General features: G+C 45.9%; 2 protein-coding genes across 2 annotated transcripts; one reads left to right on the top strand and one right to left on the bottom strand.

Annotated features, from left to right (window-relative positions):
- Positions 1–10881: 10881 nt before the first annotated feature.
- On the top strand, positions 10882–18603 carry MYL2 (myosin light chain 2). Its single transcript, XM_065904162.1, has 7 exons — positions 10882–10949; positions 12223–12312; positions 14569–14644; positions 15726–15830; positions 16393–16471; positions 16576–16624; positions 18271–18603. The coding sequence occupies exons 1-7, from the start codon at positions 10947–10949 to the stop codon at positions 18367–18369; spliced, it is 501 nt and encodes a 166-aa protein (XP_065760234.1). The 5' UTR covers positions 10882–10946; the 3' UTR covers positions 18370–18603.
- A 1317-nt stretch (positions 18604–19920) lies between these two features.
- CCDC63 (coiled-coil domain containing 63) lies at positions 19921–49598 on the bottom strand. The gene is made up of 10 exons (XM_065904952.1): positions 49429–49598; positions 45823–46012; positions 39127–39246; positions 38301–38482; positions 37047–37228; positions 35659–35879; positions 31178–31252; positions 26832–27024; positions 22422–22625; positions 19921–20054 (listed from the first exon to the last, which is right to left on the bottom strand). Exons 1-10 carry the CDS (start codon positions 49485–49487, stop codon positions 19921–19923), a joined length of 1560 nt encoding a protein of 519 aa, XP_065761024.1. The 5' UTR covers positions 49488–49598.
- Positions 49599–71553: the final 21955 nt, after the last annotated feature.

Genomic DNA, 71553 nt, shown 5'->3' on the forward strand with positions numbered 1-71553 from the left:
AATATCGAAAGAGCTGAGGCTCAAGAATCCTTCTCCAGGATCAAAGCCCTGTGAATACCCATGGCTGTGCCGGAAAGGTGCAGGGGCCCCAGCCCTGCAGAGCCCTGTGAGCTGAAGACATGCTGAAAGGTCCATCACCCAAGAACCCTGGGTCGGATGACTAATGAGCCAGGAGCTCAGCCCTTATACCGCTCCAGAGCGGGGCATAAGTGACAAGTTCGGCTGTCATGATGCCACGGTTTCAACAAAGGGGACTTGGACAGGCGGGCAGAGGAGTGTGGAAAGGCTTGTGGGGAAGGTCAGGGCAGCAGCTGTTGCTGGAATCTGGGCCTCACCGAAAGGAACAATGCCTCCAGAATGCCAGGCATGCCATGGAGACAGCTGAGCCTGCGGGGCGGGCAGGCGTGGGCAACGGGCATCTGAAGGGCACTAGTAAAAATGGAATTGTCTGGGTGCCTTGGTCCCCCCACGCAGGCAAGACAGATGACTGAGGGCTAAAAATACCAGGAGAGGAAAAGCCACCAGAGGCTTGTCTGGCTGCCTGGGACTGGATCTGACCTCTAGGCTCCCTGGGGGTGGTGAGAGCTGGGACCTGGATCCCTAAGACCGCAGATCGGATAGCAGGGTGAGGAAAACTGCAGTGGCGGAGTCTGACATGCAGGCTTCAAATGTGCCAGGCACTAGCAGTGAGACCCTGGAGAGTGACTGCTCTTCTCTGAGCCTCAGTTTCTTCATCTGGAAAATGGGTCTAATACTAGTACTCTCCTCCCAGGGCTGTGAGAATGAAATAAGATGATGGTTAAAGCTCTAAGGTCAGTGCCTGTCACATGAGCTCTAGATAAGCAGGACAATAATGATTTGATTTCTCTGGGGACCTCAGTTTGGTAAGGTCATGGGACAGTGGCTGGGAGGTGGTCATGGTGGGCAGGCCTGCTTTCTCCAGGCCTTACTATCCACCCGCAAGAATCCAGCACAGGCTTTAATGTCCCCTCCAGACCCAGCACTTCCCCCTCATGTGTCCTTCCTCCACCAGGAGGCTTCATTTCAACAATGCAAACATGTCCAAGTGTCACAGCTCACCTTCCCCCAGTACCTCTGCCTGAGGGTGAGGTGGGGGCTGGAGTAGGAAATGAGCTGGAAAGATAACCAGTAGTAACTCCTTTGCACGCGCGCACACACACACACACACACACACATACACACACACACACACACACATATGTACTCATGTTGCACATACTCTGGGAAAAGCCATTCACAGGAATTCTACGAGTTACTATGTGGATGGTACTTGGGACAGTACCTGGCACAGAGCAAGCACACAATATATGTTAGTTGCTATCACTAGCATCTCAATGATCTAGTTTTACTTTTAAAACAATCTTCCAAGGTCAGTTCTACTGTTTCCCCCCATTTATAAGTAAGGAATCTGAGGTTCAGGGTAGTGAAGTCACTTTTCCAGAGCCCTACAATAAAGGAAGTGAAGGAGCTGACCTGGAATCCAGCTTTCAATAATTGTACCACTCTGGTATGTCAGGCTCAAGTGGTAAAAGATCTTAACTATTGGACCAAAGAGTTCTTCCTCAGGTAGCAGGGAGCCATTGAGAGTTCTGAAACACATATAGGTCATCATCAGAGTTGGGTATGTCAGGAAGCACTGCAGTGGGGATATACGGAAGGCATAGGTGGAAAGGCAAGAGAAGAGGGGCTTCAAACAAATCAGGATCTACTAGCATATGCCAGACCTAGGACAAGATTTAGGAGAAATGATGTGTAAGACATGATAGGCGCAGAACAGACTTATTTGGCAGTGGGACAGAATCAAGACGGCTGAAGATTTTGGTCTGGTCGTTAATAAGCAGAGACTTTGGTTGAGTGAGAGAAAAGAAAATAAATCCATGCTTGAACTTGTTATCTCTTTTACCCCTCTTTTTCCCCTCTCCCTGGACATGGCTGACCTCCAGTGCTCTGGGAAAAGAGCTGACAATTACTGAACACTTATTGTGAGCCCAGAGCATTCCAGCACTTTGCAAGTATGAGTTAACTCATTCAAACCTCACAAGAATGCTTGCAACACTTGGAAATTAGGGTCTCTATTATCCCCATGTCACAGATGAGGAAACTGAGGCTGCTTGACCAACTTGCACTCGCTACACAGAGGGTGCCCCTTCACTGTAGCTGCCCCATCTCAACTGGGCACAGAGCCTGTCTACCCAGATCTGACTCGCTGGAGAAGCCAACTTCCCCACCTGGTGGCTCTCACTGACGCCTGGGGGCCCTGACACGGGGAGATAGGCTATCACTTGGTGACAGAGCCCATCACCCACCCGACTTTGGGCTGGCAGGGCCTGGTATGCCTTTGTTCTATTGGTGATGGCTGACTTCACCACCCTCCTTAAAGAGGTATTACGCCCAAGGCAAGGCGACCCGCTAGACCAGTTTGCTTTCAATGATAACATGGTGAGCACATATATGTCATTTTCCTATGCCAGGTTTTGTCCTAAATATTCATGTGCTTAACACTTTAAATTTAACGCTTTCATTTACTGATATTAATATATGTATTCATTTGATCCACTGAAGAGTTTTATAAAACAACCACACAGAGAAGAGCTTCCTTTTCACCTTACAAGGAATATAAAGGCTTAGACTTGAATTCCAGGAGCTAAAGAGGAAAAAGTACTTACAAAGGGGATGAGTTAAAAAATACCCCTAGCCAGAACTGGATGAAAACCTTTAAAAGACTCAAGAACAGCAAAGACGCTAACTCCCACTACCTCATATGAAATGCAAGATAAAAACAGTACGAAACGGTCAGACCAGCGTAAAAACATCTCACGATGTTCTGATTTTCCCTGCAGTGACTATTTTAGTTCTTTTTGAAAATATATCTAATCCTTTCCCCAAAAAAAGTTCGTCGGGTTTTCCTTTGTTTTGTTCTTGGCACTCCTGCTCAGCTGGTGCTCTGAGTGTGTATAAAGTGTGTCTGCTGCGTGACCTGGCTCTGCCCGCAGCCTCTCGCTCAGTCACAGAGAGGTGGACAAGCATCTCACCCCCATGGGTGAGGACAGGGTGGGTGGCGTTTCAAAAGGTTTCAAGGCACATCGTGCAGTAGAAAGGCCCAGGTGGCTGGTGTGTGTGAGCATGTGGGTGTCTGATGATATCATTCATGTGAAAAAGTATATTAGTATGTGCATGATATGATACTAATACAAAAAAGTACAATTGTGTGTGCCAGTGAGAGCGATTGAGAAAGGGAGAGGGAAAAATTGAGATGCAATCCTGAAATAGATCCTGGAACAGAAACAAGGGCATTGGTGGAAAAACCAGAAAAACCCAGATGGAGTCTGGAGCTGAGTCAATAGTAATGTACCAACGTCAGTTTCCTAATTTTGACCAAAGTCCCAATGACAACGTAAGACGTTAACATTAGGGGAAACTGAGTGAGGGGGACGTGCTGCTGCTGCTGCTAAGTCCCTTCAGTCGTGTCTGACTCTGTGCGACCCCGTAGACGGCAGCCCACCAGGCTCCCCCCCCTGGGGTTGGGACCTCTGCAAATTTTCTATAAATCCTAAAGTTAAAATTTTATTTTAAAAAAGTCTGGAAGGAACTTCCTGAAGTTCTAGAATAGCAGAACTAATCTCCGATTGTTGTGTTCTGCAGTCGCTACGTCGTATCTGTCTCTTTTCCCATGGACTGTACCCCTTGGACTGTAGCCTGCCAGGCTCCTCAGTTCATGGGATTTTCCAGGCAAAAATAATGAAGCGGGTTGCCATTTCCTTCTCCAGGGGATCTTCTCGACCCGGGGAGCGAACTCGTGTCACATGCATTGGCAGACAGATTCTTTACAGCTGAGCTACCAGGGAAGCCCAATCTCTGGTGCTAGAGGTAAAAAAAAAAACCAGTTATTTTGAGGAGTGTTGACTGGGACAGAGCTTTGGGAGCTGGGGTGTTTTGGATCTTGATCTGGGTGTACACATATGAAAAACTCACCTCACTGGGTACTGAAGAGGTGTGCACCTTTTTACAGGTGTATCTTGATTTTTAAAAAGCAAAGGATTAAAAATATAGTCTAAAAGCCACACACACGGTTTCCTCTGGGGAGGATTTAGCTGGAGTAACAGAAAGGAAGATTTTTAGTCAAATATTTCTGTAGCATTTCAAACTGTTTGATAGCAAGAATGTATTCATTCACATTGTACTAATTTAACTTTTTATGGACATGCACACAGAAAAGGGCACAGATCATAACATTGCAGCTCGACAAATCTTCCCAAAAAACACATTTGTGTAACCAGCACCCAGATCAAGATACAGCACATTCCCAGTGCCCCAAAAGATCCCCAATTATTAACTGTTTACTTCAAATTTCAGTTTAATTAGGGAGTCTACATATACATGCTAAGTCGATTCAGTCATGTCTGAATCTTTGTGACCCTATGGACAGTTGCCTGACAGGCTCCTCGGTCCATTGGATTTTCCAAGCAAGAATACTGGAGTGGGTTGCCATTTCCTTCTTCACTGTGTGTGTGTGTGTGTGTGTGTGTGTGTGTATTGTTGTTGTTTCGTTGCTAAGTTGTGTCCAACTCTTTTAAGACCCCATGGACTGTAGCCCGCCAGGCTCTTCTATCCATGGGATTTTCCCAGGCAAGACTACTGGAGTGGGTTGCCACTTCCTTCCCCAAGGGATCTTCCTGGCCCAGGGATCAAACCTGCATCTCTAGAATTGCAGGCGGATTCATTACCACTGAGCCATAAGGGAAGCCCTCTGTGTGTGTGTCTCTGTGTGTGTGTGTCTGTGTGTGTGTCTGTGTGTGCGCGCACGTGTGGGCATGCTTTTATTTTTTTTTTTTTGCTAAACCTGGTACCCCAGAGGCCCCTACACTTATGAACTCCCACTGTTCTGATCCCTAACAGCAGGGATTCATTTTACCTGTTTACCCACACACTGTTTTGAAATTTAAAGTCTTAATGTTTACCTTAGAAAAATATCAGAAGCAGTGATCAGCAACATAGAAATCATAGGTTTATGTCTCCTTTACCCATCTCCCCTCATTCCAAGCCCCTGAAAACACAGTCAACCCAAACAAAAGTGCTGGATCAAGTTCAAACAGGGACTTTGACTCTGAGACACTCAATGTCGAGGCTCTCCAAATGGTCAATGGAAAAGGACTCTCCTTCCTTCAAGGATTCCCTCCATCAGGTTAGACCACATTTCCCAAGCCTAGGAAAAGGTAAAAAACTTCCTGGCCCCAAGTGGGGGTTCTCAGGTCTAACAGCTAAGAGCCCCAAAAACAATCACAGTGGCTAATGTTTATCGAGGGCTCAAAATGCTCTATCCTGTTTGATCCTCATGACAAACCTATGAAGCAATGCTATTGTTACCTCCATTTTACAGATGAGGAAACTGAGATTTAGAGAGGAGAAAAAAAAGAACTTCTGAAATAATACAGCTGGCCTGAATTCAAACCTTGGCTTATTGGATTCCAAAACCCTGAGCAATCACACACGGCCATATCAAGAATCAAAAGCAAATACTCCTCCTGTCCTCAATCTGGCAGATGACCAATTCCTGGGACCGAGGGTCTGTGGTCTGCAGTCCCCTGTTCTCTGGCTCCTTGTTTCTAGAATTGCCAAAGAAAAGTCTGATGCCAATTATATTTTTTCCACAGGAGCTATATTCTTTCTGCCTAGAAATATGTCAGATTTTCTCTTAACCCTGCAAGTTTGTGAATTTTGCCAAGATATACCTTGGTGTGTGTTTTTTCCCTCATCCATCCAGCATGGAGCTTGGGAGTCCTTTCAATCTGCAGATTTCATCCTCTCCTCGGCTGAAGACAATTTTCTTGTGTGTGCTTGGTCACGTCCGACTCTTTGCAAACCCATGGACTGTAGCCCACCAGTCTCCACTCTCCAGGCTCCACTGTCCGTGCAATTTTCCAGGCAAGAATACTTGAATAGGTTGCCATTTCCTACTCCAAATTTTCTTGATTTGTTTGTTTATTTTCGGCCCCTTCTTCTGGAATGTGTATCATTTGCTTCTCTTTATTTTCCTCCAAGGTACTCTCTGCATGTCATTCTCCAGACCACTAGATGGATTGCAATGACCCTCCTTGTTGACAATTCATCTAGTTAAGTTTTTTATTTCAGAAATCAGGTCCAGGAAGTCATTTTGGGATTTCACTGGCATTTCTGTAGGTCTACTTGTTTTAGTTTTTGTTTTATGTAGTAAGCCAATACATGGATTTTAAAAAATAATCAAATTAACACACTGCTTCATTTTCAAAACAGAAGACTATTATGCCATTGACAGTTGGACATAAATTCCCACTTTTCTCAAATTGAAGCTTTGTATGTACATCTCTCTTCTTACCCAAACAAAGTTTTACTGACATACATCAAGCCCTAAGAACAGGACCCTGCACCAAGTGAGGCACCAATAAATATTTAAGTATTTATGTCCTTTGAAATGGGGGTTGACATCATTCTTGCTTTAAAACAATGTACATCCATAAGCACTACTTATGTTTTTTCCTCTCCTCATGCCTTCTTTTAAAATTGTCAATGGGTAATTTTTAAAATTACCATTCGATAAAATTGACCTTTTTTTCATGTACAGTTCCATGAATTTTAATACACTTAAGTTTTACTGTTGTAATTAATATTACTTAGCTGTTGCTCTGTTTCCTTGTGCTCTCACTAGATGTGGGGGGCAGTATAAACTCCTCGGAAATGTCCATGTCCCTGTAACGTGTGAGTATGTTACCTTACAGGTAAGGGCCCCTGAAAAAGGGGACTTTGCAGAGGTGATGAAGAATCTGAAGTGAGGAGATTATGCCCTCACTGAGATTATCAGATTATCCAGGTGGGCTCAACGTAATCATGGGGGTCCTCAGAAGATGGAAAGAAGGCAAGAGGATCAGAGAGGTTGAAGCCAAGAGTCTGGAGTGATGTGTCCACGAGCCAAGGAGTGTGGGCAGGCCTTAGGAGCTGGAGAAGGCAAGGGATGGATTCTCCTTGAGACCCTCCAGAAGGAATGTTAGCCCTGCATTTTCAATTGATTTCTGACCTCTAGAACCATGAGATGAATAAACTGGTGCTCTTTTAAGCCGCCAAGTTTATGGTAATATTTATATAGATGCAATAAGAAACTAATCCACTAGATTCGTTTTCTGATTGTTCTGCCCGATGTTCTTCTCTCTGGCTTCTGTTCAGGTGGGCAGTTATTTTTCTCTTTGGCTCCATGGAACTTAGGTCTGGTTGCTGGACACTTCTTGACCATAGGAATCCCATAAGCAGGGGAAAGCTCTCAGGCCTGGTGGAGCTGCATTCTCAGGCAAGGTGCCTTACCCACACTAGCCTCAAGGACACAGAAGCTTCAGCCCACTCATGAAGCCCCCTCCCCTGATATACCCTTGAGGTTGGGGCTGAATCCTACCCCCGAACATCTACACAGACCCAAACCCCAAGTCTTCTTAGACTGTCACTCCCAGGGCTCTGGGGGACTCCCCAGTGCCAGCCCAGCTCATCGACAAGAGGGGATATCTGGTTCTCCAACAACAGAACCTAAGGTCTAACACAGCCTGTGGGTACAAGTCCTGGTGGCCACATGGCGCCATAACCTACTCAAGGTGCCATGTCCCCAGGATTTTCCTGACACATATAATCTCACTTAATCCTCCCAACAGTTTATGAAGGTGTGTGTAATATTATGGTCTCCATTTCCCAGATGAGGAAACTGAGGCCCTGAGAAACTTATCACCCTGACGGAGACCGCTCCCCCACCCACCTTGAGTTAACAGAGCCGGAACTCTCTCCTCAGCACCTTCTCCCAAATGCCCAGTTGAATAAAATATGTTCTTAGAGGGTCCAGCTGTACAGACGCCCGTCTGGGAGGGCCTCAACCAGGGACTCTCTACCCCTACCATGCATTCTCCACATCTACTGTGGCTGCAACAAACTTTTTGTTTAGCCATTTATAGCTACTGACTGCTCACACAAGCATTTTAATGGAAATCCATGGTGTGCCTATTAGCTCAGGAAACATTTGTTCTGGTGTTGTCAGAGAATCTTGGACAGAAAAGCTCTTTTTGATCTGTCTGCGTGCAGGTACATGTGTATGTGAGTGTGCACAGATGTGTGTTATTATGTGCCTCGGTACATGTGCACAAGTGCATGGGTGGGTTTTGTCCATGCGGGCGGGCATGGGTGTGGGTGCATGTGCCCACTCAGGTGTGTGTCCCTGTGCCTGCACACATACAGGAAAATACATTTTTTTTTTGTTATTAACGATTCTCCAGAATCGGCTCCTGGGTAATTCTAACCCAGGTGTGACTGCAGAGAGGAAATAACTTACACTTTTTTTTGTTTTTGTTTTGGCCATGGCAATAAATGATTCTTGGGTTTGCACCCCCAAAAGTGAATTTTTTTTTACCTGAGAAAGGAAGTTGAGTGATCAATGCCATTTACTGAGGACCTGCCTCAGCCTCATAGTTACTCACTCTGGAAAAATCTCATAAGGAAGGTCTTTTTATTGTTCCCACTTTACGTGCTCAGAGAGGTAAAGCCACTTGCCCGAGGTCACACAGAGCCCCCCTCAGTTCAAATCCAATTGTGTCTGACCTCCCAGCCTGAGGGCTCACTCATTCCACTCCACCGCCTCAAACTGCCTAAGGTTGAAACCGCCTCAAACTGCCTAAGGTTGAACGAAAACTTTCTAACAATCCCTACTCAGGCCTTTGACAAGGGAAGCAAAGTCTGTGTTACTTGTTTCTTTAACTACCTTGTTCTTTCCTGGGGGCCAAGGATCTTCCAATTTTCTCCAGCAATATCCACAGATGTCTTAGCACATCAGAGCAACTGAGCACATATTGGTAGATTGATTTGGTTGATAGGATCTCGTTTGCTGGCCTTGCTCCAGTCAGAATGTCCCTGGCATGGGCAGCCTAGGGGCTGGTTCAACACAGTGTCTCCTGCTGGTGAACTCATTACTCCCCTCGTTTCTGGTATGAAATTCCAAGGCCAAACCATGTGATCTGCCTTGCACACCTTGCTGTTGCCTCAACTTGTGCCTCTGGCTCCCTCACTCACTCAGCTCCAGTCACATGCTCCTTCTGTTCCTCAAGATTCTCAATCTGTCCTCCTCTGAGGCTCCTGCTGTCCCCAGGCCAGGAGCACTCTCCCCATCTCTGCTCAGCACTACTGCCTGGCACTGCACATCTCTATTTCGTCCCTCTGTTACATCTGTCACCACTTGAAATTCTCTGGGTTGGGCATTTGTTTCTTTTCATCCATCTACCCCTTGCACAGTTTCATGAGGGCATGCAGTTGGTCGCTAGGCAGCTGTCTCCCCTACACTGGCCCCATGCCTGGCATGCAGCGGGGCTCCATGAGAGGGTGACCACCCACCCAGCCATTGACTGTTTCAAAACCACTGGGGCGGCTGAGGAGATGTTCTGCTTCTTGGACTCTGAAGCCCATCACCCACGGCCACTAAAGAAGGCCAAGACTTTATTCCAAGCCCTCACTTCTTACTCCTTGGATCCCAAGGCTGCCTGCAAGGCCACAGGAGGAAAACCATCCTGAGAGATTAACCACTACAGTGCCTTGAGTTCTGATAGCAAACCACCTTTCCCAAGGCCCTTTAAGAGCCTGGACTCTAGAAGCAAAGGGGCCTCAGATCCACTCCCAGCTTCTGTCTGATCCCAGGCATCTCATTTTGCCTCTCAGCCTCAGTTTCCTCATCTGTGAAACGGGGACAGAGAAAACAAGGGGGTCTCTCCCACATAGGGTGATTAGATTTTAAACAGGAGCACAAAACATATACACGGTTCCTGGCACACAGTAGGCACTTGATGAGAGCTGTTCTTTCTTCAACCAGTTAACAGACTCGCTGAGCAGCTGCTGTGTGCTGGCCAGTCAAGAGCTTGGAGCTGAGGAGAGGGTGGTGAGGGCCTCCTGAGCGGCCCACCGAGAGTGAACAAAATAAGGGAATTGCACAGTATGTTGTTGTCCAGTAGCTCAGTCGTGTCTGACTCTTTGTGACACCAAGGGCTGCAGCACGCCAGGCTTTCAGGAAGTGGTAAATGCTGGGGAGAAACACAAACCAAGAAAGAGCTCTGTAGGGCAGGGGCTCAAAGGCTGTTTTTAAAAAATATTTATTTGGCTGCATCAGGTTAGTTGTGGCACTCGAGATCTTCGCTACATCATGCAGGATCTTTCATCGCAGCACGCAGACACTTGAGTTACGGGAGCACTCTCTCTTACTGTGGCCCATGGGCTCAGTAGGTGCTGCGAGCAGGCTTAGTTGCTCTGCAGCATTGCAGAATCTTGATTCCCTGACCAGGGATCGGACCCATGTCCCCTGCATTGCCAGGTGGATTCTTAACCACTGGACCTCCAGGGAAGGCCCTAAAGGGTTATTTTTAAAATAGCATGCTGAGGAGGTCTCATTGAGAAGGTGAGCAAAGACCTGAAGGAGGTGAGGGACGGAGGTTCGCAGATGTCAGACGGAAAAGCATTCCAGGCAGAGGAAACCACAGGTGCAAAGGCCCTGAGGTGGAACCCGTGACTGAGAGTGTAGGAGAATTTTTAAGTCTGCTCTCCCCACCATTTTCCTCCTCAAAATTGACAAGCACAAGTGCTGGCCGCCCGAGCGCTGCAGCGAGCGAGCAGCATCTCTCCCCGCGCGCCAGCCGCCGCCTCTGTAACCTTGAGTGCCTTTCCGGGCCCCACGTGTCGCCGCGTGGCGACTGAGCTGCCCTTACTTCAGAAGAACGGCATGGGGTGGGGGGGCCTTAGGTGGTGTCCGCCTCACCTACCACTGCCAAAAGTGGTCATGGGGTTATTTTTAAACTTAGGGAGGAAGTATTTATTGTTCCCAGGCTGAAGAGAGCCGGGCAGACTGTGGGATTCTTCTAGGGGAGCACTGCTGTGTCCTTTCCACCATGGTGAGTACTGAGGGCCCCCGGAGGAGGCAAGTGATGCTGGGTGGCAGGGAGGGGACACCACCTCCAAGCAAAGGGCCAGAGGGGAGGGGGAGCACGGCAGCTCTCCGGGGCCCCAGATCCTGGAGGAAAAAGCACTGCTTGCTGCGTGCACACAGAGGAACCCCAATCAATGCCCCCGATAAGCCACAAATAACAGCAGCTCCCGGGGACTCGCAAAAACAAAATAAGAGAGTTGGCTTTTTTATGGCTTGTCTACTGACCTCTTGAGGAATCAATAACTCCCAGGGCTTGCAAAATGGGATTGAACGCTTTTAAGGATCAAATTGTAATTCTTTTCTCTTGTTCAGGCAGCTGGGGAAAAGAATCTTTTTGTTTTCACCTTTTGAACTTGCAAATTTAAAACCTCTCTCCCTCTGCTGTTTAGTTAGGTATCCCTCTTCGGAAGCAGGAAGCCCCCAAAATCAAGATCAGTGTGAGGTTGTGGTTAGGGGCACAGGCGGTGGAGGCAGTCTGCCCAAGTTCGATACCGGCTCTGCCTTTTTGTGACTGTGTGACCTTGGGTAAGCGACCCAACCTCTCTGAGCCTCGGTTGCCTCCCCAGGAAAATGGCAATGTAATAATAGCATCCACTTGACAGAGCAGTTATGAGGACTAAATGCAATAACATATGCAGTGTTCAAGCATTTGCTGTAACTCAAGTCAGAAGCGGGTGGGGAAATGTTAACTCACTCCCCTCGCTCTGTTTGCATGATGCAAGGACAGAACATTTAGAGAGGAGATGTTGCTGCCATTTGGATCAGGGGGAAATCGAGGGGGACAGAGCAGTTGGGTTTTAACACCCTGAAAATGTGTCATTTCATCTCGCATTCTTCATGGTTTAGTGAGTCTGACTTTTTTTTCGCCTCCAATCAATTCTCCTTCTGTGCATTACTGAACTTTTTGTGAAATGCATCAGAACAAAAGCAGCTGGGTCCTGCTGGGGCTGATCCGAAAGCCTGGCATCCATCCCTGGAGACACACCTCTACCTCCCCTAGTTTGCAAAGGAGCTGCTGCAAGACCCACAGTCTTACAATCCGCCAGAACCAGGCTGATTTTGGGAAGTCTTATTCCATGTCCTTTTATTTTTCCAGCACCTCCCTTTTGAGATGAGTGTCGGCACCATACCCCCATTTCACAGATAAGTGGCTGAGGCTTACCCAGAGATGGAACCTGACCTAGTTTTCTAATTCCCAGCCTCTGACTCTTTTAACTGATGTTTTTTTTACCCTCTAGTCACCTAAGAAAGCCAAGAAGAGAGCAGAGGGAGCCAATTCCAATGTGTTCTCCATGTTTGAACAGACCCAGATCCAGGAATTTAAGGAGGTGGGTGCAGCTGGGTGGAGATCCCCACATGCTAGAAAGAGCCTTTCCCTCATTCCATATTCCCTGCAAGGACCTCTCAGTTATGTTGTCTTTGTTTTCATTCTGTTGTTGTTGACTGTCCCATGCCACATGTGGTATCTTAGTTCCCCAACCAGGAATCGAACTCACACCCCTTGCAAAGGAAGTGCAGAGTCTTAACCCTTGGACCAGCAAGGAAGTCCTAGCTTGGCTTTATCCTCCCCAAAACACCCCAAATTTGGTCTGAACATGTGTGTGAATGACTTAAAGAAATTAACTTTTGCTGATCATCAAAACAAAGCCTAAGTCTTGTTGAAAATGTAGGAATGAATTTCAGGAATGCATGAAGAATAAAAATGACCTGATTTATAATTCTATGACCCAGAGATGATCAGTTAACATTTTGGTATATGCCCTGCCAGTGGTTTTTGTTATGCACGTATTTGCTAAACAAAGTGACCATCTTCTATGCACACTAATCTGTACCTGTTATTTTTCCTTGAGCAATTCAGCACCAACATTTTCCATCATTTATTTAAATCACCTCCTATGGTTAGATGTTATGTTTAGAATGCTTTACTATTATAATTAACACCCTTTGCTTGTATCTCTGGTTATTTCCTTGGGGTAAATTCCTAAAAGCGGAACAGTTGGATCGAAGGAACATTTTTTTTTTTACAAAAGGAACTAAAACCAAGTACAACCACTGGTCCAAGCTGTCCTCCAGAAATCCTGTGCTCACTCTGACTCCCATCAGCCCCAAGAGGAGAAGGTGCCTTTCCTGCCGCATCTCCATCAACACTGGGTGTTAACATCTCAAATATGATTTCTGCCAGTCGGAGAGATATCTGAGTGTATCTGAGATATTAATTTTTACCAACTTAATTGTTGACTGCTAGCTGGGTCTGAAACCCTATCCCAGTCTATGGGGATGTGCCTTCGTAAGCAAACCTAAGTACCAATTACATAAAATTAAACCACTGCTGCAGACTCAGGATACACTGAATTAATTTTCCAGCCATCCTGATGGTTCACACTGAGTTATCTACTCTCTCACCTGGCCCTTCAGAGGAAAACACACTAAAGCTATGCTGGAGAGGCCACAGTATTTTATATGAAAGGAGAAACCACTGGGGGCTTCCAGTGGGACATGAAGACTTGCCCCTTCTGTCCCCACCAGCATTCAGATCACAGGAACATCACACCCCACAGGCTGCCAGGGAGAGAGGAATTCCTGGGATGAAATGTCACATCTGAACCTGAAATAGGTCTCTTTCCCAGAGAAGACTACATCCTCCCTTCTCCCTCCCTCTGTCCCAACTTCTGGAATGAGATCAGCTGCTGGGGGCATGACCTGAGGGTGCAAATACTTTCAGGAACCAGTTGTTAAAAGAACTCAAGAAATGCAGATATGATATGTCATTGGTAAAATACCTGGGCATTCACAAAGGTCTTGGAGTTTCCCTCAGAGCCAGCTGGAAAAGATCACTGGCTTCATTTTACAGATAATGTGGGCTTGCGAGTTGGTGAGCAGACTCGTTTTTAACTCTTTTTTTTTCAACAACAGCTTGATAAAATCATAATTCACATACCATGTATTCGGCCTTTTAAAGTAAGTGTACAATTCAGTGGTTATTTAATACAGTCACAGCATTTTGCAACCATCATCACTAATCTAATTTTAGAACATCTTCATCGCCCCCAAAAGAAACCTCATACCCATCAGCAGTCACTCCCCAGTCCCTCCTCCCCCCAGCCCCTGACAACCACTAATCTATTTTCTGTCTCTAAGGATTTGCCTGTTCTGAATGCTTCATAGAAATGGAATTGTACCCTATGTGGCCTTTTGTGTCTGGCTTCTTTCACTTAGTATCATGTTTCAGGGTTCATCCATGTTGTAGCATGTGTCAGAATTTCCTTTTTATCATTGAATGACATTCCACTGTAGGGAGAGACCACATTTGTTTATCCATTTATCAGTTTGGAGCTACTGTGAATAGTGTTGATGGGGACGTTCACACACAGGTGTTTGTATGGTCACGTGTTCTCATTTCTCTTGGGAATACACGGAGGCGTGAAACTGCTGGGTCCTGTAGTAACTCCAGATCTAACACCTAATATCCCTCGATGCTCCTTGAAAACCCCAGAATCCCACTTCCCCCAGCCCTTGGCACAATCTCTGGGACTCCTCCCCACAATTTCTCCCAGGCTGACCAGACAATCGCCTTCCTTTCGCAGGCCTTCACCATCATGGATCAAAACAGGGATGGCTTCATCGACAAGAATGACCTGAGGGACACCTTTGCTGCTCTTGGTACGTCACCCTGCACCACCACCCAGCAACAGCTAGGAAAGTCTTCTTATCCCACTCCATGAGGGGCAGGAGGTGGGGCTGTCAAAAAGGTCAAGAGCTTGTCATTTTGAAACAGCTCAAGCAAGATTGGTCTTTAAGGCAAATTTCAGAGGATAGGAAAGAAGTGTTTAGTCTTTGAGTGTCTTAACGTATCTTTTTCTTTTAAAATCATTTTTATGTGGTTTTGAATATAATGGCAGTTTACAATAGAAAACTTGAAAATTCAGAGACGTATAAAGGAGTAAACAATGTTGACCACTAGGGCATATTCCACTCTTAACATCTGAGCCTCTAATTTTTTTCCTAGTCATCTCGTGTGTGTGCATGCTTATTAGTTAGACTCATTCTATTTTGGATTCAGCTTTTAAAATTTAACATCTCAGTAGGGTGATCATGAGTACATGGAACTGTTTCAAAATATAAGTGTCCAATCTGTCACCTCCTCCTCCATTCCTACCCCCAGAACTCAGGTCCATGAACAGCTGGGCAGGTTTTGTACTGAGCAATTATACAGAGTACTATTCGCATTTGTAGCCACTGTAGATTATTAATTTAAAACATAAGTTATCTCAATAAGCGGTGGTTTTTTCTAATTTATACACACGTACTATATGGGCTTGTGACAGTGGCTAGGACAGGTATATCAGAATCTCCAAGGCTGTATGGGTTAGAGCAGTTATAATTTGAAAAAGTTCCCTTGAATTCTGATCTGTCTCTCCCACCTCCAAGTGAGAAGGGCTAATTTTATAATATGAGGATTCCTTATTTGAGTAAAACATTAAAACATCTGTATAAAATGTTCCAGGTCCTGAAAGTACAGTTTTAAAAATAACTAAACCCTCTTTGGATTGTTTCCAGTTGTCTGGTTATTATAAATAACACTTTTGAGAACATCTCACGTGAATCTCTGGCCCCAGCTACTCTGTCTCTGATTATTCCTAGACAAGATTCCTTGAAGTAGGATTACAAGGACAAATGCCAGTGTCCTGACAGCTGTTTCTGTCCCAGCTCAGAATCGCTGAGTGTCTGTCTCCTGCTCTAGGGCGTGTGAACGTGAAAAATGAGGAAATTGATGAAATGCTCAAGGAGGCTCCAGGTCCAATTAACTTTACTGTGTTCCTACAGATGTTTGGGGAGAAACTTAAGGGTAAGTTCATGCGTATTTCTGTTCATCTATGTCTGTATATGTATATATCTGTGTGTGTTGGTTTGTGCACCTATGTGTGTCTGTCTGTGTGTGTCTTCATCTTTGGGCATCAATTAAAAGCACTAGGAGAATATACAAGAGTTGACAGATGAAGGCAAGGTAACATAGGAGAGGGAGAGAATAAAAAGAGCAGTTAATAGTGCTCCAAGGTTTATCCTAATCCAGACCTCATACAAAGCACTTTAAATGCATTATATGCATCACCTTAGTCTAGGACGTAGGTTCTCTTCTTATCCTCGTCTACAGAAGGGGAATTGAGGCTCAGAGACGGAAAGTCACTTGCCTGAAGCTACACGGCTAACAAATGCTGGAGTCAGGATTCAAATCCCAGTCTTTCTAAGTCTAGATCCATGCCTGACCTTGGGTTTGCTCCAGAAATAACTGGATTCTCAGCCCACACTTTCAAAACACCAAGGCTCGGTGCTCAGAAGTGGTGAGGCCTTTTTTCCTTACCCAAGATTCTTAGCCACCCATAGCACATCAACCCCATTTTCTGTTGCAGGAGCAGACCCCGAGGAGACCATTCTCAATGCGTTCAAAGTGTTTGACCCTGAAGGCAAAGGAGTGCTCAAGGCTGATTAGTGAGTGGGATGTGAGTGGTGGGAGGGGGGCCTGGGGGTTCCTTGCTTCTCCCCACAGCCCTCCCCACAAAGCCGGGGCAATATCTGCTTTTCTCTCTCTGCAGTGTCAAGGAGATGCTGACCACGCAGGCGGAGAGGTTTTCCAAAGAGGAGGTAACAGGCCCCCTTCAGACACCCTCTGTACCCCAGTTACTGGCCTCACCTTTCCAGGGACTCCCTCTCCAGACTCTCTTACATAAAATAGCCCTGACCCCACACTGAGAATCTGCTCTCGTTTACTGAGCCCTTACCTCATTTCATTCTCTCAATCACCCTGTGAGGTAGTGACTAGCACTATGGTCGTTTTACAGATGGTGAAACTGAGGCTCAGGGAGGCAAAGTTACTAGCTTAAAAGAACAACACTAATGGGAAATGCCGGGTCCTAGATCCAAACCTCTGTCTGACTCCAGGTTCTGCCTTCCTCGTAACACATTGAGACCCGGTGACAGCATCAATTTCCTGATGGACTGAAGGTGTCATGCAGGGTGACCATGCATCGTTGTGTAGGTTGTACACTGCACAATCCTCCTGGATGCCCTTAGTAATATACACTGCAGAGTATCTATTTGTTGCAAGTCTTTTCCAGCAGATGGCAGTCAAGTGTCTTGCTATAAATTTCTAAAAATCAGAACATAAGACTCTTTCTGGCAGGTGGCAGTAATGTGCCTGGAAGAAGGGGCACTATTGCTATCAATAATTCATCAAAGGCCCTGTATGAACAAGCAACTGTCTTGTCAACATTGCTAATTAATCTTAATGAATCTATTTAAAATAGTCTCTTGCAGCCTCTCAGGCCTGATTCTGTGAAGTTTCACATTTTCCTAAAAATTTTATTTGAATTTCCTCCTTAAAATTCAAGCAGTTGAAAGAGCCTACCTTTCAACTCCCACCATCTTCGTGACTTCGGACAAGCTCCTTAACCTCACTGTGCCTCAACTTCCTCATCTGTATAGTGGGGACAATAATAGAATCTACTTCATAGCATACATGACAATTAAATGAGTTCAAATGTATAAAGTGCTGATACGTGAGAAAGGTAATATGTGTTACCTATTATTAACCCCTAATTGAAAAAACAATAATTAGTCAATATTCTTTAAGGACTTCCTGGTGGCTCAGTGGTAAAGAATCCTGCCAGTGCAGGAGACTCGAGTTTGATCCCTGAGTCAGGAAATCCCCTGGAGAAGGAAATGGTAACCCACTCCAATATTCTTGCCTGGGAAATCCCGTAGACAGAGGAGCCTGGTGGGCCACACTGCATAGGGTTGCAAAAGAGTCAGACACAACTTAACAACTAAACAAACTAAAAATATTTTTAATGTAAAAATTACACATTAAAAAAAATTAAATTTCTAATTTCCCTCAAAGAATCTAATTCCTCAAGGAGTCTGACCTCCTTGCCCACATGGCTACAATGGCTGGCCCTGAGGAGTTACAATCCCTGTAGACGGACTATGTCTCCATTTAACCACAGTCCCTACCAGGCCCATTGTGCTCGCCTACATAACCTGCCCGCCCCTTTGCACACACAATTAAGTTTGCAATCCCTGCTTTCCCCATTGCAGGCTGGGTACCTAGGAACATCCCTGCAGGATGGCCCTTGGGGTCAGCACCTGGGGAAGAGCTGGGAAGGGCAAGGAAGCAGGAGGGCAGGAAGAGAGATGCCCATGACACCCCATATCCTCCAGGCCCCAGCTGCCTCTCCACTTGGGCCGCCCTCCCCCCCAGATCCTCAGCACATCTTGCTGGTTCGTTGCAGATTGACCAGATGTTTGCTGCCTTCCCCCCTGATGTGACTGGCAACTTGGACTATAAGAACCTGGTGCACATCATCACCCACGGAGAAGAGAAGGACTAAGAGAGTGGCTTGCTTTTGGGTGGGCAGATGGGGGCATCCTTGCCCTCTTCTCATTTTGCCCAGTAATGCACCACCCCCGACCCTGGCCAGTTGGTCATGTGGCTGCCTCATTTATCCACCTCCATCTTCTTTGCAGCCTGGGTGTCTTAGAGCTACCACGTGATCACACAGCTGGCAGATGGAAATTCACCCAGAGTCTGTGTTCAAATAAAAAGGAGGTCGTGTATTTGTTCATGGTGTGTCCTTGAGTAAAGAAGACCCTTTGCTAGTTCCCATGAAGGCAGTATATGAGTTAGGGACAGCCCTGCTGTCATTATTATTGAATCTTAGTGACTCTTTACTTAAAACAGATCTTTAGGGACTTGGGACTCTGCTGGTGGTCCAGTGGTCACCAGCAGTTCCTGGTTCTTGTCTATCTCTTCAGCAATCCTAGTGAAAAGAGGACACCTCTCTCTCTCTCTCTCTCTCTCTCTCTCTCTGTCCACCAGCTCCACACAAATCCCAAAACAGGGCCTATGCAATACCTGAACCAACCCTGAAACAGGTGCAGTACTCAGACTAGCAGACTTGCTCATATGATCAACCCTCGCGCGGGGGTTGAAATCAGTCCCTTCCAAACCTTACATGGCCTGAGGGTAGGAGGGGCCATTCCCAAAGGAAAGTCCAGATGTATTTTAGGAGGAAGGGGGAGTAGATGTCAGGTAGTCTAATTTTTCAAGGGAACCCCAAGAACCTGGAACCTAGCCAAAGCGAAAGATGTACTGGGAACAAAGAGCTGAAGCTGGGATCAAAGTGGCAGCTGGGGTCACCTAGAGGGAATGAGAGGGTCTGGGTGGTTGGAGGAGCCAGAACTGGAGTGAGTCTTTAAGGTTCAAGAACAATAAGAGAGACCCCCCAGAGGAGAAGCTCAGGATCTGCTCCAATGACATCACCTGCTGGGAAATGGGGTTCCTTTCTAGCCAGCTGAGAGGCAGGGACTCAGGACCCCCATGCCATGCCATGATGACCCTTCATGATCCACACCCTGTGATGACCCATGCCCCCCTCACGTCCAGAACCTGTGACCTGGGGCTCCTGCAGAAACAAGGCCAGACCCAGGAGAGGCCCCAGCTCATGGCACTCAAGTGGAGTTTGTATTTCAGGACAAGACATCCTGGACACAGCTCTACAGTGACACACTCATCCATGCGGCCCTCCCACACACAGATATAGACACAGGGCCTCCACGGCTCCCGGCTCCCACCTGTGAGTCTGCTGCACCCTATGTGGTTCGAGGACGTGAAATCAGCATTTCGGCTCGTGTGGCCCCTACACTTCTCCTGGTGCGCCGTGATGCGGGGGGTGCCATCTCAAGGGTAGTCAAGGGCCACGGTGACCTCACACCACTCTTGCCACCTGGGCCAGCTTTGGATCTCCACCCTCCTGCTCCTCTACCCCATCCTGGGGGGCTGCCAGTGCCCCAGTCTCTTAGTAATGAGTGTGGAAGAGGCACTGGGGTTACAGAACAAGACATTTACTCTCTCTAGTTATGTACGAATGGCCAGAGCCGCCTCAGACTGTTACCTTCTTCTTGGACTTCACCTCGTCCCCCTTTTCAGGTATGCTCTCCCTGTTTCGAGACTCTCTGGTGGTGTAGTGGTTGAGCACCATTTGCCGAAGGCTGCTGTGGTCCAGGGGCTGCTCCACTGCGCCAAGGACGGGACTCGGTGTGAGGAGTTCAAAAGTCAAATCCAGCACAGCAGGGGGTGTGCTTCCTTCCCAGGGCTAATGCCTCTTTGCCCTGTTCAAGGAACTCCAAGGCTGGTTTGGTGACCCTCCACAGCACTGGGGGTTGAAGTGTGAACATTCTCCAAGTTCAGGGAGAGGGAGGACAGGCAGAGACACACTGCTCAGGGATGGTCAGACAATAACTGTCTTTTTCTCCCAGACGAGGATGTGAAGGTGAGTTGGATTTAATATCAAAAAGACAGGGCCACCATGTGCAGTTGCTCAGGATGTAGACTGCACAAAGACACCTGTTTCCACAGGGCTGAAACCCACCCCCCACACACACTTGACTGCCAAGCTACATGTATCCAGCAGAGGTGACTTTTCCTAATTAATCTGCCTAGAGGGGCTTCCCTCTTCTGATTCACACATGCAAGCCATAGAGGCGAGTGGGCTAAGAGAACCCAATGTTTATCAATAGTCCCTTGAACAGAAATGAAGATATCATCTTATATTCCTGACTTTGTGAGGACAGTGTTATCAAAGGCTGTTCTCTGCCACCCTCCTCGTTTAAGAACTCAAAGGGTCAAGGGAAGCTGTGCTAAGGTGGCTGACACCAGTCCTGGTTTTCACTCCTGCTAAGTCTCAGTTGCCTTGAGTAAATCAAGCAGATGTGTGTACACCTGTGCATCTCTGCATGCACACATACTGGCAGTTCTCTCCATTCTTGGCACACCTGCACACTTGAAATGCTGCTCACAGAAGAGGGGGAACTTTTTTAAAAACCAATTTTTTCCCTCTGGTTAGTCAAATCACACAAGGTCACTGTAAAAGAAAATTCTAAGCAATGACAGAATTAACTCAGAAATACAAAGTTCTCTGCAACCCACCACCCAGAAATACCCACTGTAAGTCAGCATATACATCCTCTTCATTTTTATATGTATAATCAAGATATTTTCCCTCCCTTCCTCCTCCTCCTCCTTCCTTTTCTCTCTCCCTATCTCTCCTATGTACCAGGTTGTGAAAGGCTGTCTTATGCACTGTAGGTTTTACGTAGCATCCCTGGTCACTAGATGCCATATACACATATGTCAGTTCATGTCGGTCCACAACATTCTTTTTTAGTGGCTGCATAGTATTCCATCACATGCACAGGTGAACTATAACTTATTTAACCAATCTCTAATGGGTGAGCATTTCAGTCATTTCCAGTTCGGCTGCCCTCCTACTTCCACCTTCGACCCCTGAGTGAGTTTGTCTCTGAAGGACCAATCCCCACAAGCAAGATTACAGACTCTACGCATGTATCTGAAACCCAGGGTAATTATTAGCTAAGCCCATTTCACCTGTAACCTGCCTTCACTAATCAAGATCATTTTATTGTTGGTACCAATGCCTCGCTTGTCCTCCAGGCAACATGTAGCCTAAACAATGTGTCTGCCTGAGTTGTTTTCTAGGAGCTTGGGTCCAGCTGTGTCTAGTTCCAGCTGAGCAGGTTAACCCTGGAAAGAACCACAATCCTTCCACCGAGCACATGCGAGAGTTGCTGGATGACAACTTGAACACACAGAGGCCCACACTGAGTTACACCTATACAGAACCAGGATCAGGTCACCATTTTCCAATCACCTTCCCCCACATGCTCCATGCCTCAGATCACCCGGCATCTTTAGTCTTTATCCCATTAACACCAGAGCCCCTTGCTTTCCGGGAGGCGGATTTTGGAGATTTGTCTCCCTGTCCCCTCTCCTTGGCTTTGCGAACTTGCGAATGAATCACCCTCTCTCTGCTGACCCTTCATGTCTTGGCCTGGCTTGCTTCGCATCGCAAAAACGCAACCTGGCTCAGTAACATAACCACTTCTCAACCTTCCCGAACGTGTTGCCAAACTACCCACCAAACACCACGTGGGGCCAGACTTTACCCCCACCTTCAGAGAGAAGGGCTAGTTCCCTCAAGCCCCGCAAACAGCAGTACCACCAGCTTCTGCCTCCAAAAGCAAAGAAGGTCAATGTGCCTGTGCCCGCAGGGCCACAGTTAATCTCTGGTGTGAACCAAGTCTCAGCTGCTTCAATCATGGGGTGGGGGGACACAGATGCGGTTGGGGAAAGGAGGTCACACGTGGACGAGAGTCAAGAGCATACGGTGAGGGTAGGAGACGGGATCAGGGAGTCTCGTCTGCTCATAACTTGCCAACTTGGAAATTTTGGCTATTTTAAGGTTCATGAAATGGTCAGAGAGTAGTTGTAATTTTTTAAAGTATCTGAGATAACTAAACTTCAGAATCTGTGGCTTTGTCATCATGCTGTAGAAAGAAAATTCCAGGTAAGAAAAGAACTCACCTTCATCCAACTTGTCACTAAAGGGGTCAGCCCAGAACACTGGAGGGATGACCTTGATGGGTTCTGCAGGCTTGAGGAGGGCAGAGCCGCCCCAGAAGGGGTTGAGGAAGGATGGCTGGACCTCCGCCTCTGCCACTTCCATTTCCATAAGCCGCTTGTAGGATTCTAACACCAGCAAGTCATTGGTCTTCTTCTCAATGATGGCTGGAAAAAAGGCATAACCAAGAAGTTTGCCAGAGACCTGGGCCCTCAGGGAACTAGAGGTAGCGCTCCCTGCTGGAGAGGAAGGGAAGTAACAGGAAGCAGGCAGGTCATGAATGCCTATAAAGACAAGGGCTTTCTCTTGGGTTATATCACTCATTCCCTAGAGAGCACAATTTGGTTCTTGAGAGGCAAAACCAACCTGACTCTTTGATGTATAAGGCATGGATATACATAAAAAACATGAACAGTTATATGGTATATCAACTGAATGAAAATTCCATAAGGAAGAGCAGTTAGGAAAAGTATGTCTGAAAAGGTTCCATAGGGGACAATAAAAAAAGAAGGTTGAGGAATATTTTTTTAACACTAAAAACTGGGAGCCATGGGCAAACTCTGTCTTAAACTACTGATCTTTTCCTCAGTGCTCTGAGTTTGGGGGAACTGTCCTTCCCACTGTGTTTCATAGCCCCATGGAGTCACCAGAATAATTCATTCATTCATTCATTTATTCATTCATTCCACAAATGATTATTGGATGCTTATCAGACCGGGCATGGTGCCTGAGACTCCACGATGCATGGAGGGAAAACAATGACCATAAACAATAACAGAGATGCAAACCTTGTCCTGATGAAGCTCATAAGCTTCAGTGTGAATGGGAAGATGGACAGAAAGGCAAGTTCAGCAAATAAATACACGTACTCCTCACTATCCAGATGTTTGTTATCTAAATTCAGTAACTATTGGATTTTTTTTTTTTTTCAATTTCACATAACGCATACCGTTTCTCTTCTCTGTGAAAATCAGGGACCAAAAAGATTCACATCTGAAACTTGCTATTGGTTCTCAAGAACCTCCTCTCTTCACACAACAAGAATTACCTGTATATAGAGACAAACTAAGCAAGGATTAAATAGTGGAACTGCTATGAGAGTGAGTACCAGACCACCTGACCTGTTTCTTGAGAAATCTTTATGTAGGTCAGGAAGCAACAGTTAGAACTGGGCATGGAACAACAGGCTGGTTCTAAATAGGGAAAGGAGTACGTCAAGGATGTTTATTTATTGTCACCCTGCTTATTTAACTTATATGCAGAGTACATCATGAGAAATGCTGGGCTGGATAAAGCACAAGCTGGAATCAAAATTGCCAGAAGAAATATGAATAACCTCAGATATGCAGATGACATCACCCTTATGGCAGAAAGTTAAGAACTAAAGAGCCTCTTGATGAAAGTGAAAGAGAAGAGTGAAAAAGTTGGCTTAAAACTCAACATTCAGAAAACTAAGATCACGGCATCTGGTCCCATCACTTCATGGTAAATAGATGGGGAAACAATGGAAACAATGAGAGACTTTATTTTGGGGGGCTCCAAAATCACTGCAGATGGTGACTGCAACCACGAAATTAAAAGATGCTTGCTCCTTGGGAGAAAAACTATGACAAACCTAGACAGCATATTAAAAAGCAGAAACATTACTTTGCCAACAAAGGTCCGTCTAGTTAGAGCTATGGTTTTTCCAGTAGTCATGTATGGATGTGAGAATTGGACCATAAAGAAAGCTGAGTACTGAAGAATTGATGCTTTTGAACTGTGGTGTTGGAGAAGACTCTTGAGAGTCCCTTGGACAGTAAGGAGATCCAACCAGTCCATCCTAAAGGAAATCAGTACTGAATATTCATTAGAAGGACTGATGCTAAAGCTGAAACTCCAATACTTTGGCCACTTGATGGAAAGAGGTGACTCATTTAAAAAGACCTGATGCTGGGAAAGAGTGAAGGCAGGAGGAGAAGGGGACGACAGAGGATGAGATGGTTGGATGGCATCACCGACTCAATGGACATGAGTTTGAATAAACTCTGGGAGTTGGTGATGGACAGGGAAGCCTGGCGTGCTGCAGTCCATGGGGTCATGAAGAGTCAGACACAACTGAGTGACTGAACTGAACTGATGAGAATGAATAATAGTGGATACAGCAGGACCAGCCTCAGATGGAGCAGCGGAGGAGGACTTGTTGGAGAGAGGACATTTAAACTGAGATCTGAGAATGATGAACTGGGTACGGGATGAGTATCCTAGGAACACCCCATGCAAAGGCCCTGAGGTAGAATTTGTTGGGGGAGAGATTTGGAAATACAAAGAGGAGAACAGTGTGGCCACAGGAGGTGAGCAAAGAGGAAGAGCAGGACAAGAGATGATGAAAAGTGTAAGCAAGGGGATTTCCCTGGTGGTCCACTGGTTAAGAACCCACCTGCCAATGCAGCAGACACCAGTTCGATCCCTAGTCCGGGAAGATCCCGCACACTCGAGGCAACTCAGCCTGTGCACCACAACTACTGGGTCTGAACACCCTAGAGCCTGTGCCCCACAACAAGAGAAGCCATTGCAATGAGAAGCCCGTGCACTGCAACTAAGAGTAGCTCCCTGCTCACCACAAGAGGAAGCCTGCACACAGCAACGAAGACCCAGGGCAACCAAAAATAAATAATAAGTAGATGAATTTTTAAAAAATGTAAGCAGGGGCTAGGCTATAAAGAACTTGATAGGCTGCAGGTAGGAAAGAGTTAATATGGCAAAGTCTGACTGCTCTCCTTGGAAAAGGTTGCTTAGCAGTTTGGTCCTTGAACAGTATCAGGGAACTTGGATTTCAGGAAGGTCCCCCCCACCATTAACTGTTAAGAGAGGCTTATCATGCCTTTGTTGTTCAGTCACTCAGTCATGTCCAACTCTGTGACCCCATGGACTGAATCACACCAGGCTTCCCCGTCCTTCACTATCTCCCAGAGTCTGCTCAAACTCATGTCCCCTGGGTCAGTGATGCCAGTATGCTTAATCTGTGTATTAAAACATGTAGCTTATGCTATAAATACTTGCTGTTCTTTCTGGGTTCTGGAACTGGGATATATGCCAGGCTGGAGGTGTCTGTATGATCAGCCCCCATCCTAGCCCTAAGCAATGAGTATCCAATGAGCTTTTCTGGTTGACACCATTTCACTTGTGTTGTCACAACTCATGGCTGGGGGAGATTAAGCACATCCTGGGAGACGACCCTTGGAAGCTTGCTCTTGATTTCCTCCATGCTTTCCCCCAAGCTCCTTTTTCCTTTACTGATTTTGCTTTGTACCTTGTGGCTATAAATCATAGCCATGAGAATATAACGATATGCTGAATCCAGGAGCCCTCCTAGTGAATCTCTGAAACTGACGGGAGGGAGGCGTCTTGGGAACCTCCCAAGCACAGATGGTATTAAGAACCTTCGATTCTATTCTAAAAGCGGTGGAAGTCATTCATTCTAAACCGGCATGATCTCTGCGGGTACATCTCCCTCTCTCTCCTGAGCTCAAGGCCTAGAAATGTGTATTACAGTTAAAAGGCATTTGCTACATGCCAGGCACTGCTCTGAGCACTTTCTTTCTTTCTTCCCAATCTGAATGCTTTTCATTTCCTTTTATTGCCTTACTGCATTATCGAGAACCACCAACATAATATTGAATAGGAGTTGTGAGAGCAGACATCCTTGCCTTGTTTCTGATCTTGGAAGAAAAACATCGCTTTTTTTCATCATTAACTATGATGTTAGCTGCAGGTATTTCTGGAGATGCCTTTTATCAGGTAAGGAAGTTTCCTTCTAGTTCTAGTTTGTTGAGAGTTTTTTTTATTATGAATGGATACTGAATTTTGTCAAATATTTCCTTCTGTATCTATTCACATGATCCTGTAACTACTTCTTTAAGAACTACTTATTTATTTAACCTTCCCAACATTTTTTAGATGAAAAAACTGAGGCACAGAAAGGTTCAGAAGATTGCCCAGAAAATTCCCTGATGGTCCAGTGGTTAAGCATCTGCTTTCCAATACAGGGGACACAGCTTTGATGCTTGTTCAGGGAACAAGGATCCCACATGCCACGGGGCAACTAAGCGCTACAACAAAGATCCCAATTGCTGTACTAAGACCCGATGCAGCCAATAAAGAAATATGAAACACACACGCAGACTCAAAAATCCATGTTTAAAAAAAAAAAAAAACAGTTGCAAAAGTCACACAGCTAGTAACAGTAGAACCACGGTTTGAACTCAAGCAGGTTGGCTTTAGTGCCAACAGGCTTCACCACCAGGTTCACTACCTCCAAAAGAGCAAGTCCTGGTGCCTGCTTATAGAAATCTCTGGAAATGGTTGCTAAGAGTCTAGTGGGCTTGACTCACCAAAGTACTGCGGGAGGTTGGTATCCGTGATTTTCCCCGTCTCCCCTAACTGCACCAGGATCTTGGTGGCATCACAATTTATCTTCTTAAACAGATTCTCCACTGAGGTCTTGAGATGCTCCAAGGTCTTGCTGATCTCCCTGTAGCTGTTCTCGTACATGTCTGCCTCCTCCGTGGTCTTCTTCAGTTTCTCCTATGGCAGACCCCCAGTTCCCATCCAGGTCAGCCAGGTGGCCACTCTGGCTGGGCTCAGCCCTCACATGTGAGAGTCTGAAACCAGGGTCTCCAAGTGCAGGTTTGCAAACCTCTAAGGGGTTTTCCTGGTGGCTCACCCAGTAAAGAATCCACCTGCAGTGCAGAAGACCCAGGTTCGACCCCTGAGTCGGGAAGATCCCCTGGAGAAGGGAATGGCAACCCACTCCAGTATTCTTACACGGAAAATTTCATGGACAGAGGAGCCTGGCAGGCTACAGTCCATGGGGTTGCAAAGAGTCAGACACGACTGAGAGCCTGAACTGAACTGAACTGAGCAGCCAGCACTTTTCACCCAAGGGGTTGCAAGAACAATTTAATGGGCCTCAATCCACATTTTTTAAGTGAAATAAAATAAATCAGAAAATAAAGGAAGAGAGGAGAAAATACTAGTATGCACTGGAAGTAGTGAGGATAGATATTGTCTAATGTAAAGATTTGTTCCATTTACATATGTGTATGTGTGTCTGCATGTCTACTGAATTGCAGCATTTTTTAAAAACTGTTGACTCATTTTTAAAAAACTAAGGCCCACGGGAAGAAATATATTTTACATTGCAGTCCAATACATTCACACACTGTTGTTCAGTCGCTAAGTTGTGTCCAACTCTTTGTGACCCCATGGACTGAAGCACACCAGGGTTCCCTGTCCTCCACCGCCTCCCAGAGTTTGCTCAACTTCATGTGCATTGAGTCGGTGATGTCATCCAACTATCTCATCCTCTGCCGCCTTCTCCTTTCGCCTCCAATTTTACACGTGTGTATTTATAAACATTTATCTAATCAAATGAAATTAAAGTTTCACAAATCAATATTCTTATTGTGTGTTCCATTCTAAATGGAACATTTTCCATTCTGTTCTGTTCTATTCCATCTTGTTATCTTTAAATGCTGGCAATCCAACAAACCGATTTCATCATTCAGTTTAAATCATATTACTAGAGACCAGTGGTTCTCAAAGTGGCGTCCCAGGACAAGCAGCATCAGCTCCATCAGGGAACTTGTCAGAAATGCAAGTTCCCAGGCTCCAGTCCAGACCAACTGAATCAGAGGCTCTAGGTGTAGGCTCAGCAATCTGTATTTAATGAACCTCCAGATGGTCCTGATACATGGTAAAGTTTGAGAACCTCTGTGAGTCCACTGGATTACATTTTCAGTTTCACATTGGTATTACCTGGGAGCATTAAAACATTCGCTACCCAGACCCCAGCCTCAGACATTCAAACATCTTGGTCTGGAGTGCAGCCTCGGCACTGGAAACTTTAAAGCCTCCAAGGTGATTCTGACTTGCAGCCCAGACTGAGAATCGCTGCTCTAGGATAAATGCTTTGATGGTTTCCCACCTCTCTCCCTGGTTCTCAGCTTGCAAAGGTGAACTAGGCCCTAGAAGGATCAGCCTTGTCCCTACCAGTTCCAGATGGACCATTCCCCCAGAGGGCCCTACCCACACGCCCATTTCCAGGTGAGGGAACTGAGGTTCTGAGGCAAGGGAGAGGGAAGCTGTGATTTGAACTGTCTCTCAACCACCACACCAGGCAGCTTCCTCTGTCCCAGCCACTGTAATATTCAGTTCCCAGGGCTGAATTTCCTCATATGTCAGCCAGAGCCCCTCCTCTCATTCTAAAGGTGCAGTAAAAGATCACATGGTTTAAAACGCTTTTTAATAGCCTGATGTGGTGTTGATAACACATGTATGTGTGTGCATGCTCAGTCATGTCCAATTCTCTGTGATCCCCTAGATTGTAGCCCACCAGGCTCCTCGGTCTATGGAAATTTCCAGGCAAGAATACTGGAGTAGGTTGCCATTTCCTCCTCCAGGGGATCTTCCCGACCCAGGCATCAAACCCTTGTCTTTTGTGACTCCTGCATTGGCAGGCAGATTCTTAACCACTGTGTCACCTGGAAAGCCTGATAACACATGTCCAGCACCTAAAATGTTCCAAGCACTTTACACACATCTTCTTAACTAATCCTCACAATTGTCCCACTTTTCAGATGAGGAATACTGAAGTCAGAGAAGAAAAGTGAACTTGTGCTTACCTCATCTGTGTTGAGTTGTCTAAGAACCTGACCTTGGGCTCTTTATTTAAGCAATTATTTAGTAACAACATGATGGTGACTTGAGGTGTTATTGACTTACAGGATAAACAACAATAATGATAGTTATGTTTATAGCTCTCTGCCCTGCAGTATGCCAAGCGTGTACATGCAGGATTTTATTCAATCTTCACAGCCCTACAAAGTGAGTACAAATATTATTCCCATTTCACAGGTGAAACTGAGGTTCAGAGAGGTTAAGTCAACTTTCTCAAAGTACTAACGTCAGGAAGTAACTCTTCTGGGAATCATACCCAAGCCTTTGTTCCCAGGACCTGGATGCTTAATATCTATGCTAAACCTCCTGTGAAAGGACTGATTCCACCACTTCCCTCAGAGGGGACAACAAATGGAAGGTAAATAGAAAGGTTCCAAGAGTAAAGGAGATGGGCATGATCTTTAGTAGGGGGTAAGAAAAATGGGTTCTAGGTGAGCCCATTGCTATGAAGACAAATTCTCTTGCTAAGAGTATCTGCATTTGAAAAGAGGCTCCAGGAAAATGCAAGGAGCAAAGAGTTACTGGAGGACTTCAGACAGAGGTGGGGCAATGCTTGGGGTTGTCTGGTCAGCCTCCCCAAGCTGTATCCCCCATTAGGCCTTCAAAACCCCAAGATGCAGAGCAGCAACAGTCCCAATCCCAAGGAAGTATGTGGACACTGGGTGGCCAAGAGTCAAGGATGTGGGATGCCAAGCACTGTCCAACTTGAGGGGGGATCTCCTTGAACTTGGGCCTTGCCTGCAAGTCTACTTTCTCCATTCCCGAATCCCGGGAGAGGTTGCTGAGCCTGAGAGGTGCTTTGCTGCCCTCCAGTGGTGCATTAGAGAATGGCAGAGCCATCCCTGTCTACCACCTGCAATGCCAAGAACAGAAATCAACTACAGACAGAAAAAGGAAGGGAAATGACCCATGAGCATGGTTCCTGGGACAGGAACTACTGGATTAGAACAGGGCTTTGCAATCAAACTCTGTGGTTCATATCTTCCTCAGACACTTGCTATCCATTCTCCCCTTATACCTTAATAACAAAATGGTTATCATTTTAGTGTAGCAATGTGCCAACTAAAAGTTGTATTTCCAACCATCCTTTGAAATAGGAATGGCCAGTAAGACACAGATACAGATGCTATTGACTGAGAATTCAAGGAAAGAACTTTTAAGCTGACTAATTCAATTAGCAAGGTCTTTTTATCCTTCCCTATTTTCTTTCTGCTTGGAATGTATATGTGATGGCTGGACCATAATACAAGCATGAGGCATCATTGGGAATGTAAGCCACACACTAAAGATGGCAAAACTGCAAGGAGAATCCTGATTTACTGATAACATCATGACCAGCCCTAAAGTGCTAATCTCCAGATTTACATTTTAACAAAGTAAATAAACTTCTATTGCATAGATCACTGTTATTTTGGGTCCCTATTATTAGCAGCTGAATCCAATGCAAAGCTCATATATTATCACAACTCCATGATGATGGGGATTGCTTCTCTGAACCTCAGTTTCCTCATCTGTAAAATAGATAATACCACCTACTTCATAGTGTTGCTGTGAGGATTAAATGAGATAGTGCAAGCCAAGCTCTTAGCCCAGTGTCTTGTGCATAGTAATTGTTCAGGAAATATTCGTAATTACTATTATTGATTGAGAACAGGCCACAGCTAGGACAAGGGAGAGAGAGAAGTAAAGACAGAGGCAGAGATCTATTTGGAACTCACCAGTCAAGGATGAAATTACAGGCACAAGGGCCTGGGATAGGCTTCCTGAAGTGGGAGAGTCTTTAAAATGGAAAAAGAAAGCCTTTGTCCTTTTTAGGAACAAAATTTTGCAGCAATGTCTGTAGCAGAGGCTGCCTGTGACAAGGGGTCAGAACATGTCAAGACATGACTCAGGCCAGTAGTCATAGGACAGGCATCTTACTCCTACTGACAATCAACTGACAGGCCATCACACAGACAACAGAGACTCCCATGTCCCTCCCTCCCCAGGCTGATCTTACCTCCAGCTCTCTCAGGACGGAGTGGCTATCATCATGGGATGATTTCTGCTGGGATCGCAAGTGCAAGATCTCATTCTGCTCAGGAGAGAACCAGATCATAAGGAAAAGCAGTGTTCCCCTTCCTAGCACACCTCAAAATAAGCCAGTGCCTTGAAGAGTTGATGAGGACTTATTTCATTTTTTAAAAATATCTAGAATACAATTTATTTTTAATTGGAGGATAACTGCTTTACAATTTTGTGTTTGTTTCTGCTGTATACAATGTGAATCAGCTATAAGTACACATATATTCCCTCCCTAGTGAGGATTTAAATTATCCATTTCAAGAAACCCCAGAACCCCTGGACCCCTCTTAGGTCCATGGAAGTTTTCTGATGCTTTTTAAATTAAAAGGAGGATGAGGGCATGAGTGGGTGGGTGGTTCATCCTTCCTGGAGAATTGTCTGTAATCAATAGGATTTGCTGCAGCGGTGGCCATGTTCTATCTGCACTGTCCAGTACCGCAGCCATTAGCCACACGCAGGCACAGAACTCTTGCAATGCGGCTAGGACCAACAAGAAACTCATTTTTAGATTTAATTTAAATTGATTTAAACGAAACTCTCCCATGTGGCTGGTGGCTACGGTAATGGACAGACAGCTCCAGAGTAGAGGTTCTACAACTCTACCATGAAGCAGAATCACCTAGAGGTTTGTGAAAACACAGACGTCTGGGCTCCACATCAGAGCTTCCGATTTAGTATGCCCAGGTGAGGCCCTGTGCTATGCTATGCCTAGTCGCTCAGTCATGTCCGACTCATTGCAACCCCATGGACTACAGCCTGCCAGACTCCTCTGTCCATGGGGATCCTCCAGGCAAGAATACTGGAGTGGGTTGCCATTTCCTCCTACAGCAGATTTTCCCAACCCAGGGATTGAACCCAGGTCTCCCACATTGCAGGTGGATTCTTTACTGTCTGAGTGACCAGGGAAGCCCAAAAATATGGAGTGCATGGTCTATCCCTTCTTCATGGGAACTTCCTGACCCAGGAATCGAACTGAGATCTCCTGCATTGCAGGTGGATTCTTCACCAGCTGAGCTACCTGGGAAGCCTGGGTGAGGCCTCAGAATGCACATTTCTCACAAGTTCCCAGGAGATGCTGCCACGGTGGTGGCCCAGGGGCCAGATCTGAGAACTCCAGGGCTAGAACAGTGTGTCCAAATGTAAAAGGCATGCACTTTTTGATGGGGCAATACCATTTCCAGGAATCTGTCCCAAGGAAATAGTAGGACACGTGGGCAAAGGTGGCCACTCAAGGCTATCCCTTGAGTTATTATTCATTATCTCCATTAGGAACAACCGGAATGTCTACTGGTTGGTGAATGGTTAAGTAAATAATGGTATATTTATATCATGGGGGGAAAGGGTCTCAAATTAAAATACAATTTAAATGCATATTCCAGGCTTATTTTCAGAGAATCTAGGTTTGCAGGTATGAGATAGGGCCTGAGGAATCTGCTTTTTAAAGAAGCATCTTGTGGTATTATTACTACAGAGCATCTAGGGAGCATCTAGGGGCCCCAGAAGCCACTACAAAGAATATAGGAAAAAAAAGTTTTAAAAGATTATGTAAATTTACTTAAAATACCAGAGGAGAAAACCATAGATGATGTTGGGCAAACTGTTGGAGGAAACAAGTTTATAAAACAGCAAGAACTGTTTTGTTCGCTGCCACATTACCAGTGTCCTTTGGCCTTCAAAAACCTTCCCTGCAATACTGAAGACGGCCACCAGAGGGAAGTGGCGAAGCGCCTAAACAGGAGGGGGCACACTCAGGCCAACTGGGTTCCTCTTGCTTGAGACTGGCCTGGTCTCCTCAGAGCAAATGAGACCCCAGCTCCTCTCAGCAAAGGAGGGAGAGTGTGGTCTGACCAGTTTATAGGGGCAGTGCACTCAGCTACCTCTGAGAATGTGGGCTGGAGTTGTCAGGTCTGATTTTCCTAGAGAAAGCAGAAATCCACATTTTCATGTGGAATATCCTGATTTTTAAATGTTGGCAACTCACTAATTTTAAAATTTGGGTATGAAGGAGGCCAAACAACAGAACAATGAAGGCTGCATTCATCAGTTTATGACCTGTGACCCCAGCCCCCTAGGTAAGAGTGAAGTCAGATGTTAGAATCCTAAATGTTTTTGACTTAAATCTGAACCCTACTTTGGGCAGAGCTGCCACAAGAGGGCAAAGAGATAAGGTCTCAAACACCCCCTGCAGTAACTCATCTCACCTCCACCCCCTTCATCCAGAACCACTCCATTTCATCTGTTTTATATACTGATGTTTCCCCATACCCTAGTTTAAACAAAAATTTTGGTAGCTTTTAAATGAAAGCTTGGAAACTACTGCTCCAATCCAAGTATGTCATTCTTGGTGGGGAAACTGAGGCCCAGAGAAGGCGAGAGTTTGGCCATCTTTCCTCAGACACACTTGTCTTCACAACAGAGACAGGTTGTGTGGCTGAAGAAGAAAGGAGAGTGCCCTCAAGTGCCCTGGACTGGGAAGGTCAAGGTCAGTTAACTGTTGGAGAACCACTGCTCGGGGCCTCCCACTGTGTGCAGGGCAGTCCTGGGCTTTGGGGATGAAGAGGGCACACACGAGGGCCTGTCCTCTGAAAGACTGGCCTCCAGAAGAGAAACACAGGGCCATTCAAGCGCCTCTCCCCTTCGCTCTCTGGGTCACCCAGCCAAAGGGAGACCCCAGCTGCACAGTGGAAGGACAGCGAGATTGGGGGTGCTTGCCCACCCTCGTGGCAGGTCATTCGTTTGGCCACCTGCCACCAGGAAAGACACACACACAGCCTTCTCCACATTCCTGTCTCCTGGTTCCAGAAGCTGCTCCCGCACCTCACCCATTCTGGAGCTCAGCTATGCTATTCTGCACATTCCCTCCTTAATTTCTTTAGACCTTTGTAAAGTCTCTTTTTTAAAACCTCACCTCTATTTACCCATTTGGGGCATGCCATCTGTTTCCTGTGACAGCCCACCTCTGTTTCCACGTGTCACCTGTACTATTATTATCTATTAGTAGCTTTCTTTAAATTGACCAAATTTTGTGTAGTTTGTTTATCATTATTTGCTTACTGTTATTATTACTACCTGGGCTTCCCAGGTGGTGCATTGGTAAAGAATCCACCTGCCAATGCAGGAGACTCAAGAGGGGCAGGTTCGATCCCTGGATCAAGAAGATCCCCTTGCCTGAAGAATCCCATGGACAGAGGAACCTGGCGGGCTACAATCCACAGGATCGCAAAGAGCTGGACATGACTGAGCAACTGAGCATGCACATACATTACTACTACTTACCACCCTAAGGAATCCTCTCTGTAGAATCGCAATGCTCTGCAAGCTGTTCTTTCTAATCCTCATTAAAATTAAGTTCATCACTCATTTTGAAAAACTTAAAATGTTTTCCCCCGTCTTCTAGCTACTATCAATTTGCATGAGGCCCCACATTCAGGAAATAGTGACACTGCAAAAGGAAGGGTTCCCCTAGGTTCCCACCCAGCACAGGCACCTCAGAGGGAAGAGTAATGAATTCTCAGAGGAGGTGACATTTGTCAGAACTAATGAGTGGTATTGCATCAGAAGAAAAGTGAGAGGGGTGGGCAACAGCATGAGGAAAGTTCCAGAGAAGGGAAACACAGGGGGCAGCTGGGACTGGCAGCTGATAGGAGTGCCTTGAGGGTCGTGATGAGAGCTGAGCCTGCAGGGGCAGGTTGAAGCCAAATTCTGAAAGGACTGGAGTGTCATGCTAAGTTTAGACTCTCTCTGTGCACAGAGTCCCAAAAGCTGTTTATGTGTGTTCTGGGGAGTCAGCAGCTCAGGGAGTCAAGTTTGGAAAATTACAGGTTCAACAAAGGTAGTTTTTTTACTGCAGGACTTATCAGAGCCTTTACTATGCTCACGTACATCAATTCTCTCCAGGATCAATTTACCATCTTTCCTCAATTCTACAAAGCTGCTTAATTGACAGGGGTCAGCCAGCTTTTAAGGCAAAGGGCCACACAGTCAATATTTTGGGTTTTGCAAGCCACATATGGTCTGTCTTGCATATTTTTTTCCCTTACAACTCTTTAAAAATGTAAAAATCATTCTCAGCTCATGGGCTGTGCAAAAATAGGTCAGAGGCCATATTTGGCTGTGGCTATAGTTTACTGAACTCTGGATTATAAGACATATCATGCTTTTTAAATGTCACTTACCGGGGTGAGGGGACATGAACCTATTAAGTGTATGTGTCAACTGAAAGATAACTACCAGTTTCAAGAAGGTTAAAATGTAGAGGGGAGAACACTGGGGGAATATAGTATTTCCCAAACTTTTTTTGACTTAAAGTCCTTTTTCTGCAGAGCAGCTCAAAGAGTGTTCTGAGGAACCTGCTTTGGGGAAGGCTACTGTGGGAACAGATAGGCCCCTGGCCTGGGAAAGGAGAGGTGCCCCGACCTGGATTCTCTCGATCTTCTTGTGCATCGTCTCCATGTCGTTGTTGAGCTCTGTGACATATGTGAACCGAGCAAAGTTCTTCTCCTCCTTGGCCAGAAACTCCTCGATGAGCTGATTCAGGTTCCCAGTCTTCGTCAGTTTCAGCAGCCGGAGGTGAGCCACCTCGTAGCTCTCAAAACTCTCGCCCTTGCTCTTCTTCCCAAACTTCTTTGCCTTGAGAACTAGAAAAGGAAGAACCAGCAACAGTGAGTCTGAAAGGGAAGCCATTCAGAGCAGAGCCTGGCAGAGGAAAGAGCTCCATAACATTATCACTGTGCCCCAGGGAGGGGGCTAGACTTTCCCAGGACAGGGAGGGGGAAAGTGAGAGATGGAGTTTCTCAGAAACACACTTCTAGCCATACAGTTGCAAATGAGAAGGTAGAGAGGGACAGAAAGGGACAGATTTGACAAAATCAAATGCAGCTACACAGGGGGCTCTCTGAAGAACTCAAATCTTTCAACCTGTTCAGGAGAGAGTTAACATAGCAGCCCTGAGACTGCTCTGCTTAGAAAGGTCTGTTTGCAAGGCTGGCCCTTCACCTTCATCTGGGAACTTGAATGGTGAACATTTCCCTACACTGATATAAAACTGTCCGCAAATGGTTAAGAGTGGCTCCTGTGCCCTGACTGTATGGACAGTGTGGCCTATGCCGACATCTGCCTTCCTGCTGGGAGACTGGAATATTGGGGTGTGCTGGGGAGAGAGGGCCTACACAACCAGCCCCCAGGAAGAATCTTGGGCATCAAGTCTCCAATGAGCTCCCCAAGTAGATGACTCTTCACATGTGTTGTAGAATTAGAGGCTGGAGGAATCAAGCATAAGCTGTGTGGCCCCACTGTGAGAAGATCCGGGGAGCTGTCCCTGGTTTCCTCTGGACCTCGCCCCATGCATCTTTCCTCCCTGCTCATGTGTCTGCATCACAGCCACGTTTGCAATGATATGCTGAGTCTTGTGAGTCCTCCTTCAGAATCTCCAAACATGGATACGGCTGCGGCAACCTCCAATAAAACAAGCTCCTCCTCTAAATAATGGAAGCAGAGCCACAAGGTGAGGACACATCCTGTAGGTTAGGGATGGTGGATAAAATCCAACTCATCTAGTTAAATTTGAATTTCAGACAAACAATGTATTTTTAAAAGTATAAATATGTCCCAATTGGAGATAAACCACAAATAATTCTTCAGTGTAAGTATCTTTCAAATATTGCATGGGACTAAAATTTTATTCTTTATCTGCAATTGAAATGTAATGGTGTCTTGTATTTTATTTGCTAAATTTGGCAACCTTGCTATGAGGAGACTTGGGCAGCTTCAGTTGAGAGAAAGAGGTATTCAGTGGAAAGAGATACCTTCTTCCTTTTTGGACTGCTCCTCAAATTCAAGACGGTCATTCAGCTTGACGAGCAAGAAGGACTTGAGCTTGGTTTCGTGGTCATAGACTCGCTCCAGCTCTCGGATCTCCAGGTTGTACTGAGAGATGTCTTTCTGCTGGCGGTCCTTCATGGCGGCCATTCGGGCCATGGCTTCCAGCCTGGGTGGAGCAGGAAGCACAGCACAGTCTGAGTGTCCAGAGGCTCCTTCCTTCTCGCTCTCCCTTCTCCCTACCAGTCCAGGCAGACTTCATTCCTGGTCAGTGATCATCCCTTCTTTTAATCATGGAGATTTCTGGGAGTAGAGGAACCACCTTCCTCACCTGAATGACAGGAGCTCACAACCCTAGACCACCCTCCGGAAATGATTTTCTATCATCATCTCTGTCACCATCCTTATCATCATCATCACCATCACCACCACCATCAGCCTCATCAAACATCACCATTATCACGATTACCATCATCATCACTTGTCAAGTATAATACCATGCCCCAGCCACTCCCTTATATACTCATGTTTTTAATATTTATTTATTTTGGCTGCACCAGGTCTTAGTTGCCGCATGCAGGATCTTCGATCTTCATGCAGGATCTTCTGAGCAGCAGCAAGCAAACTCTTAGTCTCAGCATATGGGATCTAGTTCCCTGACCAGGGATTGAACCTGGCTCCCTGCACTGGGAGTGTCTTAGCCACCAGGGAATTCCCTATATTAATATTATTTAATCCTCACTTCCACCCAAAGAAGTCCTACAATAAATTAGTGGTGATGGAGCCAGGATTCAAACCCAGATCTCTCTGGCTCCAAAACCTGCACTCTTCACATGTAAACTGCATGCCTTTTGCCCCTCCAGGGGTGAAGCCAGGAAACAGTCCAGACTGAGAGGCGTCCCTACGACTAGAGGCAGGGACACCTGGGGGAGATGATACAGAATAGGGGTTTGAATCTCAGCTCCACCACATCTGCCACTTACCAGCATCTCAGGTAAGCATTTTGACATCTCTAAGCCTCCATTCCCTGGCCTGTAAAATTGAGATAATAACTCCTAGGGCGGTGGTGAGGGTTGATATACTACCCAGAGCACCTAGCATCATGCTTGGCAGACACACAACCAGGGCTCGGAGTCACGATGATGATGGTTTCAGGTGTCTCCACACATAAGCACAGTGGGTAGAGGAGTAAGAAGTTCAACAGGAGACTCTTGCCCTCAAGAGTCTCTCCCGCAGCCTACCTCTGCTCGTAGGCCTGCGCAGACTGCTCGATGGCCACATTCATCGTTTTCTTCTGCATCAACAGGCGCCGATGAAGATGCTGGTAGACGTTGTCGTAAGCAGCCTTCTCATACCTCAGGTCCTCGATCTCCTTCCGGAGCTTCGCGTTAGTGGTCAGCATCTGGTCAAAGTGTACAGTGACCTGCAAGGAGGGCTGTGCTTCAAAACAAGGCTTGCTCCTGGGGTATGAGACAAGCTTCCAGAAGGCAGCCAGAAGGTTGAAGGGTCTTCCCCTCCCCTCCCACCCCAGGCCCCCCAGAACCACGATTGGAGCTCTGCCTGGCCTGCATGTACACCATCGTTCACCTTCTCCTGACTCAACCAATGAAATGTACGCCTGCTAATGGCTTCACAGACATCATTCTTTCCTCCTCCGAAGGGAAGTAGAGCTGTCTGCAGAGATTTTGTTTGGCCGCGTTGCACTCTGTGGGATCTTAGTTCCCCATGTGTTCCAGGTGCATTCATGCACACGTGCTCGGGTGTGTCCGACTCTGTGCAACCCTATGGACTACAGTCCACCAGGCTCCTCTGTCCATGGGATTTCCCAGGCAAGAATACTGGGAAATACTGGGGTGGGTTGCAAGTTACTTCTCCAGGGGATCTTCCTAGGAGAAGATCTAGGACTCGAACGCATGCCTCTTGCACTACAGGTGGATTCTTTACCGCTGAGCCATAGGGAAACCACTTAGTTTCTCAACCAGGGATCAAACCCGTGCCCCCTGCAGTGGAAGCAGAGTCCGAACCATTGGACAGCCAGAGAATTCACCCAGAAGACACCTTACATACAAGATTCAAACGGGTTTCCAAAACATGGATCTGTTTCTGCAATTTCCGGGGGTTATTGGCCTCCTGTATTTTTGTGAAGATCTGTCTTTGGGTTACAATTTTTTTCTCCATCTGAACAATCTGAAAAAAAGAGAGAGAGGGAAAACCCAGCTGTGTTAACATCTGTATGGGGACAAATGCAATAGTTCACTAACTCAAGCATGCTAAAACAAAAACTACCATGTTATTTCTTTTCCTATGAATAGAATTTTAATTTCTCTCTTGGATGTGGACTCAACTTAATCTTAGTTTGGGACAAAATGAGCTACTAAAAGTTTTTATTCTCACGTGTGTGTGTAAATTTCACTTGACCCTAAAGCCACTGTTTTCCTTGAGAAATGGCATTGATCCCCCAAGAAGCCTTCTGTAACCTGTTTTTGTTTGGTTGGCAGGTTTTTTGTTTGTTTCTTTTTCTGACTCTTACAATAATGGGGATGTTAGCGACCCTTAAAGAGCAAGTCAGGAGGTGTCACACACCCTGCAACATGTAAGACAGCACCAGATATCCCAAAATTGACCCCCATCCCTTGTGACTGTCCAGTGCACCTTGGATGTCAGGCAAGGGAAAATCCTCTATAATCTTCTGTGCCTAGAATCAAAATGTCTTTTACATATACACACACAGCATTTTTCATTCTCTCTCTCCCTTTTTTTTTTTTTTTTTAATTTTTGGCTGTGCTGGATCTTTGCTGCTGTGCATGGGCTTTCTCTAGTTGCAGAAAGCAGGGGCTACTCTCTAGTTGCAGTGCGCAGGCTTCTCACTGCTGTGACTTCTGCTCTGACTTCTCAGAGCACAGGCTCTAGAGTGCATGTGCTTCAGCAGTCGTGGCTCCTGGGCTGAAGAGCACAGGCTCAATAGTTGAGGAGCACGGGCTTAGCTGCTCCACAGCATGTGGGATCTTTCCCAGCCAGGGGTGAAGCCCATGTCTCCTGCATTGGCAGGTGGATTCTTTACCACTGGACCACCAGGGAAGTCCTTTCATTCAGTTTTCATAGACAAGTATCCAGGAATGGAGTCACTGTATAAATCAAGAGAATGTTCATTGATTTGTCTGGAACTTAACCAAGACTTGGCCATCATTTTGGAAATCTTGACACCAGCACGACCTGGAACATCTTGTGGTTTTTGTTTGGCTGTGCTGGGAGGCTTGTGGGCCTCTTAGTTCCCTGACCATGGATTGAACCTGGGCCACTGAAGTGAACACAGCAACTCCTAACCACTGGATGGCCAGGGAATTCCCATGGATCATCTTCTCTGAGTTGTGGACACAAGCCCAAATCAGTCTGCAGTGTGGAATCTGGCCTACTGCCTGTTCCCATAAAGTCTTACTGGCACACAGCCATGCCCATTCTTTGCATTGTCTATGACTGCTTTCAGGCTATGAAGGCAGAATGGAAGAGCTGCAACACAGGCCACATGGCCTGTAAAGCCAAAATATTTATTATCAGGCCCTCTGTGGAGCAGTTCGCCAGCCCCGTTCTAGATAAGTCAGGCCAAAACATGAACATATCGAAATACATAAAATTTTAGTATAAATAGCTTTCCTTTATGTTTCCTTTATATTATAGTTATAGCATCATATTGATTTAAAAGAAGAAGGGTAAAGGATTATACCATCTATGAATTTTAATTCAGGATTGTAAAGGAGGTATTATAAAACATTTGCTGTTAAAAACAGGTGCTGGCAGTTGAGTGATTCATAATTTCAAGTGTCAATGACTAGAAAATGATTAAGTTCATTTAGGCTCAGGACTTGTTAAAAATATGCTTTCCTCAGAACTTCCTCTGCTTTTATGGGCACAGATCTCAGCAGCCTCTCTTAAGGGGTAGCAGCTTGTATCAATTAGGAACACATGCAACAACAAATTACAGAAAGCCTGGCTAAATAGTGGTTTAAACAAATTATGGTTTATCTTTCTCTCATAATACATTGATGGCTTACGTTCAGTAACTGAAGGATGTAAGGACAAAATCTGTATAATTCACCTGACTTCTCCCTCAAAACATGGCTGCCATAGCACCAGCCTTCACAGTTATGTTCATGGAGGAAAACAGAGGAAGAAATATGGATGAAGGGTAGGACCTATATCTAAGACACTTGCTCCTTCGAAGAAAAGTTATGAAAAATCTAGATATTATATTCAAAAGCAGAGACATCACTTTGCCAACTAAGGTCTGTCTAGTCAAAGCTATGGTTTTTCCAGTAGTCATGTATGGATGTGAGAGCTGGACCATAAGGAAGGCTGAGCACTGAAGAACTGATGCTTTCAAACTGTGGTGCTGGAGAAGACTCTTGAGAGTCACTTGTACAGCAAGGAGCTCAAACCAGTCACCCTAAAGGAAATCAACCCTGCATATTCATTAGAAGGACAGATGCTGAAGCTGAAGCTCCAATACTTTGGCCACCTGACGCAGAGAGCCGACAATGGAAAAGACCTTGATGCTAGGAAATATTGAGGGCAGGAGAAGGGGATGACAGAGGATGAGAAGGTTGGATGGCATCATCAACTCAGTGGACATGAGTTTGAGCAAGCTCTGGGAGATGGTGAAGGACAGGGAAGCCTGGCGTGCTTGCAGTCCATGGGGTTGCAAAGAGTTGGACACAACTGAGTGACTAAACAACAACAACAAACCAGTTGGAGTCTCTGAGCTGGAGGGGCATCTGGTAGGGAAACGTCTGGAAAACGTTTCCTTATTCCTAAAGGAGAGTCATAGGAAGAGATGGTCTGTCTTCTCTTGAAGATGTTGTTCCACATGGATATGGTGCCTGGAATTGCTGCTGCAGTCCTGCCCACAAAGGACAAATACTTTGATAACCTAACGGAGCTGCTGAATCAACCATCCTGAAGCTTGTATTATTTTTATACTTCCTGTTGGTTTTGGTCACTAAGTCATGTTCAACTCTTTGCAACCCCATGGACTGTAGCCCCAGGCTCCTCTGTCCATGGGATTTCCCAGGCAAGAATGGTGGAGTATGTTGCCATTTCCTTCTCCAGGGGATCTTCCCAACCCAGAGATCAGACCCATGTTTCCTTCATTAACAACCAGATTCTTTACAACTGAGCCACGAGGGAAGCCTGCCACTTCCTGTTAAACGAGATAAAAACATTTTCTTATTGCCAGTACTTTACCCAGGGAAGGTGGGCTCTGCCCCCAGGCCCAAGGGATAAATCATCATCCATCTAAACCACAGGCTGGGAATCTTTTCCTAAAAGGCCAAAACAGTAAATATTTTAGGCTTCGAGGACCAAGAGATTCACATAACTATTTTAGAGTATGTGAGTATGCAGATACTCACATAACCATTTAAAAAGCAAACATTTAAAATGTAAAAACCATTCTTCACTGGAGGACCATAAACAAATAGACAAGACTTGGCGCTTGCATCATAATCTGCTGCCCCTGGTATACCCCAAACCAATTCTGGAAATTCCATAATTTTCCTTTACCAGTGATTGGCAAAGGAATGGACCTATACCCCAACCCTGGCCAATCAGAAAAAATCTGCTGGAGGGATTTTGTGAGTTATTCTCCCTTTCATAAGAAGAGAATATCATGGAGGAAAAACTCCCATCCATTCTTTATATTTTTGAATGCAATTAGATGAAATATTATACCAGCTAATGTATATCATTATACAAGATGGCTATTTGGCAGCCATGAGGCCAAAAGAGTCTCAGAGAAAAATAAAAATCCATCATTGTAGAGCTGCTAAACCATCCCTAGGATGGCCTATTTCCAGTCAGACATCTTATTATGTGAGAAAAACAAGCCTCTATTTTCCCAACTGTGTTCAGTCAGGAATTGCATTACTTGCAGCCCAACACATTTCTCAAGCAAGATGGTGGCTCAGAAGATCGGACATCAAGGGAACCAGTGGATCTCACACAAAACTGGCAAGGTATAGAAATGCTGCTTATGATTGACATCAGCCAGGTTTTGGACTTTAGCTGGAACACACTGTCTCTCTCCCCCACAAATTCCCTCAGATCAAAATCAAATTGCTTCATTAGTGCTGACAAAGTCAGGTTCAAGTCAAGCCAGATTCCTTTTCCACTTGGCTCTCCTTTCCTGTTCTATGCACAAGGCAACACCCTCAACACAAACCCACTCCAGCTCTCTTCTGAAATAAAACAAATGACTTGTTTTGATTTATGGGAGGGTAGTGTCCTCCCCCATATATCAGGTGTAGCCTCTGCTGCTCTGAAGGGCTGCCTGTCCCTGCCTCAGCTGACCCCTAGAGTCCTCAGGCTCCAGCTCCTTGCCAAAGGAAGTTATGGCATCAGCTCTTGTGACTAAATTCAGAGCTGTATTCCCTTTGGCACCTTTATGTCAGACACTGCTTTCATGATGCTGAAAGTAATTAGGCTTCAGCCCAATGGGAGACATTACCCAAGCCTGTAGCTGAAGGGGAAATGCACTGCCTACACAAGATGCCTAGCAGGAAGGCATCAGCTTATTAATTATTCTGTGAGGCCACACAGGGCCCAGTGGTATCCTTGTTTCCAGTGACCCCTTGAAAGGACAAAGTTCTGGGCACTGTGCGGCGGACACAGCAGGAGGGGATCCTGGGAGCTGGGATGGAATTAGACCAAGAAGGTTTCTGTTCTGGGCAGTGAGTGCCATACTCTTTGCAGGATTAGCAAACTAAATCGCCTTTTCTAATGTTTCTGAGAATCCACATCCCTGTTTCTTTTTTCAATTTTTCTTTGTTCACTTTTTAAAGCTTTTTTTTTTCCTTTGATGTGCACCATTTTTAAAGTCTTTATTGAATTTGTTACAATATTGTGGGTTTTTTTAATGTTTTGGTTTTTTGACCACAAGGCATGTGGGATTTTAGCTCCCCAACCAGGGATCAAACCTGCACCATCTGCGTTGAAAAGCGAAGTTTTAATCACTGGACCACCAGGGAAGTTCCCTCTTTGTTCACATTTATTGCCTTCTTCTCATACATTCATATATTCATTCATTCACTCATTCATCAATGTTTATCAAGCCACTGCTTGATGCCAGACAACAGGGGCACCAGACAGAGTGGCCCCTGCCCTCAGGGAACCTACAGGCTAGGACTGGAAACAACCCAGGAAGCATGTTGAGTTCTAGCAGAGGGGAGATAGAAGATAATTTGGACACACACACAGTAGGGGCACATAGCAGAGAAAAATGAAGGGACAGCTATCCTGCATAAACCGCATTTGAGCTGAGACCCAAAGGATGAATAAGACTCCCCCAAGCAGAGAGGATGGGGCCCAGCACTCCATGCAGAGAGAACAGCATGTGCAAAGGCAGAGATGAGACAGCAGTGTGATCCATAAAGGCAGCCAGTGTGGATGGAGCACAGAAGACAAGAGAGGTGGGTGCATTTACTCCAGGATCCAGAGTGCCCTACTTTTCTGAGTACCCCCACTGAGTGTGCTATTTGTTCCTGGCCAGAAACCTAATACCAGGGGGATATACTTTAAACTGGACAGAGGCCATAGAGAAGGCCTCCCTGAGACCTGAGAAAGTCACCTTTAGGCTGAGAAATGGAGAGGGCAATGGCAACCCACTCCAGTACTCTTGCCTGGAAAATCCCATGGACAGAGGAGCCTGGTGGGCTGCAGTCCATGGGGTCACTAAGAGTCGGACACGACTGAGCGACTTCATTTTCACTTTTCACTTTAATACATTGGAGAAGGAAATGGCAACCCACTCCAGTGTTCTCGCCTGGAGAATCCCAGAGACAGCGGAGCCTGGTAGGCTGCCGCCTATGGAGTCGCACAGAGTCAGACACGACTGAAGTGACTTAGCAGCAGCAGCAGCAGCCTGAGAAAAAGATAAGCAACTAGGGTGAGGCATTTGGGGGCAGCATATGCAAAGGCCCTGAAGTGAGAAAAGACAGCATTATTTGGGGGAAAAAAGAAAAGTCTTTTGCAGCTGGAGTGAGAAGACTTAAGGCAGGAATAACATGGGATGAGCCTAGAGGGGTAGGCAGGGGCTAGATCACATCGTGACTTTCGAACCACAGTAAGGGATGAATGCTGTCCAGCAAGTGTCTCTAGCTTTTTGTTTTCTGGATCCATGAGGACTGCACTTCCTAGGCCCTTTTGTGAATGGGTAGAGTTGACTATTTTTGGATGGGTATGGGCACTGGGGGTATTTATGGGTTCTGCAGACCGTCTTGAGTCAATGGGTCATGAGCAGATGTGATGCACTGGAACACTTAATTGCCAGGAAGAGACCTTCAGGATCTCATTTTTTTCTACCACAACCCCTGGCAAGTGTCCAAGATGGGGGCTATCCCATCAGCCTGGCCCCAGGATGAGAGGATTTAAGAGCCCCTGGCCAATCTACAATAGACCATAAATCATGTATGAAAAAGAAACCTCTGTTGTTTTAAACCACTGAGTTGGGGAGAGGGAGTGTTTGTTACTGCAGCATACCTAACCTCTCCTGACTGATACAGTAAGGACTTGGGCATTTATTCTAAGTATAATAGGGAGGCACTGGAGACCGCAGTGGGGAAATGGATCAATAGAACTGAGAGATTGGGGTTACAATGGTAGTAGAGACAGGTTTAGAAAAGCCAGCAGTGCAGGGTATGGTGGGGAGAACACCTCCCTCACTCCTTCCCCTTGCTCAGTGTTCTGGTTAACCCTTTAAGAGAAAGACCACACCTTCTCATCCAGTTCAGCCAACAGCAGTTTCATTGATTTAATCAGGGCCTCGTAGTCCTCCTTAGTTTGCAGCAGGAAATGCAGTTCCACGTAGTTTTTCTCATTGAGATCCAGGTTCCTGGAGGACTTGATGAGATTCAAAAGCAGGGTGATCTCATCTTGCTCCTCCTGCAGGGTCTTGATTTCCTTGCTGTTGGGAAAGCAGCACATGATTAACCCTGAACCCCTGGCTTTGCCTGGATCGGACACTCCAGGCCCCTTGACCCTGAAAGGAGACTCAGAGAGGTACTTCCCAACCCAGCGAGTTGGAAGGAACTCATTCAAGGTCTCTAGTCCAGGTCCTGAACTTACATCACCTCTCACCCAGTTCACTGCAACTTCCGCTGCTCTGCACCCTTCTCTGAGTGATTTTTTTTTTTTTCTCCTCAGAACAATTTGCAGCTGTGCCTGTCAAAACCCATTACCTAGACATGGTTGGAGCCCCCGAGTTTTCTTTTGCCAGCAGCTCACTGGCATCTGTCTGATTTCGCAGACCTTCTTTTCCAGCTTTCCAGCCAATTATCTCTGGTAATGACAGGCAAACCCATCAGACAGGATCTTTTGACTGTGCATCACCACAGAGCTGCAGAGGAACCTGTAACCCCCACCAGCTCCTCTGTTCGGGGGCTAATGATTTATGAAATTGGCTGACATGAGTCGTCTTTCTCTCCCTTGTCTAGTCTGGAGAAGAGAGGAGGTCGAGAACGTGGGCAAATGGAGATTTTGAAAAGAAAAGGCGACTCGGGCGACTGTACAGCAATTGAACAATGTGAAATTGGCACAGAGGCCAAACTTCTTGCAAAGTCCTTGCAGCCTAGTCCCACTGCTCAGTGCGATTTGCAGGCTTGCAGCCTCAACTCCCTTTGGAAGCTTGGAGAAATGCAGCATTTCAGGTCCCAACCCAGGACCTGCCGAATCAGAATCTGCTTTGCAACAAGATGCTCAAGTGACCTCTACGCACTTTAAAGTTTTGGAAGCACCACTCTAGAACAGTAAAGAACATTCAAGGGTAAGGGTCTGAAAGACTTTTCTATAAACAGTAAAGAGTAAATATTTTAGGTTTTGTGGGCCAGAGGACCTCTGTTGCATCTATTCAACAGAGCAACCATATGAAACACAAAAATGAATAGGTGTGGCTATGTGCCAGTAAAACTTCATAAAAACAGGCCGCCAGTAACACTTGGCTCATTAGCCACTACTGCTCTAAAGCAGCGCTGTCCAGTAGATTACTCTGCAGTGATGGAAATGTTCTCAAGTTGCTCTGTCTGATAGCATCCACCAGGCACATGTGGCTCCTGAGCACCTGAAATGTGGCTGGTGAAGCCAAAGAACTGAATTTCTAATTTTATTTTTTGTAACTAATTACCAATGTAAATGGCCACACGCGGCTAGGGGCCACTGAGAGCACATCTAGTTCCAGAGCATCTTGTCTTCTAAACCTGCCCCTTGGGACTTCTCTGCTCCTCTTAAGCCCCTCATGGGAGGGGTCTTTGTAAAGGTACAGAGGAAAAAGAGAGAGAGCAGGATAATCCATCAAAGACAGACTTTCAGGGTGTAGTGAGGTCAGAGAAAAGCAAAAGGAAGGTTTGTCCATCTTTAGGCAGGGCTGGGACTGCAGTGAGGGGAGTGAGGTACATCAAAAATTAAGGAAATCTTCACTCTCAGGGTGGTATAGGTGCAAGGTCAGCACTGGGAAAAAGCACTTCCTTAAATATTGTACCTTAACTACCTCACTTACCTCAGCCCAGCTTTCCTCCTATTTGGGGGTGTTTATGTCTACTCTTCCACTCCCCTTCCCCACTTCAGTTCCATCACAGTGAAACCAGATCATATGAACCAGGGTAGGACAGAGTAGGATGCAGAAGAGTAAGAAAGATTCAAGAAAAACTGAAGACATACCAAGAAGTAGGCATTTCCTGATGCCCACACCAAGGATAGGCTGTGAATCAAGATCTCCAGGCACAGAAGTGCAGGTTGTGGACTGCACAGCCCAAGGAAGCACCATCTACTTGAAAACATATCACCAATTTGCTAATTTATTGTACTTTTCTGAGAGACAGTTCAGTTCAGTTCAGTCCAGTCGCTCAGTTGTGTTAGACTCTTTGCGACCCTATGAACCACAGCACGCCAGGCCTCCCTGTCCATCACCAACTCCCGAAGTCCATCCAAACGTCCATTGAATTGGTGATGCTGTCCAACCATCTCATCCTCTGTCATCCCCTTCTCCTCCTGCCCTCAATCTTCCCCAGCATCAGGGTCTTTTCAAATGAGTCAGCTCTTCGCATCAGGTGGCCAAAGTATTAGAGTTTCAGCTTCAGCATCAGTCTTTCCAATGAATATTCAGGACTGATTTCCTTTAGGATGGACTGGTTGATCTCCTTGCAGTCCAAGGGACTCTCAAGAGTCTTTTTCAACACCACAGTTCAAAAGCATCAATTCTTCGGCACTCAGCTTTCTTTATAGTCCAACTCTCACATCCATACATGACCACTGGAAAAACCATAGCCTTGACTAGACGGACCTTTGTTGACAAAGTAATGTCTCTGTTTTCAATATGCTGTCCAGCTTGGTCATAACTTTCCTTCCAAGGAGTGTCTTTGGCCATGTTTTAACAAAATCTCTACATAACAATGATGTTTCCAACAGATGGCAGTAAAGAATCTTGAGAAAAGGGTGCCTTTTTCTAATTCACATAGTGATTCCATATTGACTAGCAGTGGCTCTGAGTAAGCCAATCCATGGAAAATCTAAAGAACTCCTCTAGCTTCTGAACTTCACACATCATCTAACAGTCAAATTTTCTTTCTAATAACAGGCAGTTACTGTCTGTATAAACATTTTAGATGTAGTTAAGGAATCACCTTTCCTTGGACGGAATCTAAGAATGTCTGTTTAACGTTTGTTTCTTCAACCCCCGAGAACACCTTTCTGTTGCCCAAGGAAAACTATATATAATTTCTAGGGCAACTCAATTTCAAATATTCAGTCTTGAAGATCCCAAAAGGTCACACAAGCAGGAAACGTCCTTTGGGGTATCCACTGCTGGGTGATTTCCCCTTATCTGGGAACTCCCCACCTTCATTGCTAGAACCGCTGGGGATACCCATAGCTATTTTTTGTCCTATAGTTTAACCCCTAGGCCACAGCTGATTGGGCCAGAAGCAGACACCAGACCCAAGCTGAGACAATCAGATTCTCCCTCTCCTGAGAATTCTGGGATGGATTCTCAGAATTTTGGAATTGATTAAGGACAGTCTCTCTGTGTGGCCCTTGGTAGCTCAAGAATTAGAGGAAGCCATCTCCCACCAGCCACAGCTGAGACTCAAGAGAAGGAAGAACAAAACTCATGTGTTGAAAGAAACAGGAACCAGAAGTGGCTTCTAGTTTGGGTCCTTTCCTGAAATATGGGTGCTCTGCTCCCCTTGGGGTCCCTGAGACACCCTGAACTCTGAGAATTTATCTCCTTTCCCCACTGAAGCTATCCCAAATGGGTTCATGCCCCAGAGGCCACATCAGAAGGCAAGCCCCCTGAAACCAAACCCCAAATTTTCTCTGACCATCACTTACTGCTGGTTCATGATCTTCCGCTGGGAGCGGAAGTTAAAGGACTTCCGACTGTCCACCATCTTCCGGAACTGCTGCCTCAACTTCCGAAGCTCCCCCTCAACCAGCTGCTCTTTGGTCTTCTCTGAAGGTTCCTGGGAACTTTCAGGGTCTTTTCTCCTGTACTTCTTCTGGGTGAGACAGGGTGGGTATTAAGCAACAGGTTAGGTGACTAGAAAAGCCCACATTTCAACTCAAGGATGGAAGGCAAGAGGGGTGCTTGGGGCAGAGCTAGAGTTGAAAGACCACCCTTGGGTGATGTCAACTGCTTGTGTGTTACATGGAAAACCTGCCCTGGGTTGCTGGGGTGGAGAGGAGACTGGACTTCATTATTACATACTGAAGAGGTGGCCTTGCTGTGTGACCTTGGGTGAGTCACTTAACATCTCTGAGTCTCCAGTCTTTCATCTATAAAACGGGTACACACAGATTTGCTGTCAAGATTCCATGAGCTAATATGTATTTAGTGGACAGCACAATGCCTAACCCCACAGTAAACCCTCTATACATAGGAGCTATTATTACCCACCATTGGCATCTTGAAGGAATTGCGCTTTATCTCAGCTCAGACACCGTACCCAGGGAGGTCAAAGCCAGCAAGTGCTCCTTTCTCTCTCTGCAATGCCCTGTCCACAGTGGCAAAACAAAGAAAACTTGTGAACCACCCCTGCTGGTGGTGCCGGACCCAGCAGCACCCTCTCCCTTCTCCATCCCCCGCAGACCTCCCTCCTCCCACAGTTTGGCACCAGAGGAGGACATGACAGATGGCTGCCCGGGTGTGAAAAGAGGCTTCTTTTTTTTTTTTTTTTTTTAAGCAATGTTTTCCTGAAACCTGTTCCTCTCCCAATTTATTATTAGGAGCCAGGCAGATGGTTCTGGCATGTTGGTTACCCTCTTGCTCCCTGTGTTCCCAAAGAAGAGGGGCAAAATGGCATCAAGGCAGTGTGTCCTCTGATGGGGTTACATTGAAATTCACTCAGCTTCAGCTGTGAGGACAACCTCCCCTCGCTTTTAAAAGCAGAAGCCAATTGTACTGAGATGCATTAGGTATTCAGAGGTGTGAACAATGCTAACTCTATGAACTCCATGGGGCTGTAAGATCCACTGCACCCCAACTTCCAGACTTCAGGAACTAAATTCCTAGACTAGAAACTTTGAGCTCTGCCACCCACTGAAGGGTTCTACAGTGCAGTGGTTTAAAGCATTGCTGTATCAACCATCAAATCTCAGCAAAAATTCCTCCTTGGCCACTTGTTAACTTTGGACAAGTCATTTCAGTTTTCTGGGCCTTGATTTCCTCATTTGGAAAATAGGAGAAATTCTAGAAGCCATTTCAGGTTGTTCAGCAGGTAAGGCACTAAACCAAGCACAAAGAACTCAATAAATGGGAGTTGTTATGATATGCTGTTATATGGGTCTTTTCATATGATGACAGTTTAGCATTAAAAAAATTTATGTGGGCTTATGGGGCATCCTCTGTCTCCTGTAGCAATACCTGGCATTTCCAGTAGGAAGCTACCCTCTCCCTCACTCCTGGTCATTTCTGGATTGGAACCTGTGACTCTGGATGGGCCAATCATAGTGCCAGAACCCTGGCCAATCTGCATAATCTCAGGGCCCTGGCCCAAGTGATCAATTCCGTGATAGGTCCGTGACCCCAAGCAGAGTAAATGGTGGAATTTAAACTTGCACAGTCAGGAAGAGAGAAATTCTGTTTCCTGCTGCACTTTAACCTGTAAATGGGGTTGGGAGTGGCTGGCAACCATCTTGCCTCTTCAGGGAGCCTAAGAATAAGGCAATCTTGGAGAACAGAAGACAAACTCAAGAGAAATTTAACCTTGGGGGAATCATCTGAGGCCCTGGATATAGCCAAGCCTGAAGATACTCTGGGTCATGTCCAATTACGTGAATCGGCATATTCACTTAAAGTAATCCAAGATGAGTTTTCTGTTGCTTGCAATCAAATGAGTTCTCATGCCTGCAGTACCTAAATCTCTTTAGCATACAAACTAAGAGGCTACTGTGTGCTAAACATTGTAAGGAATTCAGGTGTAAGTCAACCTTCAAGGTGCTATGAACCCTGCCCTAGGTAAAATTGTGGGAAAAGGTGCACAAAGAAGATGATTTTCAATTTGGATTTTGAAGGATTAATAGGAGTTCACCATGCAGAGAAGAAAAGTGGGGAAGAAATTGGGGGTAAAGAGAACTGTCTGGGCAAAGACTGAGCGGCAAGTGAATAAAAGGAGTGTTCAGAGACAAGTGTGTGCTGTAGTATAGATCGCAGCACCCACTGGGAATAGCCAAGAGGTTTGGAAAAGCCAGGATGTTCCTTAAAAGCAGGGATGTAAGAAGATTAGCCTTTAAGAGATGAGGTAATTGTCTCCCAACAACCACTTCTCCTTCATGAAGAGTTGTTGCCACAGTAGCCGCCTGACCAGGGCTTATACTTCCCAACTCCTCCTGAATCTACGCAGGCCTATGAATTCTCACCCATGGGATGTGAGCAGAGAGATGTGTCCCTTCCAGACCATGACTTTAAGAAGTGGATGTGACATTTCCATCTTCTCTTCCCTGCTCTGACATTTATGGGAAGTGCAACCACAGATGGGCAGAGCCACAAGACAGGTTCCCTAAACCAACTTGTGGAAGAAGTCACCTGCCAACCATGAACATCCTCATTGAACTGTTAACCAAAAAAAGAAATTAATTTCTGTTATATTAAGCTAATGAAATGTGGGAATATCTTGGTTATAGAAGCTAGCTATAACATGTTGTAGCTAGCATGACTCTTAGAACATCCTAAGTTCTTAACAGGACTCTGATTTTGTCCCTCCTCAATGTGCCCAGTTCTAGAGGGTGAATCATGATTGGTTCCCACTAATCCTAGTAACCCTATTTCCCTTTGTCAATGATTGGTCAAAAGATGAGCATGTGACCCAGATCTGGCCAATGAGACTTCAGGAGAAGTCTATTCCTATTCCTTTATGACAAAAAGAGCTTGTTCCTAGTCCCCTTTCTTTTGCTTTTGGAAATTATTGTGAAAGAATGATAGTTGATGCTGGAGCAACCATCCTATGATCATGAGGAGAAATATCACCGTCACACTAAAGAGAGTGAAGAAGAAATATGGGGGGAAATTCAGGTCCTCACTGACACTGTTCGCCACTGCCCCATTCTTAGAACAGCCTACCTCTTGGCTTCTTGTTAAGTGAAATAGTTAAGTGTCACTACTGTTTAAGATACCCTTATTAAGTATTTTCTTCATTGCAGCCTACAGCATTCCTGCCTTACATGACCCACTACCTTGGAAATGATTCTCAAGTTGCTGGGTGACAGGACAGTAGTGACTGAGGCGATAGGACCTTTGACATTTCCCTGATATGTTCTAGGGGGTTTCTAGAGGGTTTGGAGACTAACTGAATTTTGGTAAATCACATCTGAAGGAAAATATCTATTTCTGGAAAATTTCCACAGACAGGGAAGTAAAGACTAAAGTTCTATAGCTTGTTTATTTCTGGAAGAGCCCTCAACGTAGGCCTAGAGGCTATAGCAGGATTTATTAGACTGAAAAAATTTGGGCAAAGGATACTCACTTTAGGACCTCTTTAAATTATAGAATTTTGTGCAGCTCCAATTTCATATGGTCCAGGAGCTTTTCTATATCTAAAGACTCTTTTGATCCTAAGTGGATCTGTAATGCACCTTTCTAAAAGTATGACTAAAGGATATATGACATTCAATGACAATGTGATTTCTCTCTCTGATCTTCAGTCTCCTCATCTGTTGAATGGAGATACTCACCCACATCCTCAGTACAAAATAATATATATAAAGCTCTTCGCGCAGAAGCCTGGCACATAATAGGTGCCTGATGAATGTAACTTGTCTGTGAATCACGATTTTTAAGTATCAGTTTATCTTGCCCTTGAGCTAATTGGTTGTGTTGTATGTTTTCCCCCAAGAACTGGAGACTCCATCAACTTTACCTTTTTGCTTGATACACATACATATACACAGAAAGAGAACCAGGCTCCTCCTGGGACACTGGCTTTTCTCCAGCTTCTAGACACCAACACAGACCCTTCTGAGCCCTCTGGGCTGGGCCCACTCTGTTCCCTGGGAAGAGATCCACCCTCATTTACACAGCTTGGACTTCAGAGAGCCCTGCAGGGTGTCCTGGCCCCTGGCACACCACCCTCTTGGTCAGGGTTCTCAAACTCAAGGCCCACGGGGCAAATTCAACCTGCCTTCAGTTCTGGTTAGCAGGCAGTGTTTTAAAATGTGAATGTGGGTCATGCTGTCTCTCTCCTGACTACAGGCTCTATTCCTCCCCATTGCCTAACTCCTCCTCCCCTCCATTCCCACATTTCCTGTATTGGGAGCCAGCAATAATTTGAGTATGCAGTTCTTGGGAGGAATCTCAAAGCTGCCCATGCAATGGAAAGTGTTAAGAAATCCAGAGGTCTGGGTCAGGGAGCATCATGAAAGTGCCTCCAGCTCCCTGGACCTCCCGCTACCTACTACAGTATCAGTAATCCTGGGCACATGATTAGCTCTTAGCAAATACTATTGGAATGAATGAAGTCTCCTAGTGGGTGGAGATTTTATTGTCTAATATTTAATTAGTTGAGGTAGAGGGGGCAGGCTCCTCCTCAGCTGCTGAATTTTAACAATCTGCCCTTAAAAGAAAATCCTGACCCCCGGAAGGGCTCTGCAGGGCCCCTGGGACAGTTTACTGTGTGGATTATAAAGGCCAAGTCTGAAAGAGAAGGATCCTACCAAAATTAAGTCAAGGCTGCATAACCTGGTGGAATGTTAAAATATGCTTGCAGCGCTAAGCGGGGCGCAGAACACAAATTTTTAAAAATTGGGATAGTTTCGGGGGGGGAGTGAAAGTTTGTTGGGGTTCCTTGGAGTTATTTGACACACTGTAATTTATTTATGTTTTATTGAGGGGGGCCAGGATATTTTCCAAGTTGAGGGGCAGCTAAACCTCTGACGTCGGGGGCCAGGGGCAGCCACCAGGTATTTGATTTCCCCAGCAGGGGGCGCTGTGACGCAGCAGGCGCGGCTGCAAGCGCAGAGAAACTCACCAGCCGCGGCCTGCAGGACCGCTCCCACCGCGTGTCCGACGTCGGCCGCAGCTGCGTGTCGGACGGCGCTGGGAGAACTGCTAGCTGCACCGCTGTGCTGGGCCGCGCCGACCCCAAGCCCCAGGTCCGGGCGTTCTCGGACCCCTGGAACGGCGCCTTTGTGACTCGCACAGACGGACGTTCTCCCCTGGAAGGTGCTGGGAGGGTGCAGAGCCCTGAAGTGAGAAGCAGAACAGCCCATCAGAGGAAGGGGTTTTCTTCGGAGGGCAAGAGGGGTAGCGACACTCTCCTCGGAGACACCCCTTACAGACTAATTGAACCCTCACAGCACTGCTTGACTCAATGACCGTAATCCTTCCGTGACTTGGCCACTCACACCGCCATTCAGGCTCCAATGACCTCTCTTATTCACGCGAATCTCCTCCCGCCTCACATTCGAGGTCCTTACAGCAATCCTAATGGGTGCATAATTTACATACACAAACGCAAAGGAACCCAGATCTTCCTGCTTTGGAAACAAATACAAGTGCAAGGGAATTTGTCCATCAATTTTCTTCAAGAGCACCCACCCTCATCCTCTGTGAGCTTAACATGGGGCACCCCAGTCTGATCCTGTTTACCTATGACCAGCACCATAGGTGGTTAGCATTTTTCACTGGCCTAACTGCGTTTGATTGTTTAAAGATAAACATTTCTTCATACAAATGGCCCTGAAATACAAGCCAACCACTTCCTCTGAGGCTAAACTCAAGAAGCAGCCACACTGCTGAAGGGAACAGATTACTGGTTTTCTAGGGTAATTTTGATGCCTGTGATTTCCACCTTACCTCCAGCCACTTGAATGAATGGTAGCTCAGTCTCACTAAGCTCTCCATTCTCTTATCTCTAAACTCTTGGGACAAGATGTGTTTTAGAAGTTACTGTGTTTGGGGTTTCAGAAAGGTGCTTTGCTGCACAAGGAAGCATGCTGCCCCTGATGTTGCTGGCAACCATGTAACCGTGAGGGAAGTTAGCGGGACAGTGTATATTACAAATGAGATTTGGGCAACATGTCAAAATCAAACACACTGACATTTCTGCAAGAAAACATGAATATTAATAAGAAGTAGAATAAATAAAGATCATAAGCAGCTTCATGTCAGGCCTTGATGACTCACACAAAGTGTTTTGGGACAAGTGTTACCAGTCTCATTTTACAGATGAGGAAGCTGAGCTCAGAGAAACAGAATAACTTTTACAGTTAGTGGAGGATCCAGGATTTGAACCCAGAGCTGCCTCTAGAGACTCATGCTTCATCACAATTCTGAGTGAATCCACAGCTCCAAGCCTGAGAAGTTCTGGTAGCTGGTATCTACCATCTCTCTGATATTTAAAGGGCTGCTGTAGCCCTCGGCTCCATATATAGCCCAATGACTCATAATTTCAAGTGTCAACGACTGAAAAATGATTAAGTTCAATTAGGTTCAGGACTTGTTAAAAATAGGCTTCCCTCAGAAGAATTTACTCTCTCTGCCTTTATGGGCACAGATTTCAGCAGCCTCCATGCAGAGAAGTGCAAGGCTTTTTAAATTAGAACATGCCAGAATCAATTCTGCTAAAGGGATCTTCAGCTCCGTCAGCGGGGCTTGGAGCAGAGTGAGATGCCATCTTGCCAAAATGATGAGCCAGCGGTGAGAAGTGTTGGTGATAGCAGCATCTACAGAATGGAGGAGGAAATTAGAATCAGGCTACAGAGGGGCTAGGCAAAGGCATTTGGCCACAGACCAGGAAACTGATTGTCCAAATGATTCTTTGACAAGGGATCAGAAACCCACCTGAAATAACTCAAAATGATATTTTTTTTCTTTCCAGCATCTGCTCCCCTTCCTCCTTCCCAACAGATCCCAATTTGTTCAGGTAACCATCCCTCTCCCATTCAGCCTATGTGACCAGGAGAAATTGATTTTCGCACACATCTCCAGAATCACTCTCAATTACTCTTAGCCCGTCACAGCTATCCCATCCTCCTTGCCAATGATTGGACCTGGAAGCTAATTTTAAGCCAGTTTGTGCATAGCATTCTCCTGGAGATTGCAACTGGCCTAGGAATTGGCACATAACTGACAGTGGCCTAGTCAGACAGAAAGGAAGAATTTACAGGCCAGGGCTTTTTTTCTAGCTCCACAGATGGGAACAAGGAAGCATGTTGCCCTGCTGTTGCTGGCAGCCCTCCTGTAACCATAAGGGAAGGAAATGTGAGATCAAAGCCAACACGTTATACAGGGGGGAACCTAAAGAGAATTGCAGAATGGTGTAGCTAGAACTCCAATCATACCATACCTGAAATCTACCTTGGTTCCACACGTCTTGTTTTTGGTGTTTTTTGTTTGTTTGTTTTTCTTTTTGGCCATCCCAAAAGGCATGTGGGATCTTAGTTCCCTAATCAAGGATCAAACCTGTGCCCCCTGTCCTGGGAGCTCAGAGTCTTAACCACTGGACCACCAGGGAAGTGCCACACTTCTTGTTAAGAAGTTAACACATTTTTTTGTTTAAGCCAATCCGGATTTCTATTTCTTCTAGCCAAAAGTATACTAAACTACATGAATATCATGGCTATTGCATGTAAACCGGAGGCAGATCCCCATGAGGAACAAGAACCAAGAAGTAGAAAGCTGTCAGAAATCAAAATAGCTCCTCTCTCCAGTATTCTCTCTCTCTTAAATCACCTGATCTCTCAACTTGATCTCTTATTTTTAAAGACAAATTTCTCCTCCCCTCAGCTTGCTTCTTCCCATTTTAAAGTCCACATTAAAAGAAATCAAGGTCTTCTGAATTTCAACTTCCCAGAAAAAAGAACCCAAATCCAAACCCAGTCTGGATTTGGTGTCCACTGTTGTGGCCAGGGGGCCACTACCAGGTGACACAACTGCCCTTCCCCAGGGACTGTGAAAATAATTCTCAAAACAAGTGAGGGCACAGTCATAAAATGGAGAGAACTCTGGACCAGGTGTTACGATATCCAGATTCTAATTCCTAGCTCTGCCACTGAAGTGTGGTATGCTCTTAGGAAAGTCAATTGACCTCTCTGAGCCTTAATTTCTTCAGACTGCCAGGGCCAAGTTGAGAATTTTAAAGCCTGAAAAGACTGTAAAATATTTCATCCCACTTAACAGCACTGAAAATAAAAACAGTACCAATTCATAAGATAAGGGTCAAGTAGTCTGATAGGATTCTGACTTCTGCCGTGATGCTTTTTCAAATAAAATGATGCACCGTTTTGGGGAAAAGCACTTTTGGGTGTCCCTACTTTACTGGTGCCCTTGGTACTGCTTTCATTTGTCTTTGGGTAACTCAGCAAAGGTTACCCACTCCAGCCCAGCACTGCTGAGCAGCCTAATGGCCATGCTGGTGGCATGTGGTGTCACCCAACGCTGCATTCTGCTATGACGGACTGGACAAGAACCCCTTGCCCAAGTTAGACAGAATTTAGACCCAAAAGAGTCCCTGGGAAACAAAAGACTGATGAATAGGGGGTGCGAGAGCCAGGAGACTGTGTGAAGTCAGGGCTGGGGCAGCCAGTTTTCCCCAAGTGTATGCCCTTCTCGCAAAGAGTCGGACACGACTGAAGTGACTTAGTCTGTGCGTGTGTGCGCAAGCACGCGCACACACACACACACACACTGCTCAGAGGTTGACTACACACAGAGCCCTTCCCTCACGTCTTCCTTGCTGACAAAATCCTGATTTGTATTCTAGAAGTGAGTATAGAACACTGAATCTACAGAAGGTGAGCCCACTGAAATCTTGGGGGCAGCCAATGAGATGTGAGGGAGTCCACTGGGAGGTTTGGGACAGGTCCAAATGCTAGCTGAACCTCCACTGCACAGAGGTGTGAGCTGAAGTGCCGGGCCCAGGGGCAGAGGGATCTGAATTGTATTCCGGCTGCAGACCTGTAAACCCACCCAAGACTCCACGGACTACCCAAATGCCTGTAATAATCTCCATGTCTGCGCACACCAGCTTCTGTCATTTGCAGTCAGAAACATCATCTACCAAGAGAGTGGGCATTATTGGTATTAAAAGCTTCAGATTATTCTCTAATGGGATCCAGAACTGCCCCACTCCTGGCCTCCCTTTCACTGAAGCCAGAGTTGCCAATTATTATCACAGTGGCAGACTTCTGAGATAAGAAATCTGTACACTCTACAGAAAGTACTGCAGTCTCATACAGCAAGAGTGATAAACATGTTTATATTCTTCAACCCAGGAAACCTAAACCTGAAGATTCAACCTAAGTAAACAAGCCAATGGCAAAAAAAAAAAAAAAGAAAAGAAATTTTAAAGAAAAATCCATAGACACAAAGATGCCCATTGTAACATTACTCTACAGGAGAATGAACCTGTGCTTTTGGAGTCAGAATCCAGGCTCTTTGGTGAAGGAGAGTTGGAGCAGTGATAACTGGCAGGGGACTCAAGAGGCTTCTGGAGTGCTGGGAAAATTCTGTTTCTTGATCTGGTTACATGGATAAGCTCCCTTGTGAAAATTCATCAAGCTGTGCACTCCTGACATGTCCCTTTTATATATGCATGAAAGTGAAAGTTGCTCAGTCTGTCTGACTCTTTGCAACCCTATGGACTATACAGCCCACAGAATTCTCCAGGCCAGAATACTGGAAAGGGTAGCCTTTCCCTTCTCCAGGGGATCTTCCCAACCCAGGGATCGAACAGGGGTCTCCTGCATTGCAGGCAGATTCTTTATCAGCTAAGCCATAAGGGAAACCCAAGAATACTGGAGTGGGTAGCCTATCCCTTCTCCAGCAGATCTTCCTGACCCAGGAATCAAACCGGGGTCTCCTGCATTGTAGGCGGATTCTTTACCAACTGAGCTATCACGGAAACCCCAATATATATGTATACTGCACTTCAATGGGCTTCCCTGATGGCTCAGCGGGTAAAGAATCTGCCTGCAATGCAGGACACACGGGAGATTTGGGTTCAGTCATCACTGGTTGGGAAGATCCCCTGGAGGAGGAAATGGCAACCCACTCCAGTATTCTGGCCTGAAAAATCCCACAGACAGAGGAGCTTGGCGGGCTACAATCCAAAGGGTTGCAAAGAGTCAGCCACGACAGAGCACACACACACACACACACACATACATACATACATATATAAACACTTCAATAAAACAGCTCTCTACAAAGAAGAACAGGAGGATTTTTCTGTGAGGGGAGGTGGTGACCACACTAGTTCCTTGTCTGGTTTCTTCCTGCCTTTCTGTAGTAATGGTTTCCCTCTGATGCTAATCTCTCAGAGCTTCTACCTCCCTTCTCTGGTCCCCTAACCCTGAACACTCTGACAGTAGTCCCTTCATTAAAGTCCCTTGAGCATCTGAACTGGTTTCAGTTTTCTTGCAGGACTCTGTTGCAGCCCCCCGCCCCATCCCCTGTGACAAGCAAGTGACCTTCCTGGATTCAATGCTGCAGAAACTTTGCCCTCCAGAGAGGATGGGAACCAGCCCAGGAGTGAAGCCAGCATTAATTTCAATTTGGCACTAGGAGCTGTGCCAAACCTTTCTATCTTTTTGAAAAAGTGAAAAGCTGGGCTCTCCCTGCTTCCCATATGTGCTCTCATCCTCTCCCTGCCATGGTCCCACCCCTGTGGGCGAGGCACTGAACAGGTAGGAGGCATGCTGAGCTAGGAGAGAGACAGAGAGGAAAGAGAACACGGGATGCCACTACGTTACGCTGGTGCCCCAGCAGCGTACACACACCCACCATGTCACTCAACTGCTCTAAGGAAAGATCATCTCTGTCTGGTCTCGTCTTCATGGGGAAACTGAAGCTTCACTGTGGGAGACACTGACGTTTCCTTCCCCTTTATCTACTCTTTCTCCTTCCTTCCATTTCTACTTTTTTTTTTTTAACAAATTTTTATTTATTTACTTCTGGCTGTGCTGGGTCTTCGTTGGCTTTCGCTAGTTGCAGTGAGTAGAAGCTACTCTCTATTTACGGTGCTCAGTAGTTGGGGTACACAACTTAGTTGCCCCAAGGCATGCATGTGGAATCATCCCGGACCAGGGATCAAACTCTTGTCCCTTGCATTGGCAGGTGGATTCCTAACCAGTGGACCACCAGGGAAGTCCTCCTTCCTTCCTTTTCTTACTTTTAATGGGATAACAGCTCCCCTTGAATGGGAGTTGAGTTTGTGACTTGATTTGATCCATAGAATGCCACAGAGTGATACTGTGCCAGTTCTAGGGATAGGCCTTAAGAAGGCCTGGCAGCCTCCACTTTTACTCTGGAAGGTGTGAAAGACACTTGGTCACTCAGAGACCACCTTGCTGTGAGGAAGCCCAAGCTAGCCACATGAAGAGGTCACACAGAAGAGCATCAAGGCCCTAGACATGTGAGTGAAGCTTTCTTGGATCTACCAGCCTGGTTGATCAGCCAGCTGACTGCAATAATATTGTACAGAAGATAGAAAAGACACAGTTCAGCACTCTAAATAGGGCTTATATTCTCATTAGGGAAATCGATGTCTGCTGGGACAAGACTTAAGTGGCTTGCTCCAAGCACAGCCTAGTGCCCCCTTAATGTCAAGGGTGACACAGCCCTGGGTGAGCTCAGGGTCACGGGTTCCCAGACCCTGGGCACTGTCTCTCCTCCTGAGGATGCTCTCTGGGCAGATCCTGAGCCAGCCTGGGGCTGGCTGGGGTGCAGGGTGAGGCAGCTAGAAGGTGAAAACCAAATGCCAAAGTCAGCAGTAGGACTGGCCAGAGAAGTGGGCTCCTGGGGCAGAATCTGGGGTTTTTTCCCAGATTGCTGAGCTCCAGAACTGGGCTGCCCTCCAGAGAGCCTGCAACCTTGAGTGGGAGGCAAGGTCTCCCAGTAAAAGCGGCTGAGCCAGTTTAAATACCTGCTTTTCCTTATCTGCCCCACCTTGAGTTTCTGGAACAGGAGCAAGAAAGGCCACCCCACAGGGTACATGGGTGATAAATTTGGGCTTCAATCTGACAGGATCAAGTGCAAATCTCAACTTTGCCTCTTACAGCTCTATAACGTGAGGCAAGTCCCATCCCCTCTCTGAGCCTCAGTTTCTCTTCTGAGAAACAGGAGTAATAACTATACCTACCCATGGACTCTCTGAAAAGCATGCCTTAGGTTAGCACATAGTAAATGCACAATAACTTGCTAGATATTATTATTCAAGAAAATCTAGTTAAGGACCTGATAAGGATTGACTGTGGGGAAGGAGAGCTGAATATAGTTTCTGGGTCTTTCCAAGGACACACCAGTAGATTGTACTACTGGCCATAAATATTCACTGCCCATCCCGTGTTGAACTCAGATGTGGTCATGCGACTTACTTTGGCCTATGAAATCTGGATAGAAGTGACGCATTACGTCTGGGATGAAGCTTTAAGAGCTGGTGTGTGGTCTACCAGGCTCTCTCGCCTCTGCCACAACACCTGACGACTTCCAGGTGGGCTGCTTCCTTACTCTGGATCTCAGAGTAGGCATGGAGTGTGTGATCAGGGTGGCTGACAGAAAAACAGAAACCATAGCAGTCATTTTAACAGAATTAGAATGGATGTTGAAGGACAAAAAAAAAGCAAAGGAGCGCAACTAGATAACACAGAGATGCTGACCGCAGGAAGCAGACACTCTCCCCGGGGCTGGCGGACAAAGGGTAGAGATTGGAGTGTCAGAACCCAGAGCCTTGGAGGAGAGGCCCCCTCGAGGCTGTAACTCAGACCGCCGAGTGCGGAGTGCCTGACACTTGTGGAGACATAGGGAGGCCGGTTCTAGAGGTATGTGTATAAAACCAGAGGCTGGAACCACTAGCCACTGCCAGGATGCAGAAGTGTTGCTTGGGTGACCTTGACCTGAACAGACAATAGAAGGAAGGAGCAAGTCACTTCTCTTTTCTCCAGCCTGCCCCCTATTGGGAGAACCTACCAGGAGCAGCTGACAAGGAAGGAAGGTGGCTGGTCTCAGCCCCAGCATCACAAAGCAAAGTATGGGAGGGGAAATTTAGAGCTGAGAGACAGCAGCTTAATAACATGTGGAGTGAGAGTGAGAAATAAACACTTATTTTAAGCCACTGAGTTCATGGGGCTCTTTATTACTCAGCAGAGCCTAGTCCCTCATGATTATCCTATAGCCTAGCCCCCAAGCCTGAATCCTAAATTCCCTCCAAGTGCAATGTGGGGGCTTCCCTTCTTATTTCTTTACCTCCTCACCTGCCTCATATCAAATGTCTTCCCTTTCTAAGAGGTTCCAGAAGCCTCCAGGCTGTATATTGTCATCCTGCTTATTTAACTTATATGCAGAGTACATCATGTGAAATGCCAGACTGGATGAATCACAAGCTGGAATCAAGATTGCCGGGAGGAATATCAATAACCTCAGATACGCAGATGACACCATCCTTATGGCAGAAAGTGAAGAACTAAAGAGCCTCTTGATGAAAGTGAAAGAGGAGAGTGAAAAAGTTGGCTTAAAACTCAACATTCAAAAAATGAAGATCATGGTATCCAGTCCCATCACTTCATGGCAAATAGATGGGGAAACAATGGAAACAGTGACAGACTTTATTTTCTTGGGCTCCAAAATCACTGCAGATGGTGACTGCAGCCATGAAATCAAAAGATGCTTGCTCCGTGGAAGAAAAGCTATGACCAATCTAGACAGCATATTAAAAAGCAGAGACATCATTTTACCAACAAAGGTTTGTCTAGTCAAAGCTATGATTTTTCCAGGATTCATGTATGGATGTGAGAGTTGGACTATAAAGAAAGCTGAGCTACTACCAAATGCAATCTACAGATTTAATGCAATCCCTATCAAATTACCAATGGCATTTTTCACAGAACTAGAACAAAAAATTTCACAATTCATATGGAAACACAAAAGACCTCAAATAGCCAAAGCAGTCTTGAGAAAGAAGAATGGAGCTGAAGGAATCAAGCTTCCTGACTTCAGGTTATACTACAAAGCTACAGTCATCAAGACAGTATGGTACTGGCACAAAAACAGAAATATAGACCAATGGAACAAGACAGGAAGCCCAGAAATAAACCCATGCACCTATGGGTACCTTATTTTTGACAAAGAAGGCAAGAATATACAATGGGGCAAAGACAGCCTTTTCAATAAATGGTGCTGGGAAAACTGGAAAGCTACATGTAAAAGAATGAAATTAGAACACTTCCTAACACCATACACAAAGGTAAATTCAAAATGGATTAAAGACCTAAATGTAAGACCAGAAACTATAAAACTCTTAAGAGGAAAACATAGGCAGAACACTCAATGACATAAATCAAAGCAAGATCCTCTATGACCCACCTCCTAGAGTTACGAAAATAAAAACAAAAGTAAACAAGTGGGACCTAATTAAACTTAAAAACTTTTGCACAGCAAAGGAAACCATAAGCAAGGTGAAAAGAAAACCCTCAGAATGGGAGAAAATAATAGCAAATGAAACAACTGACAAAGGATTAATTTCCAAAATATACAAGCAGCTCATACAACTCAATACCAGAAAAACAAACAACCCAATCAAAAAGTGGGGGGAAAAAACCTAAACAGACATTTCTCCAAAGACATACAGATGGCTAACAAACACACGAAAAGATGCTCACCATCGCTCATTATTAGAGAAATGCAAATCAAAACTACAAGATATCACCTCACACCGGTCAGAATGCCCCTCATCAAGAAGTCTACAAACAATAAATGCTGGAAAGGGTGTAGAGAAGAGGAACACTCTTGCACTGTTGGTGTGAGTGTAAATTGATACAGCCACTATGAAAGACGTTATGGAGATTCCTTAAAAAACTAGGAATAAAACCACCATATGACCCAGCAATCCCACTCCTAGGCATATTCCCTGAGGAAACCAAAATTGCAAGAGGCACATTGTTCATTGCAGTGCTATTTACAATAGCTAGAACATGGAAGAAACCTAGATGTCCATCGACAGATGAATGGATAAAGAAGTTGTGGTATATACACAATGGAATATTACTCAGCCATAAAAAGGAACGCATTTGAGTCAGTTCTAATGAGGTGGGTGAACCTAGAACCTATTATACAGAGTGAAGTGAGTCAGAAAGAGAAAGATAAATACCGTATTCTAACACATATATATGGAATCTAGAAAAATGGTACTGAAGAATTTACTTACAGGGCAACAGTGGAGAAACAGACATAGAGAATAGACTTCTGGACATGGCGAGAGGGGAGGAGAGGATGAGATGTGTGGAAAGAGTAACACGGAAACTTACATCACCATATGTAAAACAGATAGCCAATGGGAATTTGCTGCATGGCCCAGGAAACTCAATTAGGGGCTCTGTATCAACCTAGAGGGGTGGGATGGGGAAGGAGACGAGAGGGAGCTTCAAAAGGGAGGGAATATATGTATACATATGGCTGATTCATGTTGAGGTCTGACAGAAAAACAGCAAAATTCTGTAAAGCAATTATCCTTCAATAAAAAATAAATTTAAAAGAAAACTGAGCGCCGAAGAATTGATGCTTTTGTACTGTGGTGTTGGAGAAGACTCTTGAGAGTCCCTTGACTGCAAGGAGATCCAACCTGTCAATCCTAAAGGAAATCAGTCCTGAATATCCATTGGAAGGACTGATGCTGAAGCTGAAACTGCAATACTCTGGCCACCTGATGCAAAGAACTGACTCATTGGAAAAGACCCTGATGCTGGGAAAGATTGAAGGTAGGAGGAGAAGGGGATGACAGAGGATGAGATGGTTGGATGGCATCACCGATGAGATGGACACGAGTTTGAGTAGGCTTCAGGAGTTGGTGATGGACAGGGAAGCCTGGCATGCTGAAGTCCATGGGGTCACAAAGAGTCAGACACAACTGAGCAATTGAACTGAACTGAACTGAGAAGCTTCTAAACCTCTAAACATTAAACCTTGGAGAGAGACAGAACTCCTAGCTCTTTAAAGGAAAGGGAGGTGAAGAAACTTTTTCAAGGTCACACAGTGCACTTTTGTACTCCTTAGACTTGACCCAGGATTCCTGACTCCCAAACCTGGTTGCCTAAGGAACTTGGTATTAAAAACAACAGGAACAACAACCACAGATGCCCAGACCTCAAGCCAGGAGATTCAGACTCAGGAAATCTGAGGAGGATCTTGATGATAATCTGTTTAACAACAACAATAATACATGCAAAGATGTATATAGCATTTTCATCATACCAGGCATTGTTCTAAGTGCCTTAAGTACATGAACTCATCTGTACTTAAGGAATTCTCTCCACAACCCTATGAGATCTCTATTTTTCTTTTTCCATTCTACAGATGAAGAAACAGGCATTTCTCTATAACAAATAGGAAATGTGATGCAAAGGAATATCAGATTCTTTCATCAACTGCAAATTGTTTGGCCCACAGTGGCCAGCATTTAAAAATCAGGAGCATTCATGCAAAAGGAAATAGAGTATGGGTTCTAAGAGCAGAATATTGGAACTAGCACTGACCAGGTTTGAAGCTAGGATGATCAACAGTCCTGGTTCTCCCAGACTGAAGAGTTTCCTGGGATGTGGGCCTTCTAGTACTAAAACAAGAACAGTTGGTCACCCTACATTCCAATTCTAATATTTTCTAGTATGTAACTTTAGGGCAAATCATGTGACCCCTCAGTTTCCCCATTGGTAAAAAGGAGATAATGACAATATCTACCTTACAACATTAAGTCAACATTTAAGGTGTTTCTAAACTGCCTGAGTGTTTGCCATTGATATGATTATTAAAACTTGCATTTCCAGACTTAGTTCCCTTGAAAGATTGGAAGACATGACAACTAAGAACCTATATTCTAATTTACCTGTTTATTTAGCACACATTTAATATACAGTGCTTTTCACTACATACCAGGCACTGTTCTAGGCATTTACAAATGTTCATTCATTCAGAACATTTCTAAGAAGTGAGTTTTTATTATTGTTCAATTTCACCAATGAGGAAACTGAGCCACAGGGAGAGGAAGTGACTTCCCCAATGTCACACAGTGAGTGGGAGGCAGAGCCAGGATCCAAATCCAGCCAGTCTGGCTCCATTCAGTGACCAACTAGCACTGGGTCTTAACTGCCCTCTGGAGAAGGGCATGAGCTCCCCGGATTTTCTGTCTCCCTGGTTTTCTATCTCCATTCCTCCCAGACCCCTTTGAGTTCTGTTTTCCAGCCCCACATCCCTAGGGGTCTCAACCACAGTGGCAGCTTTTCTAAATGATCTAAGGGAAAGAGTCTGAGGTCTGTAAGTCCAGCTTTCATTTTCTGGGTCCCAGGGTTTCTCGAAAAACGTCCTCTCCTCCAAGAGATTTAGATTTAGATTAATCTTCTTAGCCAGTGGCTCAGGATCAGGCAGACAGTCAGGTCACCTGCTACAGCCTGGCCAGACCCAATTACCTGCCGTGACCCCAAAATTCACTCATGCACACCTGCTCCTGAAACATTTGCTGATTAATAACAGCAGGGGCTTTGGGGATGGTATGTTCCTCACCTTCTGGGAAACTCTTCAGCTTGAACACGGAGGCTGGTTGATGGAGGGCTATAGATAAACACGCAGCTCTTCACCCCTCATCCTCAATCCCCCCAGCTACCCGCCCTGAATCTGCATCATTGAAAGCTCCACCAGATTCCATGTAATTTAATGTCCCAGAAAATAAAAGCTGATTGAGTCAACAGTCATCAAATTAAAGACTTTGAGAGCTGACAGAATGTTCAGAAATCATCCTGGTCAGGGTCACATGATGAACGTCTGTCGAGTTTTCCTGCCTCCTTGTGGTAAAGGCATCCCAGTTTCCCTTTGCAGGTTTATCCCTTGACCCCTCTGTCTATGAGGTTGGGGTGGGGGTGGGGGGTGCTGCCCTCATGCTGTCTGGATGCAGGCAGCCTGAATGCAGGCTGCGTCTCCCTACGTAGAGCCTGGCTCCTTCTCAAAGCTACAGCTCTCACCAGATTTCCTCAGGCCCCAGGCTCCCTGCTCCTGCAGGTCCCACCCACTGCTGGTTCCCTTTCTCCTGCTCACAGCTGTTACAAGCCCTTCACTAATGCTCATCAGTTACCCTGTGTCCCCTGAGGGACCTTAATTGATTGATGCCCCCTGCAGATGGATACACCAGTAGCCCTTTTGAGAGCTGAGCACTGCTCTCATCCCCAGGTCTGTTCACCCAGGCCCCAGGACTCATCTGCTTCCTTCTCACTAGACCTTTCCAGCCACTCTTTAAGGTTGCTCTTCTCACACTTAGTTTCAGAGTGGGATTCAATCTCCCAGCAGCCCTCAAGCTCACTGCCCAGAGTTACTTTCACTGGGCACCAGGCACTGTGCTCAGGATGTTCAAAGGCATGAAAATGAGTTCATTTGCTATCAATCCCTGCAGGAAAATCCATGTGAGGAAGTTACACAACTTCAGCAACCATCATACATGCTGAACTGTTTTCCAGATTTGGCAAATTGGTCATGGGCAGGAGATCACACTGGTTACAGGCTTGGGTTGTGGAGTCAGACAGACCTGAATTCAAATCCCACTTCTGCTATGAACTAGCTGTGTGATCTGGACAAACGACTTACCCTCTCTGGGCCTCTGTTCCTTCATCCAGGCAGCCAGGTGACACAGCTTGGAGAGGCAGTCACTCACATTATCACACCAGAGGGTGACAGTTTTCACAGGCTATGGAGTGAACGCTAACCCCGGAGCCCAGAAAAGAGCAGCAATGACATGACCTCCCTGGATTATTCTTGTCAGCAGTCACTATGGCAAGAAGAAGCACTCAGCAATCCACCCAATAATCTTCCCCCATGTCACAGAAGAGGAAACCGAGGTTCAGAGAGGATAAACAATGTGTCCTAAGTCACACATTAAATAAGTGACTGAGTCAGGATTGAATTCAGATTTCTTTTCATCCAGAGCCTGCACCTCTTTAAGTCCTCCTAAGACCTCCAGCCTGGGAAGCTACACCACACACCTTGTTCAGAGTCACAGTCCATCCACCTCTTTCCCCTCTGGGCACCTCTACCATCTCCAACAGAAGTTTCTCTGAAGTGCAAATGGTTGTCTCCCATTTCTCCTTCCCCAGCCCTAGCAGAGTTTCGTGCAGACCCTCACTTTGTTCTTAGTAGTCCACCTCTGGAATCTCAAAGGCCATTCCAAACTCCACCTTTGGCGTCTCAGACTCCAAACACAGCAAATAATGAGTTCCTCACATTGGATCCTGCAGCAGACATCACTAATCAATCTTGGAACTCTTTCCCTGCAGATCCTGGATGCCTGCAGTCCAGGCAGGCAGCCACTACCAGCTGATTCAAGCATTGTCAAGAAAAAAACCACATTTGCTATTCCTCCTAGAGATTATAATCTCCTTGAGAGCAGCAGTAGAGTCTTAATCAGATCTGCCAACTTCCTGCCTCAAAATAGTTATGTTTTCCTATATTAAGAACTCAGGAAAGTTTAATACCTTCATGTTTCTAATGTCAAATGTAAATGGAAGCTCCGAAAAATGAAGGGCCTTGTCCAAGGTCACACTGCTAGTAAGAAGGGGAACAAAATCATGTCAGAAACAAGGTCTTCACTATGTATCATTGGAGGTGTGGATCTGCGTAAAATTCTTGGCATACTACTTGGCACCTGGTATGAAATCAATAACATCAAACTTATTTTGTATAAAAAGATACTGGCTCTGTTCCGAGGCCACAGCCTTGTATAAACTGTTCTCACGTACTCTCTGGCCAGAATCTTTCCTTGATAAGAGAACACAGAAGACTCCAGAAAGCCCAGGTTATTGGCACACAGACTTATGAGAATGTACTCTCTGGAATACTGGGGCAGATCCCTGGGCTGGATTCAGGACCTGTGAGATCTTATTCTTGAGACCCCATTTACCAGCAGAGAAGCTGAGGTTGGAATGCTGATCCCAAAAGTTCCCTCTGACATTTAAAGCTGCCTTCTCCTGCTCCCTCCCCATCTCCCAAAGCAAGTGGGTGGGCAGCAATGATATTCCCAGCCTGTTGTACAACTCTGGGCTGCCACACAACTGCAGGGAAGATGGGACCCACACGGCTGGGTCTGGCTCTGAACAGGTCACAACTTTCTGTGGGACCTGACTGTCCATGGAAGGCACAACCAGATCATTGATGGACTCTCTTTTTATTTGTTTTCTTTCTCCCGCCTTTACTCCCTTTCTTCCTTCTCTCTCTTCTTCACTTCCACCTTTCTAACTTTTCTTTTTCCCTTCCTCCCTGCCTCTCTTTCCCTTTCTCCCTTTATTTTCTTTTTGTTTCTGTTTCTCTTTCTTCCTTTCTCTCTCTCTCCCTCCCTTTCTTTCTTTTTGTCTTTCTCTTTCTTTCTTTTCTTCCTTCTTCCTAACCTGCTCATAACCTACTTACTGAAAACATGGACCCTGGAGCCAAGGGATCAAATCCTGGCTCCATCAGTTACCAGGTCTGTGACCTTAGGCAAGTTGCTCACACTCTCTGTGCCTCAGTCTCCTCATCTGTAAAATGGGCTAACAATAATGCTGACTCTCACAGTACAGCTTTACAGTCCTTGGGCTCTGTGAATCCACAGCCTAGGAGGGGAGATCAGCATTAAATAAATAATCATACAATTAACTGATCATTTTTCTTGCCAAAGGGCAGAGCAGTCAGGGAATGTTTCCATGCAACTGTAGCTTGTCTATTCATTTACTGTCTCTTCCACTAGCTTGGAAACTCCAAGAAGGCTGGGGTCATGTACATTTTGTTTACTAATGTTTACCTGGCGTTCAGAGTCACTCATTAACTAGGTTTGGATCAATGGATGAATGAATATGGTGATGTTCTACTGGAGACCCGAAGGATAAGCTGAAGTAAGGAAGTGAAGAGAGTAGGTGGAAGGGCGTCCTAGGCAGAAGGAATAGCATGTGCAAAGTCCCTGTGGCTGAAAGGAGATTGGAGTGTTTGAGGAAATGAAGCCAGGATGGCATGTCTGAAGTAAGCAGAGTGACAGAGTGGGGCAGGCTCCCCAGGGCCTTGGGAGTCCCATGGTGGATTTTCTCCAAGTGCGCAGCCAGGGCTGTTAAGAGCAGCTGAGCTGGGGTGTCTGAAAGACACCCTGGCTTCAAATCCCAGCTTCCCCACTTTCTGGATGCATGACAAGTCAATTAACCTCCATGAGCCCTGGATCCTCATTTGCACAAGGGGCATAATAATAGTAACCTATTGCATGGGGTTTGGAAAGGATCATAGACTGTAAAGCACTTAGCACCGTGCCTGGCACACAGGCAGTGCTCCCGAAATATAGCTGTGGTCCTAAGAACATCATCAAGATTGACGCAGGTTTCCTAGTTCTCTTTCACTATCCCTGAAGCTGAGTCTTCCCCTTAAGGAGGGTCTCCATCTCTAAACCCTCTGGGGGACATAGTTGTTCCTGCTTTCCCCACACCCCACTCCCTCAGGCCCTCCTGGGGCTGTTCTCCTTGAAGTTCCTGCAGCCAAGACTGAGGAAATGCTTCCCTTGGCTCAGGGCAAAATCTGTACCCATGTTGCTAAGCAACCAACCCCTATCCAGATGCCAGCTGCAGCCTGGGCAGAGGGATGAACGTCAGCACTCTGGGGAGGGCCTCCTGGGGTGCTGCCAGGACCACAGGCTACAACCAGCACTGAGGCAGGAGAGTGCCAAGGCAGATGGCTCGCTGAGAGTCAACACACAGCAGTGGAAAGCCCACGGGGTCAAGGGCAAATCCAAACGCATTCGGACTCCAGTTTTACAATTTACTAGTTGTGCAGTCTTGATCAAGTCAGTGAACCTCTCTGGGCCTCAGATTATTCATCTCAACAAAGGGATGCAGAAGTGAAGCGAAAGTGAAAGTGACTCAGCCATGTCCGGCTCTGTGACCCCACGAACTGTAGCCTGCCAGGCTCCTCTGTCCTGGAATTCTCCAGGCAAGAATACTGAAGTGGGTAATCATTCCCTTCTCCTGGGGATCTTCCTGACCTAGGGT

The sequence above is a fragment of the Muntiacus reevesi genome, chromosome 13 (assembly GCF_963930625.1).
Source record: "Muntiacus reevesi chromosome 13, mMunRee1.1, whole genome shotgun sequence".
NCBI lineage: Eukaryota > Metazoa > Chordata > Mammalia > Artiodactyla > Cervidae > Muntiacus > Muntiacus reevesi.

What these genes read in the sequence shown, in the direction of transcription:
- MYL2 (XM_065904162.1), top strand. An exon ending in GGACACCTTTGCTGCTCTTG is followed by an intron (nt 14,645 to 15,725) that starts GTACGTCACCCT and finishes CTCCTGCTCTAG; the next exon opens with GGCGTGTGAACGTGAAAAAT. An exon ending in GGAGTGCTCAAGGCTGATTA is followed by an intron (nt 16,472 to 16,575) that starts GTGAGTGGGATG and finishes CTCTCTCTGCAG; the next exon opens with TGTCAAGGAGATGCTGACCA.
- CCDC63 (XM_065904952.1), bottom strand. Translation starts at nt 49,487, where the DNA reads ATGGTGGACAGTCGGAAGTCCTTTAACTTCCGCTCCCAGCGGAAGATC. An exon ending in TGGAAACCCGTTTGAATCTT is followed by an intron (nt 38,483 to 39,126) that starts GTATGTAAGGTG and finishes CCCTCCTTGCAG; the next exon opens with GTCACTGTACACTTTGACCA. An exon ending in CAACCTCCCGCAGTACTTTG is followed by an intron (nt 22,626 to 26,831) that starts GTGAGTCAAGCC and finishes CCTTTTTTCCAG; the next exon opens with CCATCATTGAGAAGAAGACC.